Raw genomic sequence first — 69,563 nt, 5'->3', positions numbered from 1 at the left:
ACATATATATACATTGGAAATCAGCATTTACAAGCCAAATGGCGTACAAGTTATCTCATAAGATCATACAAGTGCATTTAGGCCAATACAAGCCATCCATTAAGGGAAACCATACACTTAGGGTTAACACCCTCAAGGAGCTAATCAAAATACATGTACAAGAGCTCAACTTGCATTCAACTATCATGACCTTTCCAAAAGTGCTCATTTGCCTGTAAGGAAAACAAATAACACGGAATGAGCTAAAGCCCAGTGGTATACCACCCAATAAGCGATCAAAGTCACATAAGCATGAACTTTCATTTGAAGTACGCAAATAAGCGATAAAGCAAAACGGTAAAAGGATACGGTTGGCTCTCAAGAGCCCAATTCCACGCTTGTAATCTTGATCCAACCCCATTGACCCTCCGTCAATGTTAAAAGTACCAAACCGTAGACCACACTTTACTTCCATTCCTTCCACCTATCATACCCCAACCGGGCCCGCACTCCATTCAGTAATATTTTGGTAATACTCGAGTTTACCGGAACCAAGGGTCTCATTACCACAAGGTTCCCCAGTACAGTCCCCGTGGCAATTCAATCTTAACGACCAATCCCTTGCCGGCTCGATCCAATTGACTACCAAACGGGGTTGAGCTCCGTAATGCAATAAGGCCGTTGGACATCATCCAAACGACATCAATTCAGTTTCCATGAAATGGAATCCATCAACCAATATATCAAGTTCAGTAATGCAATAAAACGGTAGCCATTCAGTGACAATATCAAAAGAGGTGAGGGCGGTCAAGTACACCCTCACCTTAATCAATTCCAATATGCAAGTAAGCCTTCAAGGCATCACATAAACATTTAACAAAGCCACATAGTAACAATTTAGTGAGTGGTATACTTACCAAGCAAGTAAGTGGTATTTCATGTACCACGATCACCAAGCCGTCGTGCACTACCTTCAAGCCCTAGAACATATAACACATACAATGAGACTCGATAACGAGTCATATAGCAACGCTAAACACAACCCCAGTAGGGTTTCATATACATAAATGAGCATAATAGCAAACCAGAATTTAGAAAATGGCCTTAGTCTTGGTCCCAAATAGAAAACTGTTTTACACTCATTATGCGGTAATGGTACAACTCTCACTACCAATATCGGTTGGGGGTGTAAGACCCACCGTTTCGAAGCTATGGAACAGGGCTACAATAATGTAGAAGACCACTCAATCCAGTTCCTAGCTTAACTAGGTCGAAAATGCCAAATACTATACCAGAATTACCAAAACAGGTTTGCAAAATACAGAAAACTGTAATCGGTATATCTCAGTCCATACAAGTCAAAATTCCGAAATTCCAAAGGCATATGTTAGCTAAGACCCTCAGCTACAATTCATCAGAAGACACCAAATCCAAAATCCATACCAATTCCAGTCAAAATGGCCAATTACTATCGCAGTTTTCGCATTCTGTCCAAATCAGAACAGCTACAGTAATTTCGTCATATCTCATTCCACATTAATCCAAATGACCTGAAATTTTACAGGCATCTACATCACATCAATACCAACAGCTTTCATGTTTTGAGCAAAGTCTAATTCGACCTCTAACCCAGTGATCTAAAACCGGACAGATTTGGGGTTCAAGAACCCTAACTTTTCCAATTTCACACCAAATCCAAAATTGATTGCATTTAACCACATTTCACATCCACTAGAGCCATTTCCAACCATTACAATTCATCATACAAGCCCCCAACATCAAGATCATATTAAACCAGAAAAATTCCCAATAAAATAAAAACTTCACCAAAACAAACCAAATCAAGAAACAAATCATATATTTCAACTCTCATGCCTCCATTAAGCACTAATTAAGCATCATTAGAGGTAGTAGGGTGTTTCAAGCTTTACTTACCAAGAAACAAGAGAGAGAGGGATATTGGACACCTTTGATCTTCAAACAAACCTCACCAATACACTTATTAACACTAGAAGCAAAGTTCCTATGGAGTGAAATGGATGGAAACAATTGATTTTGGTTGATTTGCACCAAGTGGAAGCTTAAAATTTGAAGAGCTTTCTTCCTTGTGGAGCTTGGGATGGCCGGCCAAGAGGGAAGAGAGAAGAGTGAGTTTTTTGTAATTTTTTGAGATATTTAACCTTTGGTCAAGAAAGTCAATTTTGTGAATAGTATTTCTTAAAAGGTAACCAATAAGAAAGTGACATGTGTCACCTCCATAAATGCATTCCTATCTTTCTTTTCTCTCTCACATCAATCACTTCACACACACCACTTATCTCTTAACACCCGATAAATTTTTAACAGTATCCGAAACTTAACCTTATTGGCCGAATTTTTCCGAACTTATCGCACTAGTGGGTCCCACGTCCACCATTTACTCTTAATTTTCTAAAATTTCTCCAATGCTAGAAAAATCATCTTAAAACTATAACTGCTCATAAAATCCTCTCAGAAAATATTTCTAAGCCAGAAAATGCAAAAACAAGCAATTAAGGAGGAATAAACCCTAGGAAAAAAATATTAGGATTTTACGGGCTCTCACACTCTCCCCCCTTTAAAAGAATTTCGTCCTCGAAATTTCTCACCTTAATTCCCGAAAAGGTTTGGGTATTTCTTTCGCATTTCCTCTTCCATCTCCCATGTAGCTTCCTCCACTCCGTGGTTTCTCCAAAGCACTTTCACTAACGGAATCTTCTTGTTTCTGAGTTCTTTGACTTTTCGATCGAGTACTTGAACCGGTTTCTCCTCATAGGCCAGTGATTCATCTACTTCGATATCTTCCGGTTGTAAAACATGAGATGGGTCAGGATGGTACTTCTTTAGCATCGAGACGTGAAATACATTGTGGATTCGAGAAAGACTGGACGGTAGCTCCAATCGATACGCGACCGCTCCAACCCTCTGAAGGATCTTGTAGGGTCCAACGTACCGTGGTTGGAGTTTCTTTCCTTTCCCCGCAGTAAGACTTCGTAAGGGTGTGATCTTAAGAAATACTTGATCTCCAACTTCAAATTCCAAATCCTTCCTTCGGTTATCCGCGTAGCTCTTTTGGCGACTCTGGGCGGTTTGAAGTCGTTGCCTTATCAACTTGACCTTCTCGTGAGCCTCTTCCATCCATGGAATAGTTGTCGGGTCCAATGCCTTCTTTTCGCCAACCTCATCCCAGTAAATCGGTGAGCGGCACTTGCGTCCGTAGAGAGCTTCGTACGGAGCCATTTGAATTGACGAATGGAAACTATTGTTGTACGCGAACTCCACCAAGGTCATGTGCTGACCCCAACTGCCTCCAAAGTCCAGAATGCAAGTTCGTAGCATGTCTTCTAGCGTCTGAATCGTCCGTTCCGACTGGCCATCCGTCTGAGGGTGATAGGTTGTGCTCAAATTAAGTTTCGTCCCCAGGGTTTCTTGGAACTTCTGCCAAAATCGCGACACAAACCGTGGATCCCGATCGGAAACGATGCTCACAGGAACACCATGTAGTCTTACTACTTCGTCCATGTACAGTCGGGCCAATTGATCCATTGAATATTTCATGTTCACCGGCAAGAAATGGGCCGACTTGGTTAATCGATCCACGATCACCCAAACGGCATCGTGTCCTCTTTGCGTCCTCGGTAACCCGGATACGAAGTCCATTGTGATGTTTTCCCATTTCCACTCGGGTATCTCCAAGGGTTGTAACAGACCCGATGGTTTTTGATGCTCTGCCTTCACTTGCTGGCAAATAAGACATTTCTGCACGTACTGCGCGATTTCCCTTTTCATATTATCCCACCAGTAAGTTCCCTTCAGGTCTTGATACATCTTGCTGCTACCCGGATGGATTGTATACTTAGACCTATGAGCTTCCTCCAGAATTTCCTCTTTCAACACCTCTTCCTTCGGTACTACGATTCGGTTCCGATATCTCAAAAGACCCTCAGGACTCAAATTGAAGTCCGTTGTTTCTCCCTTTTCCAATTTCTCTCTCCACTTCCGCACCATCAAATCCTTGCCTTGCGCCTCTTTTATACGTTCCAGTAGAGTGGATGTAACCCTAATATTGCCAAATATCACCTTATGGCTCCCAAGATAGGGTTTCCACTCGCACACGGATTCTAGCAAATCCCATTCCTTGATCATTAGCCCTGCCACTTGCACTTTACGACTCAAGGCATCTGCTACCACATTTGCCTTTCCCGGATGGTAGTTGATTGTACAATCGTAGTCCTCCAGAAATTCCATCCATCGCCGTTGTCTCATGTTCAGTTCCTTCTGGGAGAAAAGATATCTAAGACTCTTGTGATCCGAAAACACTTCGAAGGTCACCCCATATAGGTAGTGCCTCCACTTTTTCAAAGCAAACACAACAGCGGCTAATTCTAGGTCATGAGTCGGATAGTTCTGCTCGTGAAGCTTCAACTTCCTAGAGGCAAAAGCAATCACATTCCGGTTCTGCATCAAAACACATCCCAATCCCTCTCGCGACGCGTCCGCATATACCGCAAACCCGTCCACTCCATTTGGCAAGACCAGTACCGGAGCCATGGTCAATCTTTTCTTTAATTCCTGAAAATTCGTTTCGCATCGGCCGTTCCAAATAAACTGGCCATGTTTCTTTGTCAAGTCAGTTAAAGGTCCTGCCAGTTTGGAAAAATCCTTAATGAACCTTCGGTAGTACCCCGCTAGCCCTAGGAAGCTACGAATTTCCGTGGGGGTTTCTGGCCTCTTCCAATTTGTCACGGCCTCAACTTTCGCCGGGTCCACTGCAATACCTTCGTGGGAGATCACGTGCCCTAGAAATGCCACTTTCTCCAACCAGAACTCGCATTTGCTAAACTTGGCGTATAGCTGATGTTCCTTCAATGTCTGCAACACCACTCTCAAATGCTCCTCGTGCTCCTCGCGTGACTTAGAGTAGACCAAAATGTCGTCAATAAACACCACGACAAATCGGTCCAGGTAGGGTTTGAAAACCCTATGCATTAGGTCCATGAAGGCGGCGGGAGCATTAGTCAATCCAAAGGGCATAACGGCGAACTCGTAATGCCCGTATCTCGAGTTGAAAGCAGTTTTCGGGATGTCCTCCTTCTTTATCAATAACTGATAGTATCCCTGTCGGAGATCCAACTTCGAGAAGACCACTGCTCCTTGCAGCTGGTCAAACAACTCATCGATGTGGGGCAGTGGATACTTGTTCTTGATCGTAACGTTGTTCAACCCCCTATAATCAATACACATCCTCAACGTTCCGTCCTTTTTCTTCACAAATAAGACCGGAGCTCCCCAAGGAGACTCACTCTCGTGGATGAATCCCCGCTCCAAAAGGTCTTGCAATTGCAACTTAAGCTCCTTTAGTTCTGCGGGTGCCATTCGGTAAGGGGTTTTGGAGATAGGTGCGGTTCCAGGTAAAAGATCTATTCGGAATTCTATCTCCCTTTCCGGAGGTAAGGCCACTAACTCATCAGGAAACACATCCGGAAATTCCCTCACTACGGCCACGTCTTCCACTTTTAACTTATCCGTAGGGGTATTAATTAGAAAGGCCAAATAGCCTCGCGCCCCTCTACTTATCAGTTTCCTAGCTCGAATGCCCGAAATGAGAGCAGATGAGGCTAACCTACCCCTTATATCCAACCTTAAGGTTGCCTCGCCAGGAATGCGAAATTCAACTATTTTCGTTTTACAGTCCAGTTGGGCGTTATATTTGGCTAACCAGTCCATTCCCAAAATCACGTCGTACCCTTTAATGGACAAGCTAATCAGATCTCCTAAAAATCTCCGCTCACCTACCCATACATCACAATCCTTATAAACTATACTAGTCACCAAACGTTGATTCCCCGTAGGTGTACTAACCTCTAAGTCATATGGTAAACTAGCAGGTTTTATATCGATGCCACACATGAAATTAGGGTTAACAAACGAATGAGTGGCACCCGGATCAATTAAAACTTTGGCAAAGCGGTGGAATATAGGGATCGTACCTTCCACCACCTCGGAAGACTCTGGGATCTGGTGGGGCTCTAAGAAATATACCCTAGCCGGAACTTTTGGTTTGGATCCGTCTCCCTTGGCCAGTCCAGTATTGGTCCTCGACGGTAGTTGGCTCCCCTTTCCGTCTTGTTTCAGGACCGGACATGTAGCCAGTTGATGGTCCGCACTTCCACACCGCAGGCATTTCCCCAGTTTCCTCCAGCAATTGTCCTCGGTGTGGTTTGTCTTTCCACAGTGCCCACAGGGACCGCGAGGTGCAGAAGCCGAGCTACTCTGAACGTTTCCCCTCGGTCCTCGCCCAGCTTGACCACCCCTGAACGGAGTCCCTCTGCCTGATCCGGACTGTCGACCACCACCCATGCCCCGTCCAAACTTAGAGGGAGTGCTCTTCTCACCCTGTCCAGACGTACTCCCAGGAAAGCCACGCTTCTTGGCCTGGAAGTTTCGGACCTGTAGCCGTGCACTTTCCACTCGTTGGGCTTTTTCCATAACCTCGCTAAACGTGGTAATTTGAGCCGCCGCAAGGTCCTTCTGGATCTCAACGTTCAAGTCCTGAATAAAGCGCCTCACGCGTCGTTGCTCAGTCATGATTAATTCAGGCGCGAATTTGGACAGGCGGGTAAACTGGCTCTCGTACTCCGCCACAGTCTGAGCCCCTTGCCGGAGCCGGATAAACTCGTCCTCCTTCCTCTCCTGGACTAGAGGAGGGAAAAACTTGGCATTAAATTCCCGAATGAAGTTCACCCACGTCCTTGGTGTCTGCTCTCGCTCCCATTTCTGTCTAATTACGTTCCACCAGGAACGGGCAGCTCCCTCGAGTTGGAAAACGGCAAAAGTCACCTGCCGTTCGTCCGGGTAGTGTAGGGCCGCGAATATATCAACCATTTTCTCAAGCCACTTCTCGGCGACGTCAGGGTCGGGTCCCCCAATAAACTTTGGCGGAGAGAACTTTTGGAAACGTTCTAGTGCTCTATCTTCACTCTCATTATGATGTCCAGGGTTTCCGGGGTTGGGGTTTGGGTTTTGGCCCTGTTGTTGCACTACTTGTGCAAGTAGGTTGGTCATTTGCTGCATAGCAGCAGCTATTTGAACATTGGGGTTTATCTGGGGTTCAGGATTCGGTTCAGTAGAAGCTTCCCCCGTTTCTCTAACTGGTGTGGGTTGCCTAATACCGCGCCCACGTCCCCGACCACTCCGTGTTCCTTCCATACGGTATACTTGGTCTAGGCAAAATTACTAAACCAAAGCAGTAACAAAGCATGTAAGTAACAAATAAACTTCCACTTAACACATAACGATGCATTTCAAACAAGATCACAAGCACACATATATACAAGCCAAACATATATACAAGCAGTCAGTCAAGTACGGCCAAAGCACGTACGTACACAAAAGATCCACCTGAGGATAGGCCTATCAAAAGAAATTTACACGTAGCTAACTCTACATCCAAAACGGTTAGCTAAGGCTCTATCCCTATCCGCCCTATACACAAGACCAAAACTATCTATAACAACTCTAGAAGTCATAACCTAGCCCGAAGATGAGCTATGAGACCCACTCGACGGAGTGGATCCAACCCTAGCCTCAGACCCCGCACAGGAGTCCTTGTCGCTCACTCCTTCCACCACCTCGGCACAGAGGTTTAGGATTGCAGCGGCTCGAGTCCTCACCTTCCGAGCCCTCTTAGACTCGCTCTCACGCGCCTCCCTTAGCTGGGCACAGAGGTCATCGACTCTATCCTCCGCCTCTAGTACATCGTACTTCAGATCCTCAATCCTTTTGGCTTGCCCCTCATTGGCCGCCTTTAATTGATTCACCTCAACCTCAAGCTTGGCATTAACTTTTGCCAGCTCCTTTCTTTCCTTCACAACTGCCAAAACAAGGGCATTCGGGTAAGCATACTTCTCCTTACACGCGCACCGCCGAAGACGGTTAAACGGGCTCCAACGAATAACGGCCCCCTTTGGCCGGATCTGGTACTTAATCATCGGAAGCGCTACACGGGGTCGCTTGGCCGCAGGGCCATCACTAGGTCCACTGGAACTGTCCATCCTACACCAAAAGTGTAAAAATAAGAATCAATAAGCTTAAAAACCATAAACAATAAACCCTCAGATCAAGCATTCCTATAACACCCAGGCTAATTCAAACCTAGGCTCTGATACCACCTGTGACAGCCCCACCTTCCCCTAAGGCGAACCAGAGGGGTTAGCGGACTGCCTGCCCAGCTCTCGCCAGGACTAACGGTACAGTTTACGTCAATCTATAACGTTCCGAACATTACAATGCCCGCAAATAAGCCAAAATCACAAAATAAAAAAAAACGAAAGTCGTGGCACTCCGAAATCCAACCAAACATTATCCAAACATATATATACATTGGAAATCAGCATTTACAAGCCAAATGGCGTACAAGTTATCTCATAAGATCATACAAGTGCATTTAGGCTAATACAAGCCATCCATTAAGGGAAACCATACACTTAGGGTTAACACCCTCAAGGAGCTAATCAAAATACATGTACAAGAGCTCAACTTGCATTCAACTATCATGACCTTTCCAAAAGTGCTCATTTGCCTGTAAGGAAAACAAATAACACGGAATGAGCTAAAGCCCAGTGGTATACCACCCAATAAGCGATCAAAGTCACATAAGCATGAACTTTCATTTGAAGTACGCAAATAAGCGATAAAGCAAAACGGTAAAAGGATACGGTTGGCTCTCAAGAGCCCAATTCCACGCTTGTAATCTTGATCCAACCCCATTGACCCTCCGTCAATGTTAAAAGTACCAAACCGTAGACCACACTTTACTTCCATTCCTTCCACCTATCATACCCCAACCGGGCCCGCACTCCATTCAGTAATATTTTGGTAATACTCGAGTTTACCGGAACCAAGGGTCTCATTACCACAAGGTTCCCCAGTACAGTCCCCGTGGCAATTCAATCTTAACGACCAAGCCCTTGCCGGCTCTATCCAATTGACTACCAAACGGGGTTGAGCTCCGTAATGCAATAAGGCCGTTGGACATCATCCAAACGACATCAATTCAGTTTCCATGAAATGGAATCCATCCACCAATATATCAAGTTCAGTAATGCAATAAAACGGTAGCCATTCAGTGACAATATCAAAAGAGGTGAGGGCGGTCAAGTACACCTTCACCTTAATCAATTCCAATATGCAAGTAAGCCTTCAAGGCATCACATAAACATTTAACAAAGCCACATAGTAACAATTTAGTGAGTGGTATACTCACCAAGCAAGTAAGTGGTATTTCATGTACCACGATCACCAAGCCGTCGTGCACTACCTTCAAGCCCTAGAACATATAACACATACAATGAGACTCGATAACGAGTCATATAGCAACGCTAAACACAACCCCAGTAGGGTTTCATATACATAAATGAGCATAATAGCAAACCAGAATTTAGAAAATGGCCTTAGTCTTGGCCCCAAATAGAAAACTGTTTTACACTCATTATGCGGTAATGGTACAACTCTCACTACCAATATCGGTTGGGGGTGTAAGACCCACCGTTTCGAAGCTATGGAACAGGGCTACAATAATGTAAAAAACCACTCAATCCAGTTCCTAGCTTAACTAGGTCGAAAATGCCAAATACTATACCAGAATTACCAAAACAGGTTTGCAAAACACAGAAAACTGTAATCGGTATATCTCAGTCCATACAAGTCAAAATTCTGAAATTCCAAAGGCATATGTTAGCTAAGACCCTCAGCTACAATTCATCAGAAGACACCAAATCCAAAATCCATACCAATTCCAGTCAAAATGGCCAATTACTATCGCAGTTTTCGCATTCTGTCCAAATCAGAACAGCTACAGTAATTTCGTCATATCTCATTCCACATTAATCCAAATGACCTGAAATTTTACAGGCATCTACATCACATCAATACCAACAGCTTTCATGTTTTGAGCAAAGTCTAATTCGGCCTCTAACCCAGTGATCTAAAACCGGACAGATTTGGGGTTCAAGAACCCTAACTTTTCCAATTTCACACCAAATCCAAAATTGATTGCATTTAACCACATTTCACATCCACTAGAGCCATTTCCAACCATTACAATTTATCATACAAGCCCCCAACATCAAGATCATATTAAACCAGAAAAATTCCCAATAAAATAAAAACTTCACCAAAACAAACCAAATCAAGAAACAAATCATATATTTCAACTCTCATGCCTCCATTAAGCACTAATTAAGCATCATTAGAGGTAGTAGGGTGTTTCAAGCTTTACTTACCAAGAAACAAGAGAGAGAGGGATATTGGACACCTTTGATCTTCAAACAAACCTCACCAATACACTTATTAACACTAGAAGCAAAGTTCCTATGGAGTGAAATGGATGGAAACAATTGATTTTGGTTGATTTGCACCAAGTGGAAGCTTAAAATTTGAAGAGCTTTCTTCCTTGTGGAGCTTGGGATGGCCGGCCAAGAGGGAAGAGAGAAGAGTGAGTTTTTTGTAATTTTTTGAGATATTTAACCTTTGGTCAAGAAAGTCAATTTTGTGAATAGTATTTCTTAAAAGGTAACCAATAAGAAAGTGACATGTGTCACCTCCATAAATGCATTCCTATCTTTCTTTTCTCTCTCACATCAATCACTTCACACACACCACTTATCTCTTAACACCCGATAAATTTTTAACAGTATCCGAAACTTAACCTTATTGGCCGAATTTTTCCGAACTTATCGCACTAGTGGGTCCCACGTCCACCATTTACTCTTAATTTTCTAAAATTTCTCCAATGCTAGAAAAATCATCTTAAAACTATAACTGCTCATAAAATCCTCTCAGAAAATATTTCTAAGCCAGAAAATGCAAAAACAAGCAATTAAGGAGGAATAAACCCTAGGAAAAAAAATATTAGGGTTTTACGGGCTCTCACACCTATACTATTAGTTTGATCCTGTTTTTTATTTGCAAGAACTATACCCTTCCCCCCTCTCACTTACATTGTTTTTTATAACAGATCCATCAATCCATATAGAATCAAAGTGTTCCTTATCGTTGAAATCCTCTCTCTAGCTACCTTTCTGTATTTCTCCTTCTGCCATTAAGTTTAAATCTTTATTAACATTACTCCTTCCCTTTAGTTCATCCCCCTTTTTTTTACATCCAGACTTCATAGAACTCTCCCTCTTAGTAACTTCCATCAACTCAACTTGATTCCTATCCTTAGCTTCCTCCTTCATGGTCTCATTTATTATTGTGTCAACACTAACCTCAACTAGCTTCCAGGGTAACAAAAGTTGTTCCTGCTCCCTTTCTCCCTATTCCTTATTCAGTTGTGAGCCTTCACTACCATTACTTGAGTTATTCTGTCTTCTGGTTGAGCTCCTAGCATTACTAGCCCTTAACCAAGCTACATATTGAGCTTCCTTGTTTATATTAATTCCCTTCACCCTGTAGTTTCTCTCATTATGTCCCATAATCCCACAATAATAGCAGAAATTAGGACATTTCTCATATCTAAATTCTATCCATCTAGTACTATCATCTAGCTTCACTGTAGTTCCCCTCATCATTGGTTTAGATAACTCCATCTCCACCAGAATTTTTAGATGTTTCCTTTCGTTCCCCCCTCCAAATTTGGAATTATAACTTCCTTTACAAAATTGAAAACCCTCCCAATTTTCCTACGAATTTCCTTGGTAATCCAGTGGATAGGTAAATTCCATAGCTGAACCCAAATCCAAGTCCTATTAAAAGCTTTATCATTCTGTTCTAACCCCTCATTCCACGGTAATACTACTAATGGCAAATTATCATATATCCATGGTCTCCCCCGTAGTACCTGCTCCATATCATGAGTATTATTGAATGTAAACTGAAACATATTAACCCCAATCTCAACTACTTTTAACTTTCTTGCAAAAGGCACATATTATTCGTTAAACTTTTAACACCTGATATGTTTGCAGTCTTCTCCCCTACCACATTTCCAATGATACTCATTTGACATTAGCTACTCCCTGAAACCATCGACCTTCTCTTCAGTCAGAACAAATCTTCTCAAAACTTCTTCTAATTCCTCAGTCATCCTGAACCAATATCAGAGTATTCCCCAGTTAAACACAGACAAAATGAAGATCAATACCAGTAACCTGTCCAAAAACAAAACAGAAACTATGAAAGCATAAGAAAACGCCAATAAAGGCCAAAGGAAAGTAGGAAAAAGATGACCGACACCGAGTAGCTAGATTATTGAAATAGAAAATGGAATCTGAAATAGATAATTGGATCTGAAATGGAAAATTAGACCTGTAAATGGTAATTGAATCTGGAATGGAAACTTTAACAAAAAAGCAAGCTCAAAAGAGAGATGATTGAAGCTTAGCTTAGAAATCTTCTAGATCGCCATATTTAGTCATCCTACCATGGAATGAATGTAAATTACAGAAAGAAGAACACTAAATGGAGAGGATAAACAAAAATCATGATAAAATGTAATTACTCCATTGAATTCACCATTAATGTAGAAGGTAATGCGGATCTAAGAAGGTATATTTGTTTTGCTTTTTGCTTTTTTGTTTGTTTTTTGAAGGAAAGTACGGGAAATTTGAAAATTGAAAAAGCAAGTTCAAAACACCCACCAAAGGTGATTTTGGCTCCCTACTTAGAGAGAGAAAGTAACACACCTACAAGAGGGATTGATAGTAATTTGCTAGATTATATACCTATTACCCAAGCATTTAAAAATTAAAATGGACATCATTTTAAATCCTGATTCCCACACCCTCAAACCGAATGCCCCTTAATGACCACTAAACCAAAAATTATGTATGGGCATCATTGCCCCTTGATTCCCATTGACGAGGGCAAATCCAAGCAAGCGGGTGGTTCGAACTTTAACCATATGATAGGATGACTGATCAGCTTAGTTTTCTCCAATTGAATGATTCTAGAATTGATCAAGTTTTCTTAATCATTCTTAGTTGGCCGAAGGGGTTTATTAGAAATGATAATATTGCACTTTTCGATCTTTCAATTTACCCTTTCCATTTCTTTAGAAACCCGGTCTTAGCATTTGGACATTTTTCTTCTTTCTTCTCTTTCCTTTTGAAAGTCTTTAACACGTGATATAGAGAGTTTTTTTTTTTTAATTCCCCAACAAAGAAGGAGTGATATTTAAGAAGTGAAAATGATGAAGAGAATTTAAACTTAGGAACTCTAATTTTTAAAATCTCAATCTTAGTTATCAAACCAAGGCACTCTTGGCGAAATGCTTCTAGTACACACTTAAATGTAATTAGCAAAAATACTTTATATTTGAAGGCATCCAATAAAACAATTCGATTTCTTCTAAATGTACCTAAATTGCGACATTGAAAATAAATAATTTGATCAAATAGCTATAAATACAATATGTACTGGTTAAAGGTCACATCTTCAATTGATAATTCATTACTTCAATATATAGGTTGATGATGAATCAATTCTTCATATTAAAAAGTAAGTTTTACGAAAAGGAGAAACTTAGCTACTACGTAGCATAAGAAGAAACAGAAATTGCTAACAAAAAAAGAAATGAAATAAGCGGCGATACAAAAGAATGGACAAGTACAAACAAAAAGGAAAGGAAAAAGAAATGGAAAGGACAGAGGGATGAAAAGGAAAAAAGAGAAAAAAAAAAAAGCAATCGAACCGTTAGAGTTGGCTAATGCAATTATGCAAAGGGAAAGGTGGTGCCATGATAAATCCAATACAAGGGTGGTCAACTACAAATTGGAAAAAAAAAAACTTGAAGGACTTATTCAACACATAACCAAAAAATTGTGGACTAATTCGCAAAAATTTTGTTTGGAAACATTATTTGAAAAAAAAAGGAAAATGTTATTTATACTTCCTTTTTGTTATTTGCACTCCCACTATTATTTTTATCATATAGTTTTTATCGATTAGACTATATAATATAACAAATGGTAGGAGTCCAAATAACATTTCCAAAAAAAAAGTAAAAAATAAATCACAATGTCATTCCAATTTTTATTTCAGATAATCTTTTATCCAAACATACATTTTTGGCCTCCTAATTTTAATTTTTCATTTCATCTTCAACTTATGTTGCCTACTAATCCTGCTAATTGGGTCTAAACTTCAACTTAGACACAATACATAAAACATTACTGTAGCTGTTTTTGGAGGTGTTTGGATTAGCTGTTTGGAGGTGTTTTTCAAAAACTTTACTCTAAATGTGTATATGAAAAACTTTTATTGTAAATGTTTTTTAAATTATTTTTAGAGGTATTTTTAAAATATATTTTAAATATTTTTATAATTTACAATTTTTTGGGATATTTTTTTTAAAAATTTTACATGACCCACCACTATTCCCTTTCTTTTCCTCCCCCTCTCTCCTTTCTCTTTCTCTCCTCCTTCCCTCTATTTCCTCCCCCCCTCCTCCTCCACCTCCCTTCTCCCCCCTCCCCTCCTTTCTCCCAACCCCAAACCCCTCTCTCGCTCGCGGGTGATGGCTGCGACTTTAGCTACCACTCTAATCGCGACCATCTTGGTCGCGGTTTCTAATCATGATTAAAAAGGTTGCGGTCAATCGAGAGGAAGGAAATTGGGGGGTAGGGAAAGGGAAAGGAGGAAGGAGAAGGAAAGAGAGGAGGAAGGGGAGGAGAGAGGGAGGAAAGACCGACGGAGAGAGAAAGGAGAGAGGGTCGTGGGTATGGGGATGGTGGCGATAAGGTGGTGATCATGGTGGTGGAGAGTGATGGGATGTTTTTGAAGTTATTTTTGTTTGTGTATTACTGTAGCATTGTAGATGAAAAAATTGTTTTTCAAAAAAGTCTAAATCCAAACAGAGCATATAGTAATTATCCTAATTCCTTAGCTCATTAAGGTGTAAAAACACTCAAGGTTTTGGCACATTTACCCTATTGTAAACAGAGAACGTACACCTACAATTGTGTTACTATAGTCATGTATATACATTTTTAATCTTTTTCATTTTTATTCAAAATAGACAAATTGATTAGTTTTAATACATGTAAAGAACCAAAAAAAATCTTAAGTAAAACTTAAATGCATCAATAATCAAGGGTTCAAAGTTAGGGTTATCAATGGGTTGGGCTAGCCCATGCTCACCTTGTTCAATCCATAGAAAGTCCAATGAGTCTTATATTTAATAGAATCAAGTAGAGTTTTTTTCTTTTTTCTAAAGCATAAAATCAAGTAGAGTTTAGATGTATATAATGGGTCCAAGTTAAATATGGGTCGAGTTTGGACATCATCACGTTCAAGCCTGATTAAGGCCTAACCTGTTCATATGTATAATTAAGAATACAATATATATAATTGCATATTAAATGATATATATATAATTACACATATTATAAGATTAAAATATTAATAAATTATATACAAATTTATAAATATTAATATATTATATAGTTAATTATGAGTTTGAGTCGAAAATAATATAAAATCGAAACTCATATTAAATGATGAGTCGAGTTTGACTATTCTAACCTACCCCGAACTCGAAAACTCAAAAGTTTCATTTATTTTTGAATTGAGATTAGGCTTCTCAAAACCCAATTCATAGAGCCCGATTGACACTCCTAATTCCAAATTAAGACATGAATTCCAATAAAGCCCTAGTGTTTTTTGAATTGAAATTAGGGTTTGTTAAAATCCAGCTTGTAGATCCCAATTGACACCATTTGTTCGAACTTCGAAGTTCAGACACGAATCCCAATTTTCAAAATAAAAACCGGCCACAACAAAGCGTATCAAGTGAATTTTTTTTTTTTTTTTTTTGTGAGGATCGTATCAAGTGAATTCCAAAAATAATAAATTATTGGATGTAGTAGAAATAGAACACTGATTAGCCCGTGGACTTACAGCAGCCGGTGGACACCATCCCCCGATCTTCACTGTCCCAACTAACTTCCTCAAACCCTAATCAAACCTCAATTTCCATGTATATGTATGTAAATTATACCATATAGATACATATACTTAAGTTTACATATACGTTTATTGAGTAGTAGGTAACGAGGACGGGCTACTTTGATGGCGATAGTCTATGCGGTGGTGGCTCGGGGGACTACCGTGCTCGCGGAGTTCAGCGCCGTCACTGGGAACGCCGGAGCAGTTGTGCGGCGGATATTGGAGAAGCTGCCGTTGGAGGCCGAGTCGAGACTCTGCTTCTCTCAGGATCGATATATTTTCCATATTCTCAAATCTGATGGCCTGACTTTTCTCTGTATGGCTAATGATACCTTCGGAAGTATGTTTATAAAGTTCCCTTTTCTGTGTAGTTTCTGAGGACTTGACTTTTTTCCTGGATTAAGGTCTTAAATTCATAAATTCTCGTTTTCTTTTTTGACTGGATAACTATTGTTTTCAGTAGGATATTGATGATAGAGGTATTATTTGTTGACGGAGTTGCAAAATTAAATTGGAAATTCTGGAGTCATTTCTTTTTGTTTATTGAAAAAGGTGGGATTTTTTTTTTATATGTACAACATTTAGCAGCAGCTAATTTTCTTTTTGTAGGATTGGATGATGATTATGTATAGATTAGGCCATAGATATTTATCTTTTGTGCACAGACTGCTTCTTGTGTGATATGTTCTGAGGGTCGATTAAGTGCTGCTGAGATGGGGTTTTCAATATTTGGAAGTTTCAGATTAAATGCTTACTCGTGATTAAAGTGCAATATCTTGATCGAGCTTGAAACTTGCATTTTGAGACTTCCTGATAGTATGAGGTGTGAAAAAGAAAAGACTTTAATCCCTTTGTGTTTGTTATACTATTAAAAAAAAAAGAATGGATCATTGGGTCGAGGAGGTGGTGAAAATATGCACGGAAAGCTTAGTCATCGCCATGCTTTGTGTGGACACAAATATATGTGATTTTGCTTTTATTTAAAGCTTCTAAAAGCATAATTTTCCTTTCTAGTTAATGTTGCATATCTTGAATTCTTAATGCCAACATTACGCTATTTTGCTTTTATATAAAGCTTCTAAAAGCATAATTTTCCTTTCTAGTTAATGTTGCATATCTTGAATTCTTAATGCCTACACGCTATTTAAGTTAGTGTCTCTAGGTATCATTTCCTCATTTTTGCTTACTTTTTTTCTGCTAAATCACACTTCTACATTGGTACTATGTGTAGGCTATGTAAAGTTTTCTAAGTTCTGATTTGAAATTTTAATGCATATTTGACCCAGGAAGGATACCATTCTCATACTTAGAGGATATACATATGAGATTCATGAAGAACTATGGCAAAGTAGCACCTTATGCACCTGCTTATGCTATGAATGATGAATTCTCAAGAGTCTTGCATCAACAAATGGAGTTTTTCTCAAGTAATCCTAGTGCTGATACCCTCCACCGTGTTAGGGGTGAAGTTAGCGAGGCAAGTATTTTTCTTTTACCTTACATGGGGTAATATGAAAACAGAAATTATATAAAAAGCTGTTTTGTCATTTTTGGAGTGCATGTTTTATTTGGTGGTTTGGATGTTGGTTTTCCATCTTGTGTTGGACATGTAGCAATAAGTTGCCTAAGTTTAAATCTAATTACTTTTAATAAAAGGTCTGTTATTCTTGTCTCTAGCTGTTCATCGGGAGTACTCATTTAGACATTAGGAAACACTTTAAGGAATGTACAAGAGAGAACAAGACAATCGCATTTTCTTTTTTGCTGTTTGCATTTACTTCTCCATCTCTTTTGGATGTATCGGGCAACATGCATGTTACTTTGCAAAAGGTCTTGACTTTTTGTATTCATTTCTCAATCATGTATTGGGGGAATATTCAAGAGTCTCCCAGTGAAGTTCTGCAAAATTGCTTTTTGTCTTCATTAATTTAAAGCTTTAAGTTGATTGGAGCTGTTGATTTGGATAGGGCATACTGTGGATGCTGATGCTTCTAGTAACATGTCCCGAAAGACTCATATTGAGATTCAGACTTTAAATTGATGTAAGGACAAGATAGGTAAGGTCTTGCCTTATTAGCACTAGCGGAAGAATGAGGGGATTGTGGCCTGTTTAAGGCTGTGAACAGTACCCATGAACAATAATGTGGTAAGAAAAGATGGGAGGAGGAAGAGAATTTAAGAGGAAGAACAAAGCAACTAATAAAACAAAATCTTAATCTTCATTCATCAAATTCTCTGTACCAAGAATAACATAACTATTTTTACACCATAAAGCTTTCTAAAACTCGTAATTCCATATTCTGACTAGAAAATTTAACTAGTTGTAGAACTTTAGAACTTTTAGGAACTTTCCTAATAAATCCGACAACTTACCTAATATGATAGATATCTGCGGTTGGCAGTTTTGTCTGTGCACATTTATTGAAAAGACAGTGGAGCGCCAATAAGGACTTTTTTGGAGCATAAATATTAGTTCCTGGCTAGAATACCTTAAATTTGTCTCGAAATAATAACTATGTATTCTGTGGTCAATTTTTTAAGTTTTACGCACAGAATTGGTTTGAGGATAAGTATTCTTGTAGTATCTCAAAAGGTCCTACCTCCTCCTTTTGGGTCCCTCCATCTCCACCTTTTTTTGTCGTTTTTGCTTTTATATTTTGAGGAAGAGTCACAGTATTAGTATTCGCTTTCGGCCTTAAAACATGCTTCTACAAGTTTATCAAATAGCTACTTTTCAATCCCTTGATATAGCCAATGTAATTTGTGGCGGCCAAGTTTTTGAGTTGAAACAAGCTCAAGAGAAATATAATGACAAGAGTTGTAGTTTTGAGCGATCTAATTGGCAAGGAGAAGGTTTGCAGCAAGGTGTTTTACCACATAGTGTGAGGTGGAAATGCTAGAGCATGGGACAAAAGCTCCATGTGTTTTATGACTTTTATGACCTTTTAAGCAAACCCAAATAGATCTGTGATATCATTGTCTAGAAAACTTCTAAGCGTAACTTGGAAATTTACTGTTTCCTTGATGAAAATTTGTGCGTGCATGTGCATAGGAGATGAGAATTTAGAGATAAGAGTTGATTGGTGATGATTGGCTTACTATCTATTGAGTGAAATAGGAACTTGTGACAGTTTTCTGTCTGCTGGTTGTAACTGTCATTGAGCATTATTCTCTTACTTTGCACAGTCTCTTTTTCTTTTAGGTAATATTCTTGTTTGATCTTTAACCTGATCTCTAGATACGCACAATAATGGTGGATAACATTGAGAAGATACTTGAAAGAGGTGACCGCATTGAACTTCTTGTTGATAAAACAGCAACAATGCAAGATAGTGCATTTCACTTCAGGAAACAGTCAAAGCGTCTTCGTCGAGCTCTTTGGATGAAGAATGCCAAACTCCTGTGAGTATCGTAGCCTCGTTCTACAATTAGAAGGGAAAAAGTAACTTCGACTCATGTTGGATGATAATTTATTCAATGTAGACTTTAGCTTGAAGTTAACTGTGGCATTCTTAATCAATTCAGTTCAACAGCATGCTCAGCAAGTTATCATTCAATTTTTGCTTTTGCATGAATGACAACTTTGTTGAATTTAGGTTATAGAGTTAAATTAGATATTGTTAATTGACTCGTGGTTATGAGAAAAATGACCAGTAGAAAACTGAAACCAAGGGGAGCTTTCTTGTTTCAAAATCTTAAAAATAGCCAGAATAATTGCTGGCAAAAAACTATTGAACAACTCTATTATCTTATCTACACATCCTAGCGTCTTCTCTTCCTTAGCTGCTGCTCGTTTGCTGGCTTCATCATAAAGTTGGGAATTTTCGACAGCCTTTTAGATTTATTATTGATGATTTTTTCTCTTTTGCTTCTTTCTTTCTTTAGTTTATAGTTTCTTTACCTGTATGTTCTCAGCAACGGAGCATTCCTTCAAATTTTCTCATAGGTTTAAAGCAATCTGGTTCTTTGAACTGACGGATAGGAACCCATAACATTTATGCAGGGCTTTGTTGACGTGCTTGATCGTAATACTGCTGTACATAATAATTGCTGCTGCTTGTGGAGGCATTACCCTACCGTCCTGCCGGAAACGGTGATTTCTTGGATCAGGGATGCTATAGATGATTCTGGGATGATGATTCTCAATGCTATATATCGTTGGATTCTCCTTCCTCTAGCCCGTGTTAATCACTTCCAACTGCTCCTCGTTCTCCCAGAGTTGTGTGGAAATAGAATAATATCAAGAACCATGGTCATCTTCTTTTTTTTTTTTTTCTTTTTATTTTGTATATTATAAATGCTAGAATTTTTGGACGTCCTGGTTCTCGTAAAATGTTAATTGTAGTTCCTTGTAAAACACCCCTTTCTCTTCTTTTTTTTTTTTCTCTTTATTTTTTGGGTAAGCGACCTGTAGTTATGTTATGTATATTAGAACATAATTTGTTTCGGACTTTTATCGGAAAATTAATTATTTGTGGTAAAATTTCAAATGACTTGGCTAACGAGCGTTTCAATTTTAAAGGATTTCGCTAATGAGTGCCGAAGGTCTTGTATGTTAATTATATGGCAAAAATGAAATTAAAGTGAGAAAGTATTTAAACGTAACAAATCTCATGTTAGCTGGTAGGGTCGGTTCAATGGTCGAAGCAGATGTAGGATGTGGTTTAAAACTTTTGGTTCAGTGGTTTAAAACTTTTCATTTCAAATAAAAATCAAAAGAAAAAAGGAGTTTATTTGGTTTCTGTTGCAACTTGCAAGATGTGGTTTCCAACTCCAAAAATGAAATTGCATACTATTTTGTTAATTACTGTGAAAAGGACTTTCAAAACTTTTCATTTCAAACAAAAACCAAAAGGGAAAAAGAGTTTATTTGCTTAAGTGGTCGAAGCAGTTGCAGAATCTAGTTTCCAATTTCAAAAACGAAACTGCATACTCCCTCTGTTCCACTTTGATAGTCCTGTATTTCTTTTTCATCTGTTCCAAATTGTAGTTTACTTTTTAATTGAAGAATGTAGTTGTATTTTAATTTTTCTAAAATATCCTTATTCAATGTAAGTAGTTGTTACTATAAATTTACCCCATTTAATGAGAGTTGATTCTTTTTTTACCATCAATTCAAGTTCCCATAAAGTTGTACCATATTTAATGTGAGGGTATTTTAGGAAAATAGCAATCTAAATTTACTTAACTACTTTTTCTTAAAATGTGTGAAAAAAGAAACAGAACTATCAAAGTGGGACGGAGGAGTATTATTTTGTTAACTACTATAAAAGCAATTTAAAACTTTTCATTTCAAACAAAAATCAAAAGAAAAAAAGAGTTTATTTGCTTCAGTGGTCGAAGCAGTTGCAGAATCTGGTTTCCAATTCCCAAAAACGAAACTGCGCCCTATTTTGTTAACTACTATAAAACGACTTTAAAACTTTTCATTTAAAAAAAAAAAAAAAAAGAGTTTATTTGGTTCAGCGGTCGAAGCAGTTGCAGGATCTGACTTCCAATCCCAAAAATGAAACTGGATACTATTTTGTTAAGTACTATAAAAGGACTTTTAAACTATTCATTTCAAACAAAAACCAAAAGAAAAAAAAAGAGTATTTATTTGCGCGGCTGATTAGCGATAAGCCATCAACTTTTGCCGCCCCGCAAAATCTTCCGCTTGATGTTGATCTTAGTATACTCGCGTCGTTGGGTCCGTGTCTAATTCGGCCCTTCTTTAATGGGTTAAATGCAAAAAATCCCGCACGAACTGTATACAGAAAAGTCGGACACATATGGATCTATGGCTGCCGGGCTGTGTGGATCTGACACAAATCTATGACACAGCCTGTCAGCCAAAAAGGCCAATTTTTTTTTTTTTTAACTCTGCAGAATTCTGCAAAAATTTGCTGCTGCCATCATTCAATGTCATCGCATTCAATGCAGAATTATTGCTGCCATCGAATTATTGCTGCTGCCAGGCAGAATTATCGCTATTTTTAAATTCACAATTTGATAATGTCATGTTCTGCATTTTTTCTTCTTTTCATTCATTTTTTTTTGCCTATTTTATTTTTATATTGCACAACAAATTTTTATATTTCTAAAATTATATTGTACATTAAAAATCACATAATAATTTTAACAAATAATTTTTCAACAATTTGAGAACTGTATCTTGTTGTAAAATGAATAAGATTTTTTGTTTAAAACAGGCTTTTTTTAGTTTAACATCCTATAGAAGTAATTATTGATTTAACAAATCTGTTTTCATCTCTTTCTTACGTTCCAATTTTGAAACGTAATTTAATTAACTTAAAAAACTGTCGGACTTAGTACGTCAAGCGGCATAAGTTTTTAATAAAAAAAAAGGGGGTAAAATTGTTGCATTGGAAAATGGGTGAAATTTTCAACATTATTTAGTGTATTTTGTACATGTCAAAATAAATATTGTGGTAGATTTTATTTTTTTTAATTGAGTTTCATATTTGAAATAATTGAGGCGTAAATATAAAAGAAAGGGTTGGGATATCAAATATGATTAAAATAAAGGAACATGTGCAATTTTAGTCCCCCAACGTTTGGTCTATGAATTAAACTAATCCCTGATATTTTGACCAAAATAATTATGATAGTAAATTTTTTATTTTAGTCAAATTTAGGACAACTAATACAAGTTAGAATTAGTCAAAAGTTTGACTTCATATTTTTTGGTCCCTTATGTTTTAAATAATTATATTTCAAATAAAATAAAATGTGAATTAGATTGAATGCATAAAAAATGTGGTCTAAATCTCATTAAAATCCTTAAAAGTAATTCACATTGTCAAGACATATTAATCTAAAAAAGTATCTTTTTGTTAAATTAATTACCAACAAAGGATAACACATAAATCATATATAAAAGAAAATTTTGTGAAAAAAAGAAAATCTTAGTCGCTGTTAGATGAAATCAACAGATCAAAGAGACGATAAGCATATCTTCAATCATTCAATATTCAATGACATCAGTCATTTTCATTGAAACATGCAAAAAAAAAATGTGTTTGACAAATTTCCAGTGTTTGTTTCGGATTGTGGAAAAATATAAAGGCCCCCATACGGAATCTTGAATGCGATGGCAGCAGCAATAATTCTACATCTCCTGCAAATTTTTGCAGAATTCTGCCGGCTGCCAGGCTGACAGGCCAACGACTTTGTAAAAAAAAAGAATTTTGTCTGAGCAGTGTCAGAGTTTAAAAAAAAAAATGACTCTTTGGCTGGCAGCCACACAGATTTGCACTAGCACCTTGTCGCAGCCATATATGTCCATTTTTTTTTTCAACGATGGCCGGTTTAGAATCCAGGTTTTTTTGACAAGTTTTTTACCTATTAATTTTTTAATAACTTTTGCTGCAGGAATTCCAAAAAACTTCTCAAAATTTTTTAGCTACACACTTAAAATATAAAAAAAAAAAAAAAATTCCTTTCCCCTTTTCTTCTTCTTCCTCCCCCACCCCAATCCACCACCACCTCCGTCACCGTCGGTTCCGGCGTCGATCACCTCTTCTGGTGCCGGTCTTTTTTTTTTTCCCCTTTTTCCTTCTCCCCCTCTTCCTCCCCTTGCCATCCTCCCCTCTGTCTTTTTTTTTTTTCTCTCTCTACGTCTTCCCCACCTTTCCCCTTCCCCTTTGGTCGTGAGACCAGATCGCACGAGGGAGGGGGAGGGTGAGGGTGGCGGGGGGAGGGGAGGAGAGGGGAGAAGGAAAATTGTCCAAAAAAAAAAAGGATTTTCATTTCGCTGCTTCATTTGTCGGCAAGAGCAAGAAGAGGAGACGGGAAAAGAGGGAAAGAGAAAATGTGAAAAAAAGAAGGGGACAGAGGGAAGGTGAGAAACGGGAAGGGAAATAGAGGAGAGGGAAGGGGCAGAGGGGGTGGCGGGACAGAGAGGGTGGTGGGGGAAAGGAGAGGAAAAGGATGGTGGGCATAGGGGATGGCGGGCAGAGAGGGGAGGAACGGGGAAGGGAGTGGGAAAGGGGTGGCGGGCGATGGAGAGGGAAGGGGGGAGAGGAGAAAAGAAAAAAAAAAAAAAGAAGAGAGATGGTGCTGGAGGTGGGAGGCAAAGGTAGCGGGGGAAGGAAGAAGAAGAAGAGAGGAAATAAAAGAAAAAGGAAGGAAAGAAAGAGAAAAAGAGAAAAAAAAGAAAAAAAAAAGAAAAGGAAAAAAAAATTTTCACCTTACAAAAAATTCTACAAAATTTTTTCAAAAATTTCTACAGTGCACCACAGTAAAGTTTTAGACAAATTCCCAAAAAACTCAGGTTCCAAACAGACCCGATATTCTGAGTAATTAGCTATTTGAGTTTACCCCATAAACTATAATAATAGATATTTTAGTCCCTTGAATTATATATTTAGACAACACTACCCTTACTATCTTAAATTTTTTCTTTTTTTCTCTATTCTTTTTTTTTTTCCTTTTCTCCCATTTCTTTTTCCTTTTATTTTCTTGCTTTTCCCCTTATCTCATGGAACTAGCCAATGTTTCCCTCCAATGCTAAAAGACTTACATCAAAATTTTAAATATTTTTTGAACTACTTTTTAAATTCATTTATTTGTTAAATTCATTTTTAATATTTCATCATCAACTCTTTGTTATTACAAAATATATGTAGTTTATATTGTAAACAATTTAAGTAACTTATATACTAATTCAGTAATTCAACAATTTAAGTATCTATAAACCAGTTGGAGTTTATAATTACTCAACTATTTATAACAAAAGTAACTTATTATATATCACGTAAGAAAGAAAAGTTAACAATTGTTATTTGTAGTGAAATAAAAAGATAGGAATAAATAACAATAGTAATTCATTTTTTATTTGTTATTAATACTATTAATAATTGATTAATCAATATCTCTATTTTGTTCTTATATATTTGAATAGTTCAATTTCTTAAATGATATTGACTTCTACATTCGGAAAAAAAATCTTCTACACCATAGAATTCTTTATAAAACGTTGACATGAGAAATTAAGAAATAAACAAATTTTGGTTAATCTAGTATACTAATTTAAACAATGTTTAAAGAAAATAAAGAGGAAGAATCTAAAAAGAAAAAGATAAGGAATAAAAAAAATAACAATGCTTAAGATAAATGGGGTAGATTTGTCCAATTACATCGTGAAAGGGGGGCAAAACGCCTATAAAAATAATTTGGGGAGTAAACTGCAATGAGGTATATAGTTCATGGGGGGGGGGGGTTTTTTTTGCATTTAACCCTTGTTTTATTTGTGTTGCTATTTGCCCACTTATTGTTTTTTTTTTCCTTTAGAAAAAAACTTTTTGTTTCCCTTTTTTTTAAAAGTAATAAATTCCTACTAATGCAATGCAAAATGTTATATAAAAATGATAATGCGTGCTCTTACTTAATTGGTTAAAAACTCTACCAAAAAAAAAAAAGATATGGTGACCATGTACCACTCCTGTTACACTTTTGGTTTTCTGATTTATTTCACTTCATTTTTCCTGAATTTTGATGGTAGGCTAATTCCTCAAAATATTGTCAAAAAAAAAAAAAACTTGGCAAATATGGCTTAGACAGGATTGGTGTTTAAAACTATGCCTGCCGTACTGTGTTAGTACAACAAGCAACAAGAAGGTTTTATTTTTTTTAAAAAAATTTGTTCAGCACAGCAGCCCCTTGTTTGTGTTTGTAGTATGATACGATTCATTAATTCATGTTTGTAGTATGATCATGTCTGTGTTTATAGATATTGAGTTGATATTAAGTCTCTAATAGTAAGCGACCTAACAAAATGCACGTAAAAGCAAAAAAAAAAAAAAAAAAAAAAAAATTGAAAAAAAGTTGTGAATTGATCTAATGAATTTAAATTTAAAATAAAATTTGTTTTTAAAACAGAACTATTAGAGACACATAACAAAAAAATGAAAAAGAAAATAGCATTTCAGACATGCAGCGAAAATCCTATGTGAGGAAAAGATTCCCACAGAACACCAAAAATGTGATTTTTTTTTTTAAATAAGCATTATTGGTAAAATTTTGCTGCTAATGTCAGTAACTTGAATGAAGTGCTTTTTTTAAAAAAAAAAAAAAAAAAATCTATTTCGTAGTTGAAAGATCTAGAAAAAGATAAAAGAAAAAAAAAATTGAAAGATCCAGCAATCAATCTTGTGTTTTGTACCTTTTAGTTTGCTTTGGCAGGATTACTATTTTAGCTCGGACTCTAAAGCGAGAATCAAGGTAGGTTTCTTATCATGCACCCATTAATATCGCTCTAATCTAACAATACAAGGCATCCCTTTTTTTTTTTTTTATTTTTTTTTCCCAAAATCCGCTCTCTCTGACTATGATTTTTGGTTCCTATCCAAGAAAAAACAAGTCAGCACGGCAGCCCCACGAATTATTAAAAAAAAAAAAATGATGGGGTGCCGTGTTGGGCAGGAATGTTTTTAAAAAAATAAAATAAAATCGGCATGCATAGTTTTAGACATTAAGTAAGTCTGTCAGAGCCACATTTGCTAGATTTTTTTTTTTAATTTTTTGGTAATATTCTGAGGAATTAACCGATCATCATATACGCACCTGAGTAATTCTGTAAATTCTACTCCAACATATTTTACTAGTTTTGCATTACTACTTAACTAAAGCAGAAGATGATTTATTTTTTAACTAAAGACTAAAAGGTTGTCTAATATGACAACACAGGTGATAAAATGCCTAGCAGAAATGAGGCGCCATATGGACCATACGGCCAACTAGCTATGATTAAGTTAATAGCTACCAGAATCTACTATATTAATTCTTGTTAAAGTTGATAGAAACGACCAAGAACCGGTTATAAAAAGCATCCATTTCTTGCCATTGCTGGTCCTGGTTGATTCTTCATTGTCTTCATTAGACTACCTAAACGCTTTCTTCATCATCAATTCATCATAAACATTTCCCTTCACCCCTCCCTTTTCTGCCTAAACCATCGAAGTTAGACTTTCAATTCAGTGTTTTGTCAATGGAAACTCTTCTGAGGCCGTCTCCATTTCTTGCATTTTCAGCCTCTCATCCTCCAATGTCATATTCATCACTGAACCCTCCATTTGTTTCTCCCAAAACCAAAACTTCTGCAAGAAACGTTCGTAACAGAGTCAGAAGCAGCAAGTTTAATTCCTTTCTTGACTTAGAGCCTGCATGGAAACCTGAACCTTTAGACTTTGATGTATCGTGGCTTGATCCTTCTGATCGTCGCTTTGATTTGATCATCATTGGAGCTGGACCAGCTGGTTTAAGACTAGCTGAGCAAGTATCAAGATACGGGATTAAGGTATGCTGCGTGGACCCTTCACCATTATCTATGTGGCCAAATAACTATGGAGTTTGGGTTGATGAATTTGAAAGTTTAGGCCTTGATGATTGTTTGGACAAGACATGGCCCATGTGTAGTGTTTATATCAATGATCACAAGACTAGGTACTTAGACCGTGCCTATGGTAGAGTAAGTAGAAAGGAACTCAAGATTAAATTGTTAAGTGGTTGTGTTTCAAATCATGTCAAGTTTCACGAGGCTAAGGTTTGGAAAATAGAGCATCAAGAATTTGAGTCTTCTGTTGTTTGCACTGATGGAAGTGAGCTGAAGGCAAGTTTGATTGTTGATGCAAGTGGATATGCTAGTCCTTTTATTGAGTATGACAGGCCGAGAAACCATGGTTGTCAAATTGCTCATGGAATTTTAGCAGAAGTTGATAATCACCCCTTTGATTTGGATAAGATGGTTCTGATGGATTGGAGAGATTCCCATCTAGGAAGTGAACCAGATTTGCGCAAAGATAACTCAAAGATTCCAACTTTTCTGTATGCGATGCCATTTTCTTCAAATTTGATATTTGTTGAAGAGACCTCTCTCGTTGCCAGGCCTGTGTTGTCGTATATGGAGGTTAAGAAAAGGATGGTGGCAAGATTGAGACACTTAGGCGTTAAAGTAAGGAGTGTTATGGAGGAAGAGAAGTGTTTCATTCTGATGGGAGGACCACTGCCTAAAATCCCTCAAAGTGTGATGGCAATTGGTGGAAATTCAGGCATAGTGCATCCTTCAAGTGGCTACATGGTGGCGCGGACAATGGCTTTAGCACCGGTGTTAGCTGATACAATTGCAGAGTGCCTAGGCTCAACCAGAATGATTAGAGGGACTCCACTTTATGATCGAGTGTGGAAGGGCCTTTGGCCTGTTGAGAGGAGACGTATCAGAGAATTCCACTCTTTTGGCATGGAGACCCTACTGCAACTCGACTTGAATGGGACTAGAAGATTTTTTGATGCTTTCTTTGATTTAGATCCTCACCACTGGAAAGGGTTTATGTCTTCAAATTTATCACCAAGGGAGCTTGCCATGCTTTGCCTGTCTCTGTTCGGTCATGCCTCAAATCCTTGCAGATTGGACATGGTCACCAAGTGTCCAGGCCCTTTGGTCAGAATGATCCGTAATATGGCACTTGAAACCATTTGATTCTGCAAAATTATTTTTCATTTTCAGGAAAGACAGTGATGAAATAATTTTGTTATTTTGCAGAACTTTGTATTTGATGGAATGATTGTATGATTGTTGCTGTCATGAATTTTCACTAGAAGTTTAGGATTAGTCAAGTATGCATTATCTTCAGACATTTCCAATTCATTCAAACATATTCACTTCAGATTTTCAGCCAATGATTTAAGGCCTTCGGCATCAGAAAGTCACTTCAGTTCAATGACCCCGTGCTGCTGAAAATGAACAATATCAAGGACATGGCGAATCCTAAATATATAGTTGCCTTGTTAAGCTTGTAGAATCAATTGGCACTTAATAGTAAGTTAAAAAGCAGCAAATCAAAATGCTGAGGCTTGTGTTTTATATTCCTTCGACAAGAATATATTGTAAGAACAGTATGCTGATAGTCTGAACGAGTACTTCAGTACAAACTCATTTTAGGCAAATCATAGGATAAAATACCGTAGATGTTCTTTTGTAGTCGCTGATCAAGGTAACCAATCAGATGCTTCTTGTGGTTGAGTCCTCCCAAATTAACCAATCAGGCGTACTTTGAGTAAATGTAGGTTCCTCCCACCCTGACCATGGACTTGGTGGTGGTGTTTCCCCTTGATACGGTGGTGGTGGTGATGGCGACGGCGAGATTGAAGCACCACCAACTGGTGGTGATTCACTTGGTGGTTGTACTAGCGGAGGTGATGCATGTGGGGATTGAGTAGGTGACCTGTGAAAATCTGGGAGTCCAAAGAAAGGCCATGGGATGGGGGGCCATTTAAATATCCTGGGAAAGGCCATGAGAAAGGTGGTGAGGATCCACTTGTTGGCTTTGCTAGTGGAGGTGGAAAAGAAGGGGATGGAATAGGCGGCCATTTAAATCCTGGGAAAGGCCACGGGAAAGGTGGTGATGATCCACTTGGTGGTGAAGAAGGTGGCCAGTTAAATCCAGGGAAAGGATCCCAGTTGAAGCCAGACCAATGTGTTTTATCCGGATAGCTAGTCTTGATGCCATGAACAAAGTAAACCTTTCTAGGGAGGAAAGATTTTTCACTGTTTTCAGCAGCTAATACACAAGAAGCAGATAGCAGAATTGCCACAATAAGGTAGCCTAAACATGCCTTAAATGCTGCTGCTGCTGCTGAAGATCTCATTGCAACAATGTAGCTAAGCTCAGTAGCTTTTCTTGAGATGTTGCTTTTCAACCTCAACGAAGAAATTTATATGTGTGTCTGGGGTTGCAGATTTAGTATGGAAAGCTAATTATTTAATGTGCTTATAATTAGGCTGAGTGTAGCAGTACATTTCATCTCTGCTAAAGATCCCTCTATTAGCTACCTGCATTAATCTCAGTATCTTTCTTCTTCTTTCTCTTTGTCCAAGAACAGATAATCATTATGGTTGTTAAAATTTGTTTACATTCAGGGAAGTCTAGAAACCAAGCAGATCCTTGATTGCACCTGGCTTCATTTTGGTTAGTGGACTCCAGTATTTTTAACCATATGTACTTTGTATCCACACTAGTTGTTTCATTGAATCCTGAACTGTCTTCAAATCTGCAAATTCACAAACTCAATTTGCATAGGGGTTTTTCTGACGGGTGCCCGGTTGGCACTCATTACCATACCTAAATTCCATCCAACCTATTATGTATATATACACGCTAACAATTATTACTCTCTCTTATATTTATATACTTCTCCTAATTAATTTTACCTTTCCAAAATCTAACATCTCAAGTATATTTTAACGGCCCATTGGTATTGGTTCGGATGGTTTCGGGGTAGCCTAGTTATGTCTCGAAGTCGTGTGTTCGAGTCACCTCTTTACCGCTTGTGTATCCTTGGAGGGCGAGGTGCACAGGCGCAGGGAGATTAGTCTGGTAAAGTTGGAATACTCCCTGTATTGAAAAAAAAAAGTATATTTTAACGAGTGTCCAGAGATAGACCCTTCGCATAAAACAAAGTCTTTTAATAGCTATGGCAGAAAATCTAGGACAGAAAACAAAAATTAGCTCAATACATACGGTGGAATAAGTGGTATATCTATTGTATTAAATACAGAATTATAGCCATAATTTGGTTTATACTAAATGTTTTTCCTTTGTCTGTAATGCCAAGTATACTATCAAGGTTGGACTTAAAGTAAATGCAGCATAATCTGTTGTATCTTTCCCAAAAACAAATTAATACTAATAATAACGAATAATAATTAATAAGGCTAAAAGATGAACGAATAACAAACTAATAGTAATTAATAATGCTGAAAGATGAATCGAGTTAATACTCGAGTTGTTTGTCAACTACTCAAACCAAATTTCAGTAGCATTTTATGTTTCATATTTTTAAAACTCCATAAAAAATTCATTCGAGAGTTAAATTTGAATAAAATTTCAAATTCACTTAAAATAACACAAATTAAACTGGAACAAAATTTCAAATTTGTTAAAACAATCAAACAAATAAATAAGTTAAACTTGAACAAAATTTCAAAATGATCAAACATATTTGAACAAGAATGTTCGATTTGATTAGACACGTTTACATCTTGATAATTAATCCTACTAACAAAAATTTTGATTTGCGAAAATAGAAAAAACTCTTTAAAATAATCAAACAAATAAATAAGTTAAAGTTAAACAAAAATTTAAAATAGTCAAATAAATTTAAGTAAGAATATTTGATTTGATTAGACGCATATAAACCCTATTAATTAATATTTTTTTTTGAAGGAAACCCGATTAATTAATCCTACTAACAAAAGTTTGATATGAGAAAATAGAGAAAAAAAAAAAGTGCTGGAAAATAGAAAAGGTGGCAAGGTGGAATGGAAGAGGGACGGCATTGAGCGACTTTGCGGTTGTCCAAAGCCTTAACCCCAACCCCAAGACTTCAACTTTTCTCGTCCGTGACCAAAAAACTAATTTCAATACGTTTGCTTTTACTCCTTTGTTCTAGGTTTAATTCTTATTTCCTATCCAAATAAAACTTATATATTCGTGGGAAATAGTAGAATTTACAATATAAGAATATATAGCGAGAGAAATGAAGCCCATAAGGCTGCCGGAGCCGCCGGCAAGTCCACGGGCGATAGGCGGAGGAGTTGGCGGCATCACGGATATATTCGACGCCGGAGTCAGCGTTATCAGGCGGGCCGTTGTGATTGGTAACGGCTTCCCGGCTTCGGAGAATCAAAGCCTCGGCTTAGTTCATGCCCTCGGCCTCTCCAGCCACCATACTCTCTATGTGGGTTCTCATTTCTTCTTCACCTTTGTTTTTAGAAATTTTTTGGGGCATGGAATTTAGATTTTCGAGGTGTAAAATGTTAAAATGGAGTTTAAAGTTTCAGTTTTTTGGATCATGTACTATGATTGATGCTAATTTTTCTTACTTTTTGTCCTTTGGATTTTTCAAGTTTCAGTTAATTTTGATGTTAAGATGAGCATCTTCGGAAGCTGTGTTGGTGGGTTTTACTGAGATTGGTAGCAGGTCTTTGTTGGAAAATGTGAGGATTTAGCTCAAAACTAAATAAAATTGCAATCTTACCGTGAATAGGTGAAGATGTTAAAATAGGCTAAGCAGTGCAGCATGGGATTAATGTTGACAAAGCTGGTCGATATTACCTCTGGGGTAGCTTATTAGAATATAGTGCCTTTTAAAAAAAAAATTTGTACTTGTTGTAGTTTAGATTTTAGGAGTTAGGAGCTTCGGGTCAAGAATTTCGCATGGTTTGAAGGAAACTAGGCATGTTGGATTTGGTCATTTAGGAAAACTCGAAATGAGTCTGGTTGTAACCATGTGTTGCAGAGTAGCCTTTACTCTTTAGTTTTTTGCAAGTTTGTACAGACCTAGTGGGATTAGTTGTTGCTTCTGATGTGTAATTTGTCAAATATGCAGCGGGTAACAAGGCCAAGAGGGGGGGTCAATGAGTGGCTACATTGGCTTCCAGTCTCTGTCCATAAGAAGTTGTATATCATCATCACTCAGATTTATGGTTATTCTCGGATATTATTTTCTGGCAGAGGGAAAAAGCTAATGCCTCTGCCTTCAGAAAATGGTTTCAGTGCTGGTTTATCATCTGTTCTAGAAGCTGATGTCAAGAATATAGTTACTATGGCTCGTCAAACTTTTGAGAAGTAAGACCTTCCCCCTGAAATTAATTAAATTATGTATTCATTTTAGATAGCATTTTTTACTTGATTCCGTTCATTCGTAAATTGGTCTTGTTTCCTGGTGAAAATGTTTCTGATCTGTAGTAATAGCTATTAACATAATAACTTGATTGGACATGGATGTGGTTGTTAGCTTCCATATCACTTTAGCAAATAAGAGTCTGCAAGTCACTTGAATGCGTTGAGGTGAATATTCTGTAGGTATATCATTCCCTGGCTCCTGCTTATTCATTCTGTTGTCATCCGATTTGTTCAGTCACTATCATCCTCCATTTCCTGTGGATAACATAATACAGAAGCTTGAATAGTCCTATTAAATGGAAGCCTTTATTTGATAATGTTTCTTAAGGGCATTAATACCAATATCTTCTCACAACTGATAAATTTTATTCACATGTTTCTATGTATTTGTCTGTCTAGATCTGAAAGCAGATTTTTTTTTGGGCGTGCATAGAATGTAGAAAATCTAGAGTTTGACACCTCATGTGTTTTGTGCTACCTGAATGTAATTCTCACTTGCTTGTTTCCAGGGAAGGTCCATTACTAGTGGTGGCATGTGGTAGAGATACTATTTCAATCGCAAGCTCGATAAGACGATTGGCATCTGATAATGTATTTGTTGTCCAGGTATGTGAGAATTTTAATTTTTGACAAGCTGCCATCTGATCATTGTATCTTGGTTTTATAAATTCTTTAGGTTAAAATGATGAAGTTGACAACTTGAGGCATTTTGTAATTTGATTCTCTAGTGATATAACTTGAATCTGATATCCTCCAGGTCTTCAAATGTCGCACTTAATATTTTTTAGTTGTGCTTATCTGTGCTAGGAATTTATTGGGTATTCCAAAGCTCACATATACTTGAGCCTTCAGAATTTTTTGTAATTGAAAAATGTATTTTCCCAAGAGAATGATGCATAGAATTATGTCATACATATAGTTTTCTCTTCAGAATATTACTTGTCTCTGTCTCTATCCTCCTGCTTCCAGTATGAAATCGAAAAGCAAATTGTAAATTTAGTAGCTTTCACAGGTTCTGGCTTTGAGTGAGATTTATTGCTTTGCTTTACTTTATAATCTTCATAGTTGTACATAAGCTGATTTTCTACATCTTGTAGTTATATCTGTTGCCATTTCCCTGTGTCTTTGTTTCAATCTTTTTTGACTTGTCCTTGTGTCAATTCTATTGGTCTAACTTAAATATTTTGGAATACAAACTAATTTTCTGTTGCAGAACAGTTTGTTTCATCAGGATTATCTTGTCAACATATCATTTCTACTTCTGTTCTTGTGGTGTTCAACCCTGTTTTCTGTCCCTTGCACTGTTTTGATAATAGATTACTGTTTGCTTTTACCATCATCTTGAGGCTAACCACTATCAGAATTATGACTAATAATTTGGTTACAGATTCAGCATCCAAGGTCCCGTTTGGAAAGATTTGACCTGGTGATTACCCCTCAGCACGACTACTATCCTCTGACTCCTCGGGCCCAGGAGCAGGTTCCTCGGTTTCTACGGAGGTGGATAACTCCACGTGAACCTCCAGATAGGCATGTTGTATGTATTCTGTCTATGGAAATAATTTTATCAACTGGGAATAAACTACTTTAAAGAGTTTGAAGTGTGTCCACTGATATATGCCCCTCAATATCAGGTCCTAACAACAGGAGCTCTTCATCAAGTTGATTCTGCTGCTCTTCGTAGTGCAGCTAGTGCTTGGCATGATGAGTTTGCGCCTTTAGCAAAGCCATTACTTGTAGTTAACATTGGAGGGCCTACAAGTAACTTTCTTACATTTTCACATCCTTGATATTTCTATGTTCTGTTTGGTTTTTGTCTCTTCCGTTAAAAGTTTCTGTTGGCTTCGTATTATATCAAGGGGATTGGTAGGTGATTGTGTTGGTATGAGGAGATAGAGAGAGGGAAGGGAGAGAAAGAGATTTGTATCAAAGGAGTTAGGAGCTTAGTTTATGTAGGGTGTGCTTTAGTGTTATCAAAATATGGCGTGTTAGGTGCTAATTATGAAATTACATTGTAAAACATGGCATTAGCAGACATTTGTGTCAACAGATTTTGTCACTCCAGGTTCAGCACAGTACTAAATATCTGAAAATATGTTCTGCTGGTTTTTTACACTTCTGCTGTCAAGAATCTTTTACACTTCTATTGCTGAAGCTTTTGGCTGGCCCAACACCCTGTAGTTCAGGCTACTTGTTATCTATTAGTTCCTGATATTCAGAGTGATTGAAGTGGCAGCCTTATAGTAGTTGGACATGTCTTGCATGAGTGGAAATTAGGTCTTGTTGGCATATCTTCCAATTCATGCAAGACAATTTCCAACCATGCTTCTTGGGGCATGTAGATGTCTTCTGAGCCTGTATAATTGATAAATCAATTAAAGAACTTAGAATTTGAATTAAAATATTCTTCATAATCTCGGATTAGTATGTTTTTGAGATTTCTTTTATGCTTCCCTCACCCATTTCTAGCTCTTTTATGTTTTTGACATTTCTCTAGTAATTTTTATCTTTTTCACTTTTGGTATCTGCTTCCCAAGCCATGAGTTGTTTCTATTTGAGAGTAATAGCTTATGCTGGATTTCAATTAGGGTATTGTCGTTACGGTGGGGACCTTGCAAAGCAGCTGACTGCCTCTTTACACAATGTTCTTGCAAGCTGTGGGAGTGTAAGAATTTCTTTCTCAAGGAGGACACCTGAAAAGGTATCTAGAATAAGCGTCCCTTGTTTTTAACATAATAGAAGAAGTTTATAATTGACTCTGCTTTTTCTGGTGTCTGTTGTTGAAAGATTTCCAATATTGTGGTGAAAGAATTTGGAACTCATCCAAAAATAAACATATGGAATGGTGAAGGTAAACTTCCCCTGGTTTCTTTTTAGAGTAGCTGGAGACATATAAAGAAGGGAACCTGATTGTGACTACTGTGTAATCCTTTGTAGAGCCAAATCCACACATGGGGCATCTAGCTTGGGCTGATGCATTCATCATCACAGCAGACTCAGTTAGTATGCTAAGTGAAGCTTGTAGCACTGGGTATGTTTGAGGAGAATCTTAATGGTTATTGAAACTTGGAGTTTGCTGCTGTTTCAGCTTCTTTATATATATATATATATATATATATATGCATGTATGTATGTATGTATGAATATGTTTGCATATATGTACATACACTACAATCTCAATTTGTAAATATTGCTTGGCTTTTCGCAGAAAGCCTGTATATGTAATTGGTGTTGAGCGCTGTACCTGGAAGTTTGTGGAGTTCCACAAAACTCTGAGGGAAAGAGGCCTGGTTCGCCCCTTTACAGGTCTTGAAGATGTAAGTACAGAAGCATGATAACCATCTGAGAAGACTCGTGTTTTGGATGTTTTGTAATGCATCTTTGACAGCACCTTATTTATTCTACTACTTGGGGTAACTGTAAGCTTTTGCCTTTTAGCCTTAAGTTGATTCCTTTTCTTTGGGCTGGCTAGAGGAATGGCTCTTATTAGAGATGTATCTGCTAAAGCCACCCCGATGTGTATTTTCTTGTTTAGAAAGATATTTTTAATTGGGCATCTGAAATCTTTCTAAACTTGAGATTTGTGGAAATTCACGAACGCAGCACTTTGTGGTCAGTCGAAGAGCGGTTTTCTGGTTCTCAAAATTTTCACATCTATTTAATCAATTAATGGTTGAGCTTATTTACTCAATGAGCAGTTTTCTAGTTTTCAAAATTTTCACATCCATGTACTTAATTAATGGTTGTGCCTATTTACTCAGGAGTAGTTTTCTGGTTCTAAAAATTTTCATAGCTATTTATTCAATTAATGGTTATGAAAGTAATGTCTTTTTGTGCTGCTCAATCTTACCGCTTATCTGCTCATTTTAAAACCTTGAATTGAGTGAACTTCATTTGCCTATGCCTGCGCCTTATCAGCTTCTAAATTATCCTGAAGGTAAAAAATCATATGTTTGAGTGTTGCTGTCTACTATATGTTCAAAATGTGAGGTTTCAGTTACCTACGGTTTGAATATTGGTTGTCATCAATTAACTTAAATTGTTCTGTGGTCAACTTTTCAACATGCAGATGTCAGAAAGCTGGAGTTATCCTCCTCTGAATGACACTGCTGATGCAGCCAGCCGGGTACACCAAGCACTCACTGAGCGTGGATGGGCACTGCGACCATAGAAATGTTAGCTCCTCTGTTGTTATGATCTGTTTCAATATATGTAACTTCTGCCAATACAAAGCTGATGTTTTTTTGTAACTCCAGTTCATTCCAAATTATAGCCAGGTAGAGAATATCTTTGTAAGTACTGTTGGCCTATTCTTTTCCCTTCGGGGGTTTTGGTATATATAGAATAAGTTTGATTACTACCCGGCTTGTAGAATAGAATGTTATGCTAGTTCTTCTCGTGCCCTATTGTCATAACAGAAACTACTATTCTCTCTTTAAAGGGCATGAGTTTTCAGTATCGAAGTCTCTTCCTCATTGTGCCTTCTGATGCCAGTTTTTATTAATTTGAATCCCAATTTTTCCCGTCGCATACCCCGAACAAAGGTACTTTCCGATGGAAGTCATTATGCAATTTGCATAAGTTTGTAATAACGTACTGCTCTAATGCCAATATGTGTGTTTTTTGAGACATTATGACTTATTCAGTGGATGCATTGCAGTTGCAGGCCAATTTTGAACTTTTAGTTTATGACATTGAGAATGATAGTTGAGGAATAGCCATAACTATTTTTACACACGTTTCAACAGTGTAATTTCACTTCTAGAACACGTGAGGCTGGCTGGGAATTGAGTTGAAAAGTGTCGCCAGAAGTTTTAATGTTCAAGCTAGTTTCCAATGGTTGAAATGGTGGTTTTACTGAAGCCATGAAGCATATAATGATGAGAACTTAGAAATTGCAGCATATCTGCTCCATTAAATATAGTCTTCGGTTAGTGTGCTTAACAGCTCAAGTTCCTTCTTGTTGCCCCTTTTGGGTAGGAATCATGGTTCAAAGTCCGAAGTTGAGGTTGAGCTCGTGGTTCGGACTGTTCTGTATCGATTTCGGCATATCGGATTTGTTTGGATTGTAAGTTATTTGGGATATTTTTAGTAGCACTTTTTGTAACGTGATGTATGTGAGATAAAAAGGTATATTGGAAATTGTAATGATGATGTAAGCAAATAAAATTGGGAAAATAATGTTCAATTCAAACAAACCCGATTGCGGTTTTGGCGAAATACAAAATTTTGAAATATTTAATATTCTAAAAATGTAAAAAAATATGATAAACAAAAATAATAAAAAATTACCAATAATAATAAAAATTCGAGTTGACTCGGAAAGATTCGAAACGATTTGGCCGTTTTTCTCTGTCTCGGAAACATCTCGATCGAGTTCTCGGTGTTTTGGTCGAGTTTTCAGCGATTCATTATTTCGAAATTATTTTGCTTCCGTATCGGATCGGAAAGTCCCGTTTCGGTGACGGATTGGCTGAGTCATCTCGATCTTGGTCGAGTCTTTGAACTATGGTAGGAATTGATGTATTTACCTGTTTTTTGGCTTATACATTTGAGATCATTCTCCCAAAAATGTTTTTGTTATGACAGCAAAGTGTTAACTCGCTCAAGGTTCACCTGGCTATATATCTTTTCGCCAAAATTTGTGATGCTTTTACAGCACCAAGAAAGGAACGAAAAATGTGAAGCATCATCAGTGATTTAAACATAATCGGAATAAGAGCATTCTTTTAGTACTATTCTTAATTTTCAGCATGATCTCCATTATCACGAGCACTTTTTTTTTTTTTTTCCCCAATCTGCAGCTGCAATAGTTCCAGATGCCATTTGCCATTCAGTCAAGTGACATTGCCTAAATGTTTTATCAAGAAATTTTTGCGGTAGATATGGTAGCCATCAAATGTGACTTCTCCTATTAGTCTAACCTAATCCTCAAAGGCAGCAAAATGGTTATAACCTAATCCATTTGATTGCGAAGCTAATTCGTATAATCTGAATTTACAGGAGGGTTTTTTGTAAAATTGAAAGAGTTAAGAGGGTTTGTATTGTACCTCGGCACGTTATTATATGCACTTTTGTTGACATTAGAATTCGATGTATAGAATTGCTTCTGCTTTTCAATGCGCTCAATAATAACCCCAAAGCATGGCAGATGACCTAACATTTGATCGGCATCTATTCATCATATGATCTGCATCTTACGTGAAATAACAACAATGCATAATTTCCTTGATCTTCCGCAACAGTCTAATTTCTTTGAAAAATTCAGTTCTTCAGTTCTTGTTCTATACTGAGGATCATACTAAATAAAAGGTTCCTGTTCCTGGTGCTTTTGCTCTTTTTTATGGTCTGAGTAAACCAATCAAGTATTTGCATTTTAATCATCTAATTGTTTTCCCTCTGTGGAGCAAGTGATGCAACAACTCTCCTAACTACATTGTATATTATTCCACCCATACAAGTAATCCAAGGTTGTTAATTCCTCCATAGTTTGTTAAAGCCAGAACTAATCCATTAGCTGTTCTCCTTCATCTAGTTGTACTGTACTATATATTGGACCAGCAATCCTACTTTTCATCATAACAAGCTTAATTTCATTTCTCCCCTAGCACAGTTGTTCAGTCACATACATCTTCTCATTACCTTCAATTCCAATGGAGCCAAGTCACTCAACCAAGAGCAACCCTGAAACAGCGATCCTTATTGACTCCAAATCTGCCAAAGGTAAATCTACTGCTGCTCCTGCCGCAATTACGGCTACAACAAAAGCTACACCTTACAGGAAAGGAGGATGGAAGAGAGGGGTCGCGATTTTCGACTTCATTTTGAGGCTTTGTGCCCTCATTGCTACCTTAACTGCCACCATTACTATGGGAACTACTGATCAGACACTCCCTTTTTTCACACAATTCTTCCAGTTTCAAGCAAGCTATGATGACCTTCCAGCTTTCTCGTACTGCATCATTCATTGCTTCTATTGTTCTTCAGTGACTATGAATTTCTTGAATTTACTGATATCCCACTTAACAACATCAAATTATACATTATGTCATGATAAAAAATATGCCAAAACTTTTAAACACAAAATGATTATGCAGATACTTCGTGGTGGCGAATGCAATTGCTAGTGGCTACCTTGTTCTCTCCTTGCCTTTCTCAATCGTCTGCATCGTTCGACCTCATGCAGCCGGAGCAAGATTAGCACTTCTCATCTTTGACACAGTAATATCCGAAAAGCCTTTTGAACTCACTTATCTTCAACTCTTTGGTTCAACAGCTGACAGATCCTGCCTGTATTATTCCAATGCTTCTGCAGATGCTGTTGGCTTTTACCACTGCTGCAGCAGCTTCCGCGGCTGCCATTGTCTATTTGGCTCACAACGGCAATCAAAACGCAAATTGGCTTGCAATTTGTCAGCAGTACACTGATTTTTGTCAGCGCGTAAGCGGGGCTGTGGTGGCCTCATTCATGGCAGCAGTCACCTTCGTATTCCTGGTCGTGCTTTCTGCTGTGGCTCTTCGTAGACGCTAAGCAAAATATGGACTCAGAACTTTCTTCTTGGCTTCAATGTGCATTGTTTTACTAAACTTGTTTCAACCCCTCAATGATTTTTCAGCACAGATGGGAAACTACGTAATATTGTGTGTTTACATTTGATAAATCGAATGCAGTTGTGTACCCTTTTCAGAGTGTATACGTATTCTTCCATTCAGTAAATCAATTTCTTTCTTGTTATATATATACATATATATATTTATTGATGCAGTTAACTTAGTAGACTAAAGCTTTTCTTTTGTGGTTTTAAAGCATGTAAAATTACTTGTAAAATGAAGGCAGTTCAACCTTCAAGACGAAATCCAAAAACTGTCTTTAGCAGAGGATTGATCAGACAAGACAGAAAACCATGGATTGATATATGATGAATAATTATTCTTGGAGTCAGATTGCAAGATTGCCACCTTGACTTTAGCGTTGAACAAACCATTATAGAAGACAAATTGCTGTCATCCCATTATGTTGCCACGCTTTATGGAAGTTTAGGAGTAAAAAGTGAAATTGTTTAGGAGTGAAAACTGAAAACAAATTTGAATCCAATGCGGTGTGGGTGTAATTGATGAAGGGTCCGGTCCGTCAAATTGAAGTGTGGCTCAGCTTTGTCCAATCATACAATTTATCAGTGCAATATTTGATGTAAATTAATAAAAGTTCAGTGTAAACTAAATTTGTCGATCCTACGATAAAGTTGGTGTAAAAATTACGTTTACATTAAAGTTACATGACGTTACAAGAAAAATTATAAACAATTATAACAGTCAGATTGAAGCGTTCAGAACTCAACTTAAGTGACCCGTGATACATAATTCTACCAGATAATTTAATGTGAACGACGAACTAAATTACTTAATGCACGAAACCATCAATCCAACTTCATAAAAGTTGATTTCAGTTAAATCTGCAAATAATTAAACTAAACTTGAACATGATTTTATATTCAACAAAAATTTTTGAGTTCAGCTCTTAAATTCAAACTACTCGAATTCTACTCAAATTTGACTTGATAAAAATTGATTTGAGTTCGATTCGAAAAGTTTGAACATCAATCGAAATTACATAGTAATACAAAAAGACGACCTTGATCATTAGGGTATTAGGATTAACCTATGCGGGCCAATTGTCACGTGGCATTTGGCATTTTTCTCTCCATAAAGATTCATCCTCCCAGCCTTTTTTTCCCTTCTCCTTTTTCCCAAAATTTCCACACCCCTTTTTCCATGTCCTATAAAATCCCTCATTTTCCATCCCCACTTTTCCACACATTTATCTTCGCCTCGAAGTTATTATCCTCTTAACGCTTTTTCTCTCTTTCACATTCCAAGAACCCTAGTCTTCACTCAGCACTTGTACTAGCTCAGCTCAGGTGAGTCTTTCCCCTATCTCGGACACTGAGTCAACTGTAGGGTTCCCAATTCAATATTCATCACAGATATTCGTGCTATTACTGTGTCTCTTGATTGGGTCTCTGCTGAGTCTGATTTCCTTTGATTGATTGGAATTTCATTTCCAATTACCTATTTATTTTCAGGGTTAGGATTTTGATTTTCTTGATGATCAGTCTCAAGATTGATGCTTTTTCTTGTCTTTAGATTAAAGCTATAATATCGGTGAATCTGATATTGCGGTTAACGTTTTTGTTCTTTTGTTGGAACAGTTGATGATGTGTTCACATCAATTGTCCTTTTCTGGTCAATTTTGTAGGTTTTTTTTTCTTATTTTCTTTTTCTTTTGGATTTTGATTGCATGCTTGGTTTGTATGAGATAAAGCCTAGTCGATTACTTACTTTGTTGTCGTCTTTTGGATTTTTTTGGATTGAATTTTATGTTAGTTTGTTGTCGTCTTTTGGAATTTTTTTTTGGATTGAATTTTATGGGTTTGTCATTTGGGTGTACTTCGATTTTGAGGATACATGTGTTCATTGGTTATTATACATTTGATTGCAGTTTGGGCAATTGGAGCCATATTGAGCTGCAAAATCTTTTTTTTTTGTTCCGGGTAATTTCGACAACTTTACACAAAAGAGGGTTTTGTTATTTGAGATTTAGGAGCTCAAGGTCTCATGAGAATTTTTAGGGGAATGCAGAAAGCCATTTGCGGGGATCAGAGTGAATTGGGCTGTAACAAATCATTCAGCCGTGGAATTGGTGTGACAGCGCCCAAGGCCAGAACACGTGATAAATTCAAATCTAAGTTTTCTTACCTCTAATTCTGGTTGAGTAAAACAGTAATTTGTGCCAGGGTTTCAGTTTTTAGAAGAGATTAGAAGATGACTCGAATCTTGGTTCAAAGAGGTTCTGCAGGATCTTCATCGTCCTCCAACCAGAGCAGACCTTCAGCATCAGCATCGGCACCAAGTTGCTCTTCTTCTACGCCAGCTCCAGCCCAGTCGGTGGTTGCTAATAATAACAACAATTATCAAAATCCAGTTGTTTCAGCTGAAAAAGATGATGAATTGGCAATAGAAGCACAAGAAAAGAATGTTGTAGATGATTGTTCTGATATTTCTGGTGCTTTTGAGAGTAAGGGAGTGAGTAATGATGATCTTTCACCAACAAGCTTGGATAGTAATGAGAATGAAGCAGATGAAAAAACTGTTGAAAATGAGTCGCTTCCTAGGGATGATTTTACGAGTACGGGCGATTTGTTAAAAGACTTTGGTGGATTGAGTGTGGTGGAAGAAGAAATTGAGGGCTTGGTTGGAAGTTCATTGCAAATGGTTACGGGAAGTACATATCCACCGCCGCCTCCTGTTCCTCCTCCTAGACCTTCTTCAATGAACTCAAATCTCAGGAGATCTGCATCAGGCACTTCAAGTGCTGTGCGGGTAGGATCATCTAGGAGAACTGCTGGATGGCCAACTGTTTCAACGAGGACTTCGCCAACTGGATCTCGACCTTCGTCTCCTCGATCTCACTGTGAAAGTGAAGGTTATAATAGTGCTGATGAGCAAAGTCCTTGCTTTGGATCCTCATATGATGATACAGTATGTCAAATTTAATTTTAGTACTGAAGTGTGGTTTTGGTTTCTGTATATCTGAGATGTTTTGTAACTAATTCTTAACCCAGAGTCAGTGCCATTCAGTACTCAACTGCTGATGCCAGTTGATTTACTTAAAAAAGGTGTATCCTTACAGCTAAGTGATTATGGAGCTTGCGCTCTACTATTTCATTTTATGTGTTCTTGGCTTGTAGAAGCATTAATCCTGTTATAGATTGAAGGTCCACGGACAGCATAAGCTAATGATGTTTTTATCTACATGTTTACTTTGACTAATTGCTGATATAAGATGAGAACTAGTGAAGCAGTCTGTTTTATGATTTCCTTTACGGCGTATCTGATTAATTTTATTCATCAAGTGAATAAAAATGGAAAATAGGTATTGTCTTGATACTTCTTTGATGTTATCACGCTGAATTAGGCAACCTTAATCCTAACTCTAAGAGCCATAGCCAGTTAATGTTATCACTCTGCTTCCTTTGGAAGGTTCCTTAAGACACTGTTAGCCTGGAAGGAGAACAAGGTCATCTATTATATTTGGAGATTTATGATGTCTTTAATGTTGTGAAATTGATATGTAGTGTTTGTGTCAGGAGAGGGAACGACAGTTTGAGATGGATATAAGGCGGGACAAAGGATTGGAAGTTAAGAAAATGCTGGAGGATGGAAACTGCCTCTTTCGTGCTGTTGCTGATCAAGTTTATGGTGACTCTGAATTACACGACTTGGTGCGGCAGATGTGCATCGATTACATGGTATGCTCTAGCATTTGGTTTTCCTTCTTGCATTCAATGTCTGTTTCTTTTGGGATTGTTGAACTACTGGACAGGGACTAGAGTTTTTTTTTTCTTTGGATATTCTTAGGCAACCCAAATAATGCATTAGCGCTGTTTAGTTGCTGGAGGTTAGGACCAATCTTCCCTACTAATAGCCAGATCTGACTTGTCTCCTGAGAATTGCTTATGTCGCTTCCATATTGGTCGGACATGTATCAACATGCCTGTAAGATCCTGTAAAAGTCTTCTGAATTCTCATGCATCAGTTTTTCTACCCTTGGTCTCTTTTCTGCGCTGTGTAGATGATCTTTTGCGGCTAATGTCATTCTATCAGCCACTTAGAAGCTGGGCTTATATGCAACTACTATTGTCATTTCCCTGGACAATGGCTTTTACACGCTAAAATGCATGCCTTGAGTTGGACGAGGTTTAATGGGTGCCATCTTTTGTATAAGTTTTGTTGATGACTAAAATGGTTGCTGTATCAGTTTATGTTTGGTTTCCCTTCTATTTACATAGTGTTTTGAGGAATGATGATGGTATAATGAATTGGTCATATAATAAGAAAGAGCGAGATGCAATGGCTACAGTCTAGAGAATCTCCTAACCGTTGGTTATGAATGAAGGATGGTGTATATCCTGTAGAGTATATCCCTTCTATCATGTTTATTTTAGGGTAAAATTACTTAGTTGCCATAGGTTTAAGAAAGGTTTATGTTGATCCCTTAAGGTTTTGAAAAGTGTCATTTGGTTTTGTGGTTGCTCTCTATTTGATCAAACTGTTGACTGAAGAGATATTCTTATTAGTCTTTGACCTATAGTTGTTTCATGGCCTCCATTTCTCTTCTTTTGTTTACTTTGCTTACTTGTGAAGTATATTACTAGGATAACTTTCTTGCTTCATCAAATTTCAATTCTTTTCGTAGGTGTTTTTCCGTTGTTTTTTAGCACATTCTTTTCTAAGGTTGGTTATGTTCTGACATGTGGGTATGTAGGTGTTATTCTTATTAAGATGTTTCTGGAGTTCGTTTCTTACTCTAGTAGATACTCAGATATACTAATTTATGGTGAATTTGAGTGAGTAGTTAGGAATATTGTTTTGCTTATATACAATGACCTAGTACTTCAGTAGAGTTCTATAAACGTCAGAACTGATCCAAGTTAGGCTTTGGAAGCGAAGTACTCTTCCCAATGTGAAGGTTGCAAATCATTTTATGTGTTGATTTGCATATGGTGGATGGTGTAATGATGTTTAATTTTCTATTTGGTTTCTCTTAAAACTTCATTGGCAAGTATGTCATTTTGAGCTGTTTTTACTCATGTACCTTTTAACTTATATTAGCATTCGATCCCAATTAAAAGTTTGTGTTGAATATCTTCAATTCATTTATATTTTCCTAGGAACGAGAAAGGGACCACTTCTCACAGTTCATAACAGAGGGTTTTACTTCGTATTGCAAGAGAAAAAGAAGAGATAAGGTATGCCTATCAGATCATTTTTTGCTTTATTTGGTGCTTTCTTTTGGAAGGGGTTTCTATCTGTTTGAGATTGCTGTGCTTTTTCACTGCTACTTGTTTTTGGTGTTGTGTAGTGAATTGTCATGACGGAGATGATTTTGGATTTATCCTTGTTTATACATAAGTAGTTTTGAACAGTATAAACAGCCATTTTCTCCTTTGAGGGTCTGAGATTCCCATAACTGAAAATGACATTTGTTGGGGGCTGTTTAAGTACTTTCTTCAGTCTTACCAATACCACAAAGTCGCTCTATTTGGTGTCAGTTGGATCAATACCAGCACTATGTATATCCATATGCTACACATCACTTCTTTTTGGGTCTTAGCAAAACCTTAGCCAGATCCTTGGAATTAATGATTCCCGAGTCCCTGTTCTGGAGTTAAATCCACAATAATCCACACACATGATCTGTTGCTTTCTAAAAAATGTACTAAATTTTGAGAAATGCTAATTCTTAGTCTCTTATTCTTTTGTATTCTTTATATTCATTCCCGAACTACTATGTCTTGTGGGCTTAATTTGGCCAGTCTCCAGTGAGCTATTCCTTTTGAACTTCCCAGAGTTCACTGGTCTATGAATGTCATATTTCTAGTGGTTTGATTTCTAAATAATCTGCCCAAATAACGGGGGACGAAGTATAGATAACTAGTGTCAAATTTCAAGTTGAGTCGAATGTGCCACTTTGTTAGTATGGCGCATGAAAAGCATCTTTGCCATTGCTTTGCTTTGTCTTGACACAATTTGCTTTGTGCGTTATAATTTTACTTTCTTTAAGCAATTTGTCATCCAAAATACATCAGAGTCGGTTATTGACTTATTCTTGGAAAAAAGAGGCTTTAATTTCTGATTTACTTATTATACAGTAGTCTTTTGTTTACTTAATTGAGTATGCATTTTAAAGCTGTCCTTTTTCTTTAATTATTATTCTCATGCTTTTGTGGGATTTGGATGTTAATGCATACTCTCTTTTGGCTTGGTGTTTACAGAAGTTGAAATTTTAGTAGAATAGTGTTTCAATTATCTGTCTGTCAATACATGTCTTAAGCTATACCAACCATCGTTTTACGGATGACTACAATATTAAATGATGAAGGGACAAGGAGGAGCTCTCATTTTGTGGAAATTTGAATAACTCTAATTAAATAAATTGAAGTTGATCACGGAATCTATTGTTGAAATGGTTGTCCTACTTAACACTTCCACTTTATGTAGGTGTATGGTAACAATGTGGAGATTCAAGCCCTGTCTGAGATGTACAATCGGCCTATTCATATATACTCTTATACTACAGGTGGGTAGGATGAAGGATAAGTCTGTGATTGTATCTGGATTTGAACCTGCTCTTTTGTTAGTCAACTATTTTATTTGAGTATCTGTTGTTTCAGAGCCTATCAATATATTCCATGGAAACTACAACACAGACACTCCTCCAATACGACTCAGTTACCATCATGGGAATCATTACAATTCACTTGTTGATCCCCGCAGATTAACAGTTGGTGCTGGGCTGGGGTTTAGTAGTCTACGCGGGGTAAGTTTGAATCTGAAAACACTAGTCAAAAGTCTGCAGACATTTAAAGAATTTTCTGGAGTGGATGCCATTGATTCAATCTAGAGAATAAATAACTTGAGTTATGGATGTTTTAAGTTTTTTATGTATTTGCTTCTAATCCAAGGGTTAATTGTGCACCTTGGTCGTGATGGTTAATTCTTACGATTGCTTTCTGTTGACTTTGTTTTACAGACAAATGTTGACAAGGATCAAGTGAAAGCAGCTATCAAAGCACAGCAGGATCAGCAGATTGATAATGTGAGGAGAACGTGGCTGAGTGTATTAGCTCTGTTCATTTTTTTCAGAGGGACATTAGTATCTTAATTTTCATTATGGGTGTACATGTGTTGTTAGGCACTACTTGCTGAAGGACGGTTTTACTCAGATCTTGAACTTACTGAAAAGGAAATTGAACGCATGGTGATGGAAGCTTCTAGGGCTGAGTATCTTTCTAACAACACGTTCAAGCAACAGCTTGGTCATAGAGAATCTTCTACTTCGGGTGCTGAACCATCATCATCTGGAGCCAGTAAGTTTAACTTTCTTTTGTCCACTTTTTTATCCTCTCTCTCTCAGCCTATCACATGTGATTGATTCTCTGTCTGACTTCTGGGTTTCCTAGGCCAAATAAACTGGAAGAGTTTTCCTCTAGCATTATGTTTTGACCAAATTGTGGAATTAAATATAGGGTCATCTATCAGCGAAACCAAGAAGGAAGGGGGACGCGATTCTGCATTGCCTGAGTGTGTCCTGAGTAGCAGCATTCAGATCGTTCTGTCAATGGGCTTCAGCTATCTGCAGGCAATTGAAGCCTACAGCATATTCGGGGATGATGTGGACTCTATGGTCTACTATCTTGTAGAAACCAGCAGCAGCAGCAGCAGCAGACGCAAAGGCAAGGCTACTGAATGAGGAGGAAGTGTTAAAATGGCATTAGGTGCTAAGTAGAATGTGTTACTTTCTTGGATGATCGTATCTTTGCCTCTGCCTTCTTGAATTGTTTACACTTCTCCTGATCTTTCTAACAATAAAAAAATGAGCTGCGTTTAGGGAAGCATGTAGGCTTCAACTGTGATGGGTAAGGTAGACTTCGATGAATCCTTTGGCTCTCATAATGGTGCTAATGACTGGTGGATGCAATGTGTCAAGTTTCATTACCAATTCACTTTGTGTCTAATTCCAAGCACAGTTAAGCAGGAAAAGCTGGAAAGGTTGTGGATGTTTTAGAATTAATGTTCCTTAGTAAATGTTGCGTAACGCCGGGGGTGCTATGATTGCTACAACTCCGCGAGGGTCATGATCACCCATCACAAAAATCACACGAATATCTTATTATGGTAGTGGTGGTGCCTGTATATATACACACAAATGCTTTTTTATTATCATATAAATTTAGGGAACGGGATGGATGGGTTGAGTGATGAAAATGGAGTATGAGTGAAAGGTTCGAGCTCGAGACCCTGTAACAAAAAAAAAATTTTTTTTGGAAAGTTGTAGACTTTCAAGATGTGGTAATTAATTTCTAAATGGACCAAAAATTAAAACCTAACAATTTCATTTCGGTTAATTGAATTTAACTACGCCTGATTTTTTTAATAAATTTGATTTTGTGACCTGTCAATTTCAAGGAGTGATAAGTTTTGTTGTCACGTAACAGGTAAAAAATGGGTAAAAAAAATATAAAAAGCAAAAATATTAAAAATCTATAAGATCTAGTTGAGTTTTATTTAAATGAAAGAAAAAGTAACAAACCCAAAAAAAAAAATTAAAGCAGGCCACCCTTCACGTCATCCATCATTAAACAAGGTACAACACTAAGATATTGCACATATTGCATAAAAGCTTGTACTATAATCTGGAGTACAAGGAACTCTAATCGAGCTCGCAGTATCAATCGCACCTGGCTACTATGCACGTGTCGCCTCCTTGTTACCACAAATGCGATCTATATAGCACCTCCAAAATATAATAAAATAGAAAAAAAAAGCGCAGAAACAATTTCCGAAGTTTTACCAAAAATCACAGGCGCGAAGAAGAAAGCAGCCTCCACTCTCTTCAGCTTAGGCTTTCAATACATATATATATATACACACACACACACACACACACACACATTATCTATATATACATATACATATAGGAGAGGGGACGGAGAGGAGGAAAATTTGGAAGAGATTAATTGTAGGAAAAAAAAAATTTAATGGCGCAGAGCAACAATGGAAAATTAATGCCGAATCTAGACCAAAACAGCACGAAGCTGCTGAATTTGACTGTTCTGCAACGAATCGATCCTTTCGTTGAAGAAATTCTCATCACCGCCGCTCATGTTACTTTCTATGAATTCAACATCGACACAAGCCAATGGGTGCATATGTTAAACAAAAAATTTTTTTTTAGTTCATTTGAGTTTTGTTTTTCTGTTTTGCGAGAAATTGGAAATGATTTGAGTGATTGATTAAATTTGCAGAGTCGAAAAGATGTCGAAGGATCTCTTTTTGTAGTCAAGAGGTGTGGTGTTCGCATTTTTATTTTCCGATTTGTGTTTGAAAAAATTGGAAAGCTAGGGTTTTAATGTGCTTACTGTCTCTGTAGCAGAATGTAGCTTAATTCAATGCATGTACTTATGTAGTACTATAAATTAACTGTTTTTTGTGGTTGTATTTCAGGAATACTCAACCTCGCTTTCAGTTTATTGTGATGAACAGGAGAAATACAGGTGTGTTAGTATTTGAAAAAAATGGTAAAAAACGGTGATCAGCTTCATGTGTCATTCTATTCAGATGTTCATACCTTTTTTTATTGGGATTTTAATGCTATGTTTTTGTCGTGGAAATGAGTATATCAGTGTGATGAGATTGGTTTATTTCTAACTGTAGGTGTTTAGTTTGTTCATTGAGAGCATCTACTTTTTATAATGGAAAAGATAAGTGTTAAACTGTGTCATAAGTCAGAAACAGGAATTAACTTGTAAATAATCACTGTTTGCCTGGACTTTATAAAGAGCAGTATCTTCAGTTTATTTGAATTGCCTGTGGAAAAATGAATGTTGTGCTTGGTATGGATCATATGACGATAGATAATTGAGATTTTTGTGACTGCTCTGAAGCTGCAGAGTACAGCCTTGAGGGTGTTGAATTTTAGTTGGTTTTAGGCCTGTATTTGTCACGATGTTTCTAGTATAAGTACAGATAAACTGCCCAAGCTTTTGGTTAGTAATGTATTGCTCATGAGTTAAAGATGCTTCCTGTCAACAGCGAAGCGTTTAACTTAAGAGTATGAATGGAAGACAAAAATGAACATGTGTAAAATCCCTGTTTCATTTAGATAGATCAAATTTACCATCTTCATATGTAAACCATCATTCTCATCCCTAATATTAGTTAGTTCTGAGCTCTCTCTCTCTGACTTTGAAGTTTGAACTGATCTCTATTTGCATCTAAAATATTGTGGTTTTGTAGTATAACAGTGGGATTAATCTTGTATACATTGACGATGTATGCACTAGCACCCTTGGATACATGCCACTTAATCCCAATTTGAATTTGAACTTCATTTTTTGCACAGGTGGCATGCTTTCAAGGGTGTCTGTGTATACAAGATTAACCAATAACAGTTTTGCTTTCTCATTACTAAATGAAGCAAAGTGTCTATACTGAGTCTACAGTAAATCGTGATCAATTTTGTCAACTGTGGCATTTATGTTGCTTTGAACTTGTGTTTGTTTGGCTTCAATTGTATGCTGAGTGACAAAAAATAATTTGCTTCTTGAAATTGCTGAATACTCATAGAACTATCTGTCGTATTTCCAGCTAATATTGTGATGTATTATGATGTACCTGTTTTTGACGGAATAAATGGTTTTCTGCCTAATATTTGTCTCCTTCTTTTGAAAAAATTATACATTTTTCTCTTTTGCCAATGAGATTGTTTTAAGAGTTTGGCAACCTTCTGTCCACCATATATCAGATTAAGAGAAGAAACATATAAAAGGTATCTACAGTGGGATTATGACGTAGCGTAGTAGTTATTATATGGCTAAAAGGTCTTAACGATCTCCATAGAATTTTTATTGCCAATCATAAACATGTGAAAATTGCCAATGCTGTCATAGAGAGCAATAAAAGATGCCTTTTTGCTGCCCTTTCTGTTTGAGATGGTATGATACTTTGTATGATTTTACAGTGTGACTGAAATTTTTTAAGAGGTATAAGTTATTTTGTACAAGCAGATAATTTGGTGGAGAATCTCTTGGAAGACTTTGAGTTTGAAGTACAGGTGCCATATTTATTGTACCGCAATGCAGCCCAGGAAGTGAATGGAATATGGTTCTATAATGCACATGAATGTGAAGAGGTTGCTAATCTCTTTACAAGGTATTGGCTAATTTCTTTGTGGTATTTTTCTTTAATTGTTGTGTTTTCCTTGGCTTCCATGTTTCATATATCTCTTCAGTTGAGAATATAATTATTTTTGTCCCTGCATTCTTTCTGTTATAGATCCTTGTCAGTTTAACTTCTTTTGGTTGACTATTCTGACAAATATGGAACTCTGAATGAATTGTTGATTACGAAAGTTAAGAATGAAAAATAACAGTTTTTGTGGAATGTATGTTGTTCTATCAACAATCAAATTTGGAGAGGGAAAAATATATCCAGTTCTTATTCTACAGAAAATCAAATTGGACACTTATATGTCTGTTACGGGATGCTTCTCATAGGTTTAGTATACAGGTTCAATTTAGGGAGTGTAGATCATTGTTAAGTGACTTGTAGAATTTGGACGATTGATATTCTTCCTGACCTCTGATTTGAGGATTTTTTTTTTGGTGGGGGGGGGGGGTGTTCCAATTGTTGATTCTGTCCTTTGTTGCTGCTTAAGTTTTCCTTTACTCTGACATGGAACCAAGGGTGATAGTGTTTCAGATTTCAATGATGTGACAGCAAGCCACTATGGTCAATATATAGTTTCTTGGGTAATGGATACTTATTGTTGACTGGGCAATAGTTGTATTTGGTTTAGTTTGGTTGTACTGGTCCATTAATTCCACTAGATGATGATATATGTTACCAAAGAGGATCGAAAATGCTGCAGTCCACTATTATTTCCTTTTCTCTGACACTTATTAACTTTTTAATCTTTCTCATCTTATGTATGAATCAGGATACTGAATGCATATTCCAAGGTGCCCACAAAATCAAAAGTCTCTTCAGCAAAGAGGTAATCATTGTTTGTGTCGATTGCCAGCTGCTTAATGTACTGTACATTTTGAGTCTTGTAAAACTTTGGGATGAATATTTTATGCGTTAGTTTTCTATTGCTCATCCTTGTGGCATGTGATGAGTCTGTGGTACAAGTTACTTCAATTTGAATTTGATTCCACATTTCAGTTCGAGAAGTGCAATAACAAGATGTGTATGATCGATGATGTTTGCCCCTGACACTATAGAAACAGTAGATTGATTATGATTAGATTGCTGATGTTCTCTACTTCAAATATTGAGATGGCAATAGTCGATTTATTGATGGCAAGCTATATTATTGATTAACTTGGATTCCCTGGCCAGCATAAGCAAGTCAAATGGCGTTACAACGTACAATCATCCATTAATTTGCACTTCTACTTGATGGCTAGACTTCACAAGGAAACAAATATGTAATATCTTAGTTTCTCCATTCACAAGTCAAATAGACTGTTTCTATTGCTTCACAAGTCAAATAGACCGTTTCTCCGTTCACATTCTCTGAATTGAGAAATATGTAATATCTTAGTTTCTAGTATCTTTTGTCTTTAGTCTTTTTTTCCCCTTCTTTTTGATAGTTCTGGGAGAATTATGCATTGTAGATATCTTTTACATCAGATTTCACATGCATTCAATTTGATGTCCCCTTGCCCCCTTGCTTGTCTAAAGGTCTTATTGGGAATCTCCATCAACCTTAAATAAAAAGAATAGAATAAGAAAGTGGAAAAAATCACAAGCTATAAGCATAACGATAAGACACCAACGTCATCAAGAAAAACTAAATCCGTTGAAAAGAATGAAGTACACCTGGATCTGCCATAATATCTGCAGGATGCATACGCACACATGTACATTTATGTGTATAAACATAAGTAGGTTATGTTTGATATCGTGCAGGGGGGTTTTTGCTGTCACTAAATAGGCTGTTAAAGGTGGTTTTGGCAGTTTAATGTTAGGGGTTAGACAAAGGGTATTGTGGTTAAGTACATTTATCTTGTCTACATTGGATAATGTTTTGGATCACAGTTGGACATGCTAACAGTTCTTAACGTACTGGCATTAAGATCTTGTAACTTCTTAATTGCAGAACCAAAGAATGAAGTGGAAACTAGATAACAGACATTTAGTTCAAAGGGTTGTGGTATTTAGGTACCTGGAAATCACTATTGCAATTGCATTGCATTCTAATCAAACAGAGGAAAAGTGTCAACATCTAGGGAAATTATTACCTTAACAATTAGAATGCTTTCAAGGAAACACTCAACCATTTCAAGAATATGCATTAGAATTAGCACAATACAGGAAGAGATATAATTATCACTTTGCACTCGTGGTTGAGAAGTCATAGTTTGTCTATGTAGAGTTTTATAATAATGAATTCTTATATAATTGGTAACAAGCTGAAATTTCTTTGAAGAAACACATAACATGTCAGTTGTCTTGTATGTATCTGGTTACATAATCTATCTGTGAGGCATGCAAAAAGAAGATTTAATAATGAAAGCTGACAGTTTGAAAAATTGAGTCCAAAAATAAATAAATAAAGAAATAAAGTTATTACAAATACAGTGGGCAAATTAAATAATTATGCTGATGTTATATCCCAAAAAATGAAAAAATAGGGTAAAAAGAAGGAAAGGATACCTCTGTTTGGAAAAGCACAATAGAACGAGTGCAAGAAATTATCATTTACTATATTTTTTTAGATGTTTATATCAGAGCTTGGACAGACTGATAGGCTGGATTACCCTTAATTGGGCAACCAGCAGTTTCGAGTAAGTTGATCCTAGACAAAATGATGGGTCATTAGTATTACATTTTTAGTAGTTGTGCATTCTCAGTTTTAAATGGGCTTTGTGACCCGCAAAGCTTTGAAATTAAAGTCTACAGCTGACGTGTCAAATATGATCCTTGAATATCTGGTAATGTTTGTACTTTGTCTTTAGTACTTTAATAGATTAATTGAACAGGTGTATATCCTCTGGCAAGGATTGCAACTATCTATTTACTGTCTTGGGACACCTAATTACTGGTTCTGTGAATTTTCAAAATGTATACCATCTCCCCAAGGCATCAAACACTTGTGTAAAATTTTTTTTAATAACCTCCTTGGGATATGGCCTAGTAATTTATTTTCTTCAACATCTCTCAAGTGTAAAATCTTTTTGCATTTTTTTTCTTTTTTCTTTTTGTCTCGTATTCTCTCTGAGTGGTTTTCACCTCATCAGTTTTTTTTTTCCAATAGTTGTTCCTTTTTTTTCCCTTGTATACCTTGTGGGAAGTCATAATTTGTTGATTTGGTGCAGTGAGTTTGAGGAATTGGAAGCTGTCCCAACTATGGCTGTTATGGATGGTCCACTGGAGCCGCCATCGTCAACTTCCCCAAATGTTGCAGATGTTCCTGATGATCCTTCCTTTGTAAATTTTTTTAGTGTATGCATATAGCTTTCAACTGCTGTAATTTTGATTTGCCTTTGATTTAAATCCTCCTTGGCCCATCATTTTGCACAATCTAACCAAAACTTTTCCCTTTTTCAACCCTAAAATATTTCAATATTCCAATATTATTGCTTTTTGATACTGTACTCTGGTAGTGATTTCTATTGATTTTTTAATAATATGCTGCTGTTAGAGTGCCTTCTTTGCTTGCTATTGCAGTTAATCAATAGCCTTTTTTGCCTCTGTGTAAATCTCTTTCTCCTCTCGGCTTTTAGTTTTCATTCTTGAACTTCTTTAAGTGCACCTATTGTTTTCGTTTTCTTTCACCTTGGAATATTCATTTTGAAGTTTTCTTAATTTGATAATTTGGGCATTCTGTCATTGATTTCGACCCTACCCTCCCACCGCTGGAAAAGATAGTTTATTTAAAAAAGGAAAGGAGTGAAACCAATAACATTGCAATGGGATATAATAAAATGCTTGATTCTTGTTCGTATGCTTACACTCAATATCTACCAATGCGTTTGTATATCTTTAATTTTTGTTGGATTCTTTTCTATTTGTGTTGTCTTACTTCTGGTGTAATTTTTCTGTGATTTTCCTTTTCCAAATTCCATTTTATTATGTTAAAACCATAATGAGTTGGATGTTTTGTAATATGATTCTCAGACTGCTATGACTGTTGGAAGTGCTAATGCAACAGTTGGTGGTCAACCTTACCATCCATCTGCACCTGTTCCATCTTCCCGTCCACAAGGTGCTGTTACACCTCCTACGGCAACAATACGAACACCATCTCCCCCTCTTTCAACAACCAACCCCCTAATGCCTCTCCTTGAAACTCCTGAACACAACACTGATACCAAGCGATCAGCTAACTTAGTGAAGCCATCAACCTTTTTTGGTCCCCCTCCTTCCTCCTCTCCACTTATGGTGCCGCCTGTCTCTTCATCTATGCCAACTGCTCCCCCACTCCATCCTCCTGGGAGCCTCCAGCGCCCATATGGTGCTCCTTTGCTTCAACCATTTCCACCACCGACTCCCCCACCATCTCTTACCCCAACTGCTGCTCCTACGCCTAACTATGCACCTGCTATTTCCAGAGACAAAGTTCGTGAGGCGCTTCTGGTACTTGTTCAGGTACGTATGACAACTTACCTGTCTTCTTGTATGTGCTTAGTTTCTTATGACCTGACTCTGAAAAGCTAGGAGTAGTTTTAGTGTTTAATCTTTGTGGTTTTTTGGTTACAACTTTTGATAATTGGACACAATACAGTTTGTGTGGTTGGGGGTTCAATGAATGAAGGTTATAAAGGAATGAGAAGATAACAATGCATCTGTTTCAATATCTATCCATTTCTTAAAATTGCAGATTAATGGAGCTATATGTTCATCAAAAAGCACATCCATTAGTTGAAAATTTTGGTGTGTTTATGTCTTCTTGAAGAGAAAAATTTAGATTAAAACCTGCGGTGTTTACATGGAAAGAATGAATTGTATTAAGAGGTCTTATGCAGTTAATATTAGAAGTATTTAGTGGATCTGTAGAGTGATTTTATGAGAAAGAATAATGGATTTGGAGCAGCTGTTAGTCTGGGAGTTGGTCAAGTTTGATTAAGGGAATGTTTTTCTCGTTTCTGTAGGTTCTCTTGAATCTTTCTTTAAGAACCTGATAAAAGAGAGTGAAGAAAGACAACAGATCGGGTGGATAGATAGATAGATAGATGGTTCCTCATCCCAGAAAAACAAAATTGAAATGAAAACAAAATGTGCAGGCATATAACTGACAGCTGACAAGAGGACCTACCAATATAATGGTGTATAAAACACCTGATTCCTGTATGCTATAAAGTTGTTTTAACCTGCATTATTAAGTTATAGACTCGAAGTACTAATTTCTGAAAGAGGCCAACTCATGTAATAAGAAAGATATCAAACATCACAAAGAATTATGCATGTCCTCAATTCACTTTATAGTCCATGAACTACTAAATACTTGATAATGTTGTATCCTATTGCCATGGTGGTGGTCTGAAGCCCATAAATTTTACTATCCTAATTCCCAGGCGGCTAAAGATTTTGGTTAATTTTGTTTTGAGATTGAGCAACCTGTGCTTTGAACTTTGACTGATGAGGCAGATGTAGATTATGCCATCCAATGGTGACAGTTGTCCCATCTAGCGCTGCTGCATTTAGAATGAGCTTCCATTTCTCATGGTGACATGATGACCTTGTGATAATTTATGCTTCCTTTTACTGTAATGCTGAGATTCATGCTTATAGTTAACATATCTTCTCAGTGCATCTGATTAGCTCCTCTTTTGATGGTAGGATAATCAATTCATCGACATGGTTTACCGGGCAGTGCTGAATGCTCATTCATCATGACCAATCAATTGCTGCTATATACTTGGTGAAGTCATTGCTTACTGTGCATTTTTTAGGTTTTTATGAATATACTTTGGTTTAAGACATCTTCTGTATAGGATTGACTTTATTTATGCTAAGATCTCAGAACATTGTTACTGTATTATTTTGTCTGGCTTTGATAGTTTATTTGCTGCACAGACTAGTTTATTTCTTGATCCTTTGTGCTTTTTATGGTTTTGTGCGCATTGTACTTGACTGTATTGAGCCTGAACCCTAGTGAGGTAGCCTTTTGAGATCAGTTTTAAATACATCCTGCCAAGACGAAGTTTTCATGCATGGTGTTGACTGAGGTATTGGGAAAGGACAATATTGATAATGCTGGAAAAAGATGGCTTCATTCTTCTGCATGATCGGTGTGAAATCTTTTCACAAGCCTGGCTATTCTATGAACAGCTAATGTTGGAAAACTATACCGACCTCTGTAGAAAGACATTAAATTTGCCAGATTTGAAAGTGTAGAACTATTGGCCATTTTAAGTTGGAGGTATTGCCAGAAAGAGGAACTAGTTGTGGTGAAGTATTATGTTGTTATAGGTTTGGCAATTTTTTCCCCTCCTTCCTTGGTGGGTTCTAACTTTTGGGCTATCTGATATAAAATGAGCTAGAAGGTGCAGTGGATTCTTTTTGAGTTTTGGCATGGGAAGATGAAACGGTTTAAAGCTTGAGGAACCATTAAGGTGTAGGAAGAGAAGTTCTTTTGAGACTCTTTAAGATATTGAACAACTTATCTCTACTGCTTTGTAATTGGTTGTTTAGGTCATGATATCAAGCTAGTTAATAATTAAAATGGAAAACTAGGGTTTGCTGCAAATATGCTCTGAGGGTTGTAGCTGTCACTAATTTTTATTTTAGGGGATTTTATGACGTGGAATGTGATATCTTTTCCAGTAGGGTTCCATATAGGGTTGCAAACGAATCGAGCGGCTCGAGTCGAGCTCGAGCCGGCTCGAGTCAAACTCGAGTTCAGAATATTAAGTTCATTAGGCTCGCGAACTTGAGTATATATATATATTTTTTATTTTTATTTTTATTTAATAATAAAATTATGTATATTATATATATATATATATATTTTTTATTTTCATAATAAAATTATGTATATATCCTTAATATTTTATTATTTATTAAGAAAAAAATATTATTTTATTTATTTTTTTAAAAATAAAATAATTATTTTTTTATTTTTTTCGAGCTCGGTTCGACTTGATTCGAGTCGAGCTCGAGCTCGAAAATTGCTGGCTCGTCGAGCTTGAGTTTGGTAAAATTTAGTCGAGACTCGGCTCGATTAGTTCAAAGCTCGACTCGACGAGCTCGATCTTTGGTAAAATTTAGTCGAGACTTGGCTCGATTAGTTCAAAATTCGACCCGACTCGACTCGTTGCAGCCCTAGTTCCATAGTATGATCTTTCCTGTTGATTTAGACAGAAGCATTAAGATGGATAAGGTTTTTCTAATTTTCATACTCGAAGGTTTCTCTCACAAATATAAGCTTCTTGTTGTGGCTGGTTTTGATCGTAAGATTTTAAAATTTCTTACAATCAAAATTGGACATTGTTAAATTTTTACTAGTAATATAAACTTGTACCATATATTTCTGCCCTTTCCTTTTGCATTTTTTTGGGTCAATCGTTCGTAACCTTAGAAGAAAAGGAGAGGAGGGAAGGGTTAGATGGTATTAGAGAGGAAGCGTAAGTAAGAGATCTGGGATTCGAAATCTTGGATTCGAAATCTCTCACTTACACTTAGAAAAAAACATTGAAAGAAAATATTTTCATTGTCTAACTATTTTCCGCATCGATCAATACGTTGCCACCAAGAGCAATTGATGTTTGAAGGTCTCATGGCAAGTGTAACATTGGATGGTTAGTGATTAATGTCTTCAGATGCGAAGGTATCATAAAAGTTTGTTTTATTGCTGTTCGTGAGCTCAAAATTCTGGACGCTTTTGCCTTTACTCCTCGCTCCGTGGGAGAACAAGAGAACCCAAAGGCGTCGTCATGTCAAGATTATCAGATACAAACATTTTCAATCTGAAGAGAATAATAAAATTGAAAAAACATAAAGAGGTTTAACTTCTGAAATTTATGCCCTAAAAACACGCACCAACACAAATATTATGTTTAAGAGTTTAATTAAAAAAAAAAAATCCACATGAGTTTAATTCAACCCATATTTTGTCCGAGGTCGGTCAAACTAGCAAGTCGCCCAAATCATCTCTCTATTATTGAAGCAGTGCTCTTGTTTCCTTCGGAGAAATCAAGTTCATCATGCTTGAGAATACATGCACTAGAGTCTTCATTTAATGAAAGGAAAGATTTAATTTAAACGTCAAAAGATTGGCCTTCATAGATTGGCCAGTCATCTATAGTCAAATTGGCAGCTTGGTCCTGTAGGCGCTAAAACATGAAAGCCGCAGCCTTTCTTGTGTAAGTCTACAAGATTACACCTATTAAACAAAATTTTCTGGAGACGCATGATTCCCTCGTTCTAGATTGCAAAAATTCTACTTCGAGATGGCTGCCTGATCTACATACCAGTAGAGGTCACGAAGTACTCTCATCCAATGCAGGTTCCAGTTCAGGCTAAAAATGCCAACCCCCAAGGGTGCAATGATCCATTGCTAAACATCCTGTTTCTTGTTTCAAGCTGTTTTTACTTTTCGCGAGGGGGGGCGACGAAATATGCTGATGAGATCATCAAGACCCTGCAGACACCATGCACGAGCTTACATGTCATTCTCTCTTATTTGCTATTTGTATTCATATTGCTTAACCAGGATTTTAAGGTAAGAACACCAAAGGCTTCAATTCAAACTGAATTAATGACCAGAGGGAGACATAGAATAATAAATAAATGAAGTCCAAGCAGACTGAATTAAAAAAAAAAAAAAAAAATTTCAATTCGAAAGACATACCCTGGTTGTGATAACAAGGAAACTGAAAAGAATAATCAAGTACGATCCTAGTACGAGTAGCAAAAGCAAGTCAAATGTCACACTGGCCACCTGCAATGACATCAGTTAATCATAGTCATTTCAATAGCCACCTGAAAACAACTTATCAAGCGAAAGTAGCTTCATTAATTGCCAGATCTTCAACACCAACGACAATGGCAAGGCATAGTGTTTGAGGAAGGACAAGAAACGAGGCTGTTATTCACAAGTTGCACTGTAAACCTGAGATACTATTTTTCAGATGTAAAGAGCACCCCCACGAGTCATGGCTAACAGAACTAAGTATGAATCCAGACTCAAATTCCAAGCCAACAATTTGCTGTCAAAGAAACCTACTCATTGATTCATTATATCCTCCTCCATATGCTTCTTCTTTGACAAATACAAGATTCTATCAGGCAGAGCAATTAACTACTTGTCCTGTCTAGTCAAGTATTTAATTTGTTCTGAATCTACACGTGCAATAGTGTGAATGTGTATACGCATAGCAAAAATGGGGAAACAAGTTATATCCAGTCACCTGGTATATATGTAATTGACTACTTGTTGAATCGTAGAAAGTGAACAACCCATCGAGCACCTCATGTTGTACATTCACCTCAACAGTATGCTCTGTCAATTCCTGCCAACATGCAGAAGCACAGATTTGATAAATGCAAAACACACTGGCTAAAAGACGTACATGAAACTTTAAACAATGATAAAGAGATGCAAAAGCAAAGAAGATGCTAAGTAGAAAGGGAAGCAACTGAATTTAGCCTATCAATTGAAAGCTATCAATCTGTTTGTAGAGCATTAGCTGTCATAAGCTCATACGGGAAAAACATTACAAGCAACAAAACTAGTCCAGGCCAAGGAATAGCTTTTGGTTGTCTTGTCCATAAAGTATAAGCCACCAAAGCCAATATTAGCAACAAACAAAAATTTACAAATAAAACAACATACTCAAGTTCGTTGTTACGAACCTTTTTAAGTGCCATGATGAGTGGGTCATTTTTTGTAAGAAATGGTGCCACACGTGGTGTTGTAGATAGAAGGTTCAACCATGAACGTATATAAGAAGGATTGACAGCCAAACTACTATCATCAGCAAAGACATTGATGTTTTTCCCATCCTGGTTGTATATATGCCTCTGGAAACAAGGGAACCACTTCATCAGAAAATTAAAAAGCTTTGTAACACACACTTGTTTTTCAAATGCATTGTCACAGATCACAAATCAGAAAACTGCACGAGATGGATCAACCTAAATCTGGTCATCATTGAAAAGCTGAGAAATCAGAAGTATTAGTGCCAATAAGTAAGCAATATATGGGATGAATGCAGTAATCAATGAATGCAAAACTAACAAGGCTAAGCTGTGATTTACGTAAATATGCAAGTTGTGAAGTTAAAATGCATATAAAATGAAATTCATAATTGACTAAACATATTTTGTTTCTGATTTTTATTTCAAAACAGACATGGACTTTAAATCCAATTGCACACACCATTGTATTCTTCTAATCAACCTTCAACTGGACAAATTAACCATCAAAATCCGTTGGAACTTTAGAACAAAAGTATCTAAATGATGAACATGCCAAATCAGAATCAAATGTCTCTAGGGAACCAAAAAAGGGTAGCACACACCAAATAGACATTAACTTTCAGTTAGAGGGTATCAGATAAAAGAAACTAGTTTCCTAATAGATTTCATTTTCCCATTATCAAGTACATAAGTTAATCCTTTGCAACTCTACAGTTAAACACCAGCAGCAATATAAAATAGGACTTTCTAGAAGAAGCTGTAGGATAATAGGTTTAAAAGAAATCAAAACATAGTTCATCACATACACACTCTGGGGTCATAGTTACTGCCATCACTTTGGAAGGGGATAAGTCGGTTGGCTAATAATTCAGTTTCATCAATTGGCATGTCACTGATATTCAACTGAGAAAACAGCATGCGCTCATCAACTAGCAACTGTTACAAGCCCCAAGTCTTTCCACCAGTAAGACTTACCTTTTTGGCAAACTAATTGTCAAAATATTAGAGGAAAAAATTTTACTTTGACTCCAAGCTTTGAAAGCAAAAGCTCAAGTTAAATACCAACTAAAGTCTCAACCAACCTAAGGTCACAAACTGAGCGTACAAAAATTCCTGCAGTGCAAGAAGCATTACTAACTACCCTATCAGAGTTCACAATTTGACTGCTTTCAAAGTGATTCATTTAGTTTGCACTCATCCAAGCAAAGGCAATCTCATATATATGGCATGAACTTCAAGGACAGCCTACATTTTCGGGCTAGACAAGTGACTTGTATTACAGGACACTCATTAGAAAATGTCACGCTTCTATAATCAGTAAAGAGTGTTGAGGGTCCACATGCTGGTGTTAATGTCTGACAGACCAATAAAAATTATGTTCACCCAATATGCAATCTAGTAGATGGAACAACAATTCCTAGTAGAGGATAAGACCGATGTTGATGCCTTACCGCTAGGCTTTCCGCAACTAACTTGACACTTCGAACTACTGAAGCCTCATTCACAAAGTGTCTGCAGAATAAGCCAGTTACTTTATCAAATGCCTAACTCAAACAGAACAAGAGTTCCCCTGGAAAAACAAATATAAGAAGGCTCAAGTTCCAATACCTGTTATCAGACAGACCACCAGTGCTTTCTAGCAACTCAGGGGCAACAGAGAGTTCTGAGAGTGTAGCTGCTGTAACCCGAATCCTTGAAAATTGTTCATGCTCCCAGGCTACCTACAGCGTTTTAAATGCATTAGTGTAGAATCAAAACACTAGAAAATCCCATGCACAAAAATTGCTCAATTTTGCATCATCTCTAAAAGGCACAAGTACCTAATGAGTTGCAGGTGGAAAAAAAAAATCCACTGAATTTGAAAATGCACATATGAGTTACAGTTTAACAGGCAGCACAATCCCTACCTCTACATTTCTTGGCCATCACCATACAAGCTACAGCCAGATATCAATTTTCTATTACCACTAAGCAAGTATGGATATATGCTCGATATGAATGTCATTAGCATATCCTTGAAGTAACTGAAACTTTTCTAGAATTCTATACATTCATTAGAAGGACCTCTCATCTTCCAATGATGTATTATTCCTAATCTTCATTAATTAACTTCTTCATTAAGATACATATTCATCCCATAGTATAACATTCCTTTGTAGAAAGACAAGCATAAAGCTGTCCAACTGACAGGCAGTAACTCACTTCAACTCATCATCTCCTATGAATGATATGGATCAACAGGCAAAAAAGTCAAAGAAAGAGCCAGACATAGCTTCAACAAGTAAAAGACAAAAGTATATTTTACTATCATAATTTACAACTTATCCACAGCCTCATTCTAGTGACATGGTTCCAGACGAGCAGTAGGGACAGGACTAGAAAGTTCTATAAGCATATAACAAACTGCATAAAGCATAGGAACCTACAAAGAGTTTTAAGAGGACAGGGAATGGTCCCCATGATGAATTGTAGGCTACAGGTACATATATTCTGTGGAAAGTGTACCTAAACTGTAAGCTCCACCTATATAGACATCAATCCCAAAAGCAGAACAAGACAAGTTCACAATTAATTTAATCATCTAATCAAACAATGGCTGACGTAAGTGTTTTATTTCACATATGTATTACCAATGCCATCCTATGCCTTGTTCTGATACAATCAATTGAATTAACTTACTCGAGGATTAGAGATGTTTATCTTCTTGTGCTTAAGACCCACTTCTAGCCCCAATTCTTCAGCAACACTAGAAATACCCTGCAAAACACCTCCAGTCAAACCAGAAGTACCACTGCAAGATGCTAGAACTCAATATTACTGATCTCCCTAGACATACTTTTTTTTGAGTGGAGGAATGGAAAGTACCTCAAAGATTTGCTTTATGTATGCGTTTTCTGGAGGTTTTGACACATGAACCCACAACTTGTCGCCTGATGAGCCAATGCTATTCAAGCAAATAGCATAATCAATGCTCTCACGTAGACGTTGATCAAAGCTGCGAAGCCACTGGAGAACAACAATTCAAAATCAAACATTGACATAAATTATTGAAAAGATACGCAGAGAACAAATTACCTTATAAGTTCCATTGTAGTTATAGGGCCCACCGGATGTCAGACCAAACAGTAAATTGTATCTACCTCTTGTCCTGGGGTTGGAATATAAAATGGAAAACAACCTAGCAATCTCGAGAAGAGCCACAACACCACTTCCATTACTATCACTTCCCACAGACAGTGCCTGTTTGTGACAGTAAAAATTTCAAAAAGATGTAATTATAAAAAACCTGAAGATCTATATCAAACATATGAAAGCATTTTACAGGTGCAGCCCCAAACGTGTCGTATGATGCCACTATGGCAATAGTAGGAAGTTGATTTGAATCTGCATCAGCTTTCAGTCCTGGCAACCATCCCTGTAATCCGACAAATATCAAGTGCTTAAGTTATCTTCAAAAGATCAAGAGCAGTATCCATATATCACAAGTGACTTATACCAGAGATAGAGCTAGAATCATCTAATAGTTAATGAAGACAGCATTATACTGATGAAGGTTGTGTAAAAAATTCATTACAAAAAAATACTATGCAGTAAACTCAATCCTATAGTGTTCAAGCTCAAAAATTTAACGTCCCAAACTAAAAGAAAGCATTCAATCAAATGACATCAAAATAATTGTTAGCAGAAGCTCATAGGCAAACAATGTTCCACTGCCAGACAAGAAATCCTACATCATAAATATAGTCCCAGACGGTCACCAAACAGTTTGCTTTAAGAATAAATAAATCAGCTGAAAAATACAAATACAAGAGCATAGATCAACTCCAAGCAAGCTTAGAGACATGACAATCAAAGCACACAGGCAAGGTGGACTTATATTAACTGCAAATATAAAGATATGTAATTTGAGATGATTGACTATTGTAATTAAAATGCATCCCCACCTAACTCAAGCAGTTCGTGATAACTGTACACTTGGAAGATAAAAGGCAAAGGTGACATATACCTGAATGTTTGTGATGGCAGGAGATCCTATTTTCCTTGGTTCTGGAGCAGCAACAACGAGCTTGTACCTGAAATAATTAAGATGTCAAAAAGGATTAACTCAGATAATAAAACTCAAGGCACCAGGTGCACAATATCCCAAGCCAGTATAATATTCCAAAATAGAGAATCTTGTCTATCATGGAAGAGATTTTAATGTACTCAAACAATATGCCAATATGCCAACCATCATCCAAATGCAAAATTTCAACAAAGACCTATATGATAATAATGGTTACATGCAAAAAGAAAACCAGAGCATCACACATGATAAATATCTGGCATAGACATAAAACAATAGCAATTTGAAGTGCTTCCACACATATATAAATGAAAAATAGAAATAGACATTTTTTCTGTCTAATCTTGGTATTTCCCCAAATTAAAATGCTCCAGCAGTTAGCAGATAAAAAATTTAGAAACATGGGCTACAAGTTTATCAACTAACCCGCCTGTGGTCGCGGTTGCAGGCTGACCAGTAACATCATTCCTCTTGACATCCACCAGCACAGCATTGATATCATCATGCTCAAAAGCAAAATAAACAGGATACTGCAAGAGCATAACACATAATTAAAGACCACCACTTATGTTAGTAAGACACAAACATTAAGCTTCGACTCAACAAAAGAAGATTAAAAGATCATCATTGGGATTAGCAGAACACCAATTTTCAGGCATTTAAAAAAAAGGCAAGCTGTAATTCAAGTAAGGGAAGTGGCTGTGGCACACAAAAATCACTTGAAATTCCAACTTAAATCTTCAGTTCTTCCCACTTTCGCGAGGTGGAAGGTTTTTCTTTTCTATTAGATTGTTTTTTATCCACCGCCTTAAGCAGATAGATAAAGACCAAAGTATGATTAACCCAAAAGCAGGTGAGAAGCATAAAACAGATACTATGATCGATGTTCTAATATATTCACTGCCCGTACCGAACATAAGTGGACTTCTATGCTGTGGTCTATCAATCAAAACAAAACAAGAACCAAAATTTAGTCTTTGACTCTTTGTAGATATTGTGCCAGAGAAGGCAAACCTTGGACAGCAAAATTGTGATGTCACACCAATGTCTAAAAGGGCATCCACTTCCAAAGATAGAAGAAACAATTCAAACATAACGATATAAAAAGGCAATACAAAAAGCATGAAAACCGTGATAAAAGACAAGTGGACAAGTGGCCAGGTTCATGAATCAATAAAAAAAAAAAAAAGCAACAGCAAGTCAGTACCAAAATTTAGAAAACTGTAAATCATTTGATCCACTCACAGGAATGTTGGCATGTATTAGCAACTGCTCAAGTTCAACTAAGATGTCCCTTGAAACATCTTCTGCAGGAGTATGATCAGCTTCACCCGTATTGTCTACATTCTCAGGATTAAATATAGAAGGAAGTAAAAGAAGTAAACCACCCAAGATCTTTCTTTGTCCAATATATTCTGCATAACAGAGGAACAAACCAAATTTTACATGGATGATAATATTTCCTTATCTTGTGCTCAAAGAATCAAAATTTTTCTTAAATATGATACCAAATTAACTACCCAAATCAAAAAACTTACCAAATAAGAAAACAGAACGTAAATTATAACGCAAGGTTAATCCTTTCGTTAGAACTTGTTCTTGTTTCCTTGCGATTTTCTAGAGCTTCTCAAAATGGTAGGCCAAAATGGTAGACCACAAAGGTATCCTTTTGAAAATTAAAAGGGTAATTCTGCCATGAATGTTTTGAAAAGAAAAGATGTTACCAAATAACATCTCCAGAGGTGCTTCTGAATTAGCTTTTTCCAACCTAAAGTAAGTCTAGAGTATATCCCAAAAGCATACACTAACACTTCAAAAGACTTGAAATTTGAAAAGAAACAAGGGGCGAAAAAAGAATTGGCCTGTTTAAGCATCCAAGAGTATGCCTTTAGTTCACTAAATATGTATATAGTACATTTTAAGCCCAAAGCGAACCTCTATATTGACCACCAACAGATTGTTTAGATATTATATTTAACAAATTCAGACACACGATTGCAAGTATATGTATCTATACATAACTGCTAAATGATATAGTATTATATTGAACATCATTATCACTCCATGTGGATTGTCACTCAAACAGCCAATCTTCAACTACATGAAGCTTTCTGATTTTTCCATAACCTTATTGCAAGAATAAATTTTGAAACTCTATTGATTATAAAATCTGTGATTTCTCATTCAATAGGTTAACTTATTAGAAGTGGCTCAAATGATCTGTCTTTCATTTTAGCTCCAGCATGATGTAAAACTCATGGTGAGTTACGGGATTCTGATTGATGCAGTTTCTTTGTTGATATAACCAATGTAAAATGGATATAACAATAGATACACAATATAAATGCAAAATTCTAGGCATGAATGATCTGAAAAATGAGTACTTTGTAGTAGTTGAGCTTTTTAAATATATTGTCCAATACCAAAGCACAAAATTTTATCAGAAGGCTTCAGTTTGTCCACTCCATCCTAATAAATATAAATATTCTAGTGTGTTCACCTATTTTTACTTCTTTTGACAGAGAAATACAGGTCCCAAATTTCTCGTTACGTTAAGCATTCTTCTCACAACTTGGTTTGGATGTCTGCAAACGGTCATAACCATGTAGTCACTCTAAAAGAAACTTTGAAGACATAAACATCAAAATTACTTCCATAAATTGCAATGCACCAGGGACCAAACCAGTCCCTTTCTCTCTCTGTTTCATTACATTTGTCCATCTAGTCTGTCGTCTCATCTACCCTAATTAATTCCAATAGTATATCATTATTCCATTCCGTAACTAATTGTCCTAAACCACAAAATGAGGCAACCATTATTGACATCACGATTTTCTAAGGCATCACTTTCGCTCCTTTCTCCAACAATATCCGCACCACTCGAACACGTGTAGGTTTTAAAAATCGTCAGTTAAATTCCAATCAGCATTCCGTATCCTACCTAAGTCTAACTGGCAAAAACAGAAAATATAGCTTTTTCACCGGTAAAAGCAATTTAACAGAACCAAAATTCCATAAAACGAAAAAAAAAATTGAACCTCAAAAAGAACTAACAAGAAACTCAAGAAGAAGCATACCTCGAATCAGAGCGAGGTTCAATTCACGAAGCGGAAGAATCAAAACCGTACGCGAGAGATCAGCTGCCGCAGCTGAATTACCACCACCACTACCACTACCACTACCGGCGCCGGAAGAGAAGAGAGAAGAAGCAGCGTGATGATTAAGAGAGGCGAATCGAGATCCAAAAGGAACACCGGCGAGATCGTACTGAACGAGGCGATAGACGTCGACGACCGTAACGCCGTTGCAGAGGTCAGCACATGCCGCGAGCACAATCAGCACCACCATCGCCATCATCGACGCCGTGTACATTGTCGGCTCCAATACTCCGGCAGACTTTCTCTCACTACTCCCCATGGTTACACGCACAAGTACGAGAAATAGAGAGCGAGGGAGAGGCAAGAGTGAAGAGAGTGAGAGGGCTTTTGTTTGAGGTTTGATCGGGTTGGGACTTGGGAATTAATAATAGAGGATTTAATTTGATTTGGAAAATTAATTAAAAAAATGGATTGGATAATTTTTAATTTTGTACAGCTACTAATCATTGGACTATCAATTAAGTAGAAGTCATTAATATAGTAATTATTTGTGTGATTATTTTGGCAAAGAATTGTATTTTTTTTTCTTTTTTGTGGTAAAAACCTTTATTCACTATTTTTTTTTTTTTTTGGAAATTTTAACCCAAATTATTTGTCTTGTATTTTATGGACCTCTAGGCAAAAGCTGCAAAATATTGACAGAAAACCTATGCACTCAAAATAATTACTAATTTTTTGATAAGAGTGAAATTAATTCATAAAAAAAGTATCAAAATACAAGGGAACAATAAATATGAGCGTGTATTAGAAAAATCTTATTTAAAAAATAGCATTTTTTGAATTTCATTATTGAAGATAATAGATAGAGATTCTTGATTAATTACACATGGACCTTAGATTCAACTAAATTACATTTTGGCCCCTTAAGAGTAGAAAAACAACATCTAAACCTTTTTGAAAAATGTAACTCATTGTATTTTTACAAAAAAAAAAAAAAAAAATTGAAGGAAAGAAAAAAGGATCACATTATAGAAGTAACCTTTCAATGGAATGTCAAGATCATGTAATAATGCTTTAATTCAAATGCAACCTATCAGTGGAATACCATGATCATGTTGAAGAACTTAAATCACTTTTAGGTAGAATTTGGTAATCAGAACTGTTTTTTTTTAATCTCAAAATTGGATAGGTTCACATAAAATGTAAGTCCCTTTAATATTTATTGTCATATATTTACTCATTTTTTGACCAGGAAATCCATGTGATATCATCTGA

General features: G+C 36.9%; 7 protein-coding genes across 9 annotated transcripts; 6 read left to right on the top strand and 1 right to left on the bottom strand.

Moving 5' to 3' along the window:
• Positions 1-15,519: 15,519 nt before the first annotated feature.
• On the top strand, positions 15,520-20,428 carry LOC113726381 (vesicle-associated membrane protein 714). Its single transcript, XM_072075550.1, has 4 exons — positions 15,520-16,285; positions 17,232-17,422; positions 19,184-19,347; positions 19,949-20,428. Exons 1-4 carry the CDS (start codon positions 16,069-16,071, stop codon positions 20,040-20,042), a joined length of 666 nt encoding a protein of 221 aa, XP_071931651.1. The 5' UTR covers positions 15,520-16,068; the 3' UTR covers positions 20,043-20,428.
• A 6,384-nt stretch (positions 20,429-26,812) lies between these two features.
• Positions 26,813-28,528, top strand: LOC113726372 (neoxanthin synthase, chloroplastic-like). Its single transcript, XM_027250062.2, has one exon. The coding sequence runs from the start codon at positions 26,936-26,938 to the stop codon at positions 28,421-28,423; it is 1,488 nt and encodes a 495-aa protein (XP_027105863.2). The 5' UTR covers positions 26,813-26,935; the 3' UTR covers positions 28,424-28,528.
• Positions 28,529-31,275: 2,747 nt separating this feature from the next.
• LOC113726364 (mitochondrial fission protein ELM1-like) lies at positions 31,276-36,990 on the top strand. The gene is made up of 10 exons (XM_027250051.2): positions 31,276-31,683; positions 32,335-32,573; positions 33,140-33,236; positions 34,018-34,167; positions 34,265-34,391; positions 35,219-35,331; positions 35,418-35,481; positions 35,568-35,661; positions 35,839-35,947; positions 36,700-36,990. The coding sequence occupies exons 1-10, from the start codon at positions 31,483-31,485 to the stop codon at positions 36,799-36,801; spliced, it is 1,296 nt and encodes a 431-aa protein (XP_027105852.2). The 5' UTR covers positions 31,276-31,482; the 3' UTR covers positions 36,802-36,990.
• Positions 36,991-39,207: 2,217 nt separating this feature from the next.
• LOC113726357 (casparian strip membrane protein 3-like) lies at positions 39,208-40,365 on the top strand. The gene is made up of 3 exons (XM_072048831.1): positions 39,208-39,582; positions 39,728-39,851; positions 39,946-40,365. The coding sequence occupies exons 1-3, from the start codon at positions 39,284-39,286 to the stop codon at positions 40,159-40,161; spliced, it is 639 nt and encodes a 212-aa protein (XP_071904932.1). The 5' UTR covers positions 39,208-39,283; the 3' UTR covers positions 40,162-40,365.
• A 1,043-nt stretch (positions 40,366-41,408) lies between these two features.
• On the top strand, positions 41,409-48,233 carry LOC113726349 (OVARIAN TUMOR DOMAIN-containing deubiquitinating enzyme 6-like). Of its 2 annotated transcripts, XM_072075541.1 has the most exons (11): positions 41,409-41,548; positions 42,130-42,181; positions 42,270-42,347; positions 42,433-43,169; positions 43,778-43,939; positions 45,362-45,439; positions 46,692-46,770; positions 46,865-47,010; positions 47,224-47,289; positions 47,386-47,560; positions 47,720-48,085. In XM_072075541.1, the coding sequence occupies exons 4-11, from the start codon at positions 42,453-42,455 to the stop codon at positions 47,941-47,943; spliced, it is 1,647 nt and encodes a 548-aa protein (XP_071931642.1). In that variant the 5' UTR covers positions 41,409-41,548; positions 42,130-42,181; positions 42,270-42,347; positions 42,433-42,452; the 3' UTR covers positions 47,944-48,085. The 2 variants fall into 2 exon arrangements, with proteins under 2 accessions (XP_071931642.1, XP_071931638.1); XM_072075537.1 differs by having other exon boundaries at positions 42,130-43,169; positions 47,720-48,233.
• Positions 48,234-49,009: 776 nt separating this feature from the next.
• LOC113726342 (mRNA-decapping enzyme-like protein) lies at positions 49,010-57,240 on the top strand. 2 transcript variants are annotated; one of them, XM_072075527.1, is made up of 8 exons: positions 49,010-49,396; positions 49,499-49,539; positions 49,698-49,747; positions 51,260-51,404; positions 52,192-52,248; positions 54,578-54,704; positions 55,380-55,850; positions 57,042-57,240. In XM_072075527.1, exons 1-8 carry the CDS (start codon positions 49,232-49,234, stop codon positions 57,096-57,098), a joined length of 1,113 nt encoding a protein of 370 aa, XP_071931628.1. In that variant the 5' UTR covers positions 49,010-49,231; the 3' UTR covers positions 57,099-57,240. The 2 variants fall into 2 exon arrangements, with proteins under 2 accessions (XP_071931628.1, XP_071931630.1); XM_072075529.1 differs by having other exon boundaries at positions 49,030-49,396; positions 54,578-54,689.
• Positions 57,241-59,341: 2,101 nt separating this feature from the next.
• Positions 59,342-68,699, bottom strand: LOC113741885 (uncharacterized). Its single transcript, XM_072075521.1, has 14 exons — positions 68,268-68,699; positions 66,436-66,605; positions 65,617-65,720; positions 65,131-65,197; positions 64,447-64,539; positions 64,200-64,364; positions 63,990-64,130; positions 63,804-63,881; positions 62,733-62,845; positions 62,576-62,636; positions 61,059-61,226; positions 60,614-60,715; positions 60,055-60,144; positions 59,342-59,844 (listed from the first exon to the last, which is right to left on the bottom strand). Exons 1-14 carry the CDS (start codon positions 68,605-68,607, stop codon positions 59,782-59,784), a joined length of 1,755 nt encoding a protein of 584 aa, XP_071931622.1. The 5' UTR covers positions 68,608-68,699; the 3' UTR covers positions 59,342-59,781.
• Positions 68,700-69,563: the final 864 nt, after the last annotated feature.

Source organism: Coffea arabica, chromosome 1c (assembly GCF_036785885.1).
Source record: "Coffea arabica cultivar ET-39 chromosome 1c, Coffea Arabica ET-39 HiFi, whole genome shotgun sequence".
In the NCBI taxonomy this organism is placed as follows: Eukaryota; Viridiplantae; Streptophyta; class Magnoliopsida; order Gentianales; family Rubiaceae; genus Coffea; species Coffea arabica.
Note: the sequence above shows the minus strand (reverse complement) of the source record. Positions and strands in the feature narration are given on the sequence as shown.

What these genes read in the sequence shown, in the direction of transcription:
- LOC113726381 (XM_072075550.1), top strand. Translation starts at nt 16,069, where the DNA reads ATGGCGATAGTCTATGCGGTGGTGGCTCGGGGGACTACCGTGCTCGCG. An exon ending in TTAGGGGTGAAGTTAGCGAG is followed by an intron (nt 17,423 to 19,183) that starts GCAAGTATTTTT and finishes CCTGATCTCTAG; the next exon opens with ATACGCACAATAATGGTGGA. An exon ending in ATGAAGAATGCCAAACTCCT is followed by an intron (nt 19,348 to 19,948) that starts GTGAGTATCGTA and finishes ACATTTATGCAG; the next exon opens with GGCTTTGTTGACGTGCTTGA.
- LOC113726372 (XM_027250062.2), top strand. Translation starts at nt 26,936, where the DNA reads ATGGAAACTCTTCTGAGGCCGTCTCCATTTCTTGCATTTTCAGCCTCT.
- LOC113726364 (XM_027250051.2), top strand. Translation starts at nt 31,483, where the DNA reads ATGAAGCCCATAAGGCTGCCGGAGCCGCCGGCAAGTCCACGGGCGATA. An exon ending in TAACATTGGAGGGCCTACAA is followed by an intron (nt 34,392 to 35,218) that starts GTAACTTTCTTA and finishes GATTTCAATTAG; the next exon opens with GGTATTGTCGTTACGGTGGG. An exon ending in AAACATATGGAATGGTGAAG is followed by an intron (nt 35,482 to 35,567) that starts GTAAACTTCCCC and finishes AATCCTTTGTAG; the next exon opens with AGCCAAATCCACACATGGGG.
- LOC113726357 (XM_072048831.1), top strand. Translation starts at nt 39,284, where the DNA reads ATGGAGCCAAGTCACTCAACCAAGAGCAACCCTGAAACAGCGATCCTT. An exon ending in GATGACCTTCCAGCTTTCTC is followed by an intron (nt 39,583 to 39,727) that starts GTACTGCATCAT and finishes ATGATTATGCAG; the next exon opens with ATACTTCGTGGTGGCGAATG. An exon ending in CACTTCTCATCTTTGACACA is followed by an intron (nt 39,852 to 39,945) that starts GTAATATCCGAA and finishes ATGCTTCTGCAG; the next exon opens with ATGCTGTTGGCTTTTACCAC.
- LOC113726349 (XM_072075537.1), top strand. Translation starts at nt 42,453, where the DNA reads ATGACTCGAATCTTGGTTCAAAGAGGTTCTGCAGGATCTTCATCGTCC. An exon ending in AGATGTGCATCGATTACATG is followed by an intron (nt 43,940 to 45,361) that starts GTATGCTCTAGC and finishes ATATTTTCCTAG; the next exon opens with GAACGAGAAAGGGACCACTT. An exon ending in TATATACTCTTATACTACAG is followed by an intron (nt 46,771 to 46,864) that starts GTGGGTAGGATG and finishes CTGTTGTTTCAG; the next exon opens with AGCCTATCAATATATTCCAT.
- LOC113726342 (XM_072075527.1), top strand. Translation starts at nt 49,232, where the DNA reads ATGGCGCAGAGCAACAATGGAAAATTAATGCCGAATCTAGACCAAAAC. An exon ending in GATGAACAGGAGAAATACAG is followed by an intron (nt 49,748 to 51,259) that starts GTGTGTTAGTAT and finishes TTGTACAAGCAG; the next exon opens with ATAATTTGGTGGAGAATCTC. An exon ending in AAAGTCTCTTCAGCAAAGAG is followed by an intron (nt 52,249 to 54,577) that starts GTAATCATTGTT and finishes GATTTGGTGCAG; the next exon opens with TGAGTTTGAGGAATTGGAAG.
- LOC113741885 (XM_072075521.1), bottom strand. Translation starts at nt 68,607, where the DNA reads ATGGGGAGTAGTGAGAGAAAGTCTGCCGGAGTATTGGAGCCGACAATG. An exon ending in TAATACATGCCAACATTCCT is followed by an intron (nt 65,721 to 66,435) that starts GTGAGTGGATCA and finishes ATGCTCTTGCAG; the next exon opens with TATCCTGTTTATTTTGCTTT. An exon ending in TAAACATCTCTAATCCTCGA is followed by an intron (nt 62,846 to 63,803) that starts GTAAGTTAATTC and finishes AAAACGCTGTAG; the next exon opens with GTAGCCTGGGAGCATGAACA.